This window comes from Neomonachus schauinslandi, chromosome 12, assembly GCF_002201575.2.
Source record: "Neomonachus schauinslandi chromosome 12, ASM220157v2, whole genome shotgun sequence".
NCBI lineage: Eukaryota > Metazoa > Chordata > Mammalia > Carnivora > Phocidae > Neomonachus > Neomonachus schauinslandi.
Window position 1 is genome coordinate 20,544,170 of NC_058414.1, and position 66,437 is coordinate 20,610,606.

The window sequence follows — 66,437 nt, forward strand, 5'->3', positions numbered from 1 at the left end:
GGGCGGGGCGGGGCGGGCTCGGGTTGCGGCGGCGCGCCGGGCGCCCCGGCCCCACAGCCGCTCGGCGCCTCCTCCGAGAGCCGCGCGCGGACGCAGCGGCGCGGCGTCGAGGCGGCAGGGGCTCCGGAGCGCGGCGGCTCGGCCCTGGGCAGCCCCGGGCAGCGCCGGCCGGTGAGTGCGCGCGAGGGGGCGCGGGGCCGGGAGAAGAGGCGGCGGGGCCGGCAGGAGAGGCGGGCGCGGGGTGGGCAGGGAAGGCGCGGGCGCGCACGGAGCGCTGACGGCCGTGCGTCGGGCCCACCCGGGCCCGGCGGTCGTGTCTGCTGTCTCCCGGGCTTACCTCTCGGTCTCTGGCTCTCACTCCTTCCTAAAACTAACAGGCACCAACTTAGACTTGCCCCACGTCGGCGGTCTCTAAGCGCTGACAGGATAAAGTCTGAGCAGTGCTTTCCTCCGGAAACGTCTCCCTCCATCTCCCCCTCTGCGGCGGCGGCCCAGACTTTACGAGACGTTCGCCTCCCTTGGGTTCTGAGCCAGCCTTGGCTCCCGCCGCTTCTCCGGCGGCCTCACGGTGCTCCGCAAACACTCTCAGCCCTGCCCCGCCGAGGCTCGCTTCTCGCCTGTTCGTGTCCCCTCCGGTTTTGAAATCCCATTATTGCCCTTGGCCTCCTCGCTGGGGCCGCGCGCTGCCCGCGGGGCCACCGGGTAGGGTCCCCGCACTGGGCCGCCCGGTGCCCGGCCAGGGGAGCTGTGGTTCGGGGGCCGGGCCTCCCCTCCGCCGCCGGCAAAGTGTGGCCGGTCTCCGCAGCTCCGTGAAGGGGATGCGCCTTGCTGCTTTAAAATTTGGTAGTGGTGGCCCCCTGCCTAGAGCTCCGGCCCCCTCCTCAACACCTCCGGTGCGGGGCGCGCTGCCGTGGTAGCGGGTCTGATACTGCGGCCCCGGCAAGCTCCTGCCCCACGCTTAGGGAAGGAAGACCACTGATGAGGAGACCGGTTTACTCGCAGTGACTGCCGCACGGAGTGGGTTCTCGGGGCCGGGCGGGCACGGGACGCATGCTGGGCATTCTCGGGTGGAGGTCAAGGCCGCGAAGGTGGAAGACCTACAAGGGTCTGGCAGCTGTCAGGGACGCTGTGGGGAAGGGGGCGTGGATTCTTACCCTCCCCGTGATCAGTTTGGGGTCTAGAGTTGGTAAATCGTGAATGGAAGCTCTAATAACAAAAATGGTCGTTCGCTGTGGGGGGACACTGAGGTTCGGCTTTTTTTTTTATCTGAGAACTGGGAACGATGTGCGTTAGCCATAAATGCACATAATACGCATCGTTGAAAGTAAGCTTGGAAATAGAGGGAAAGTCGAATATGCAACTTTCTGAAACGAAATTTGGAATAGGTTTTTGCCAGGCAGTCCTAATTACGGTAGTATTTCTTTGTTCAGAAGACTTTCGTGGGAGACCAGACGCAGGAGAGAGAAATTCAGACTAATTTGCATTAGAAAAAAGCTCGGAGTGAAGATGGTAGGATGACCGATATCTTAAGTGCTCTGCTGGAAAGCTTTCTGCTCTGTTAGGTAACACCTGAAGCCCCAGTCCTGTTACGTAGCATTTCTTTTTTTCTCTCTTTAACTACTCTGAAACTATACAGAGTTACAAGTTCCTCATTAATTTATGAGCGATACCAAAGAATTGACTCAATCCAGCAAGTATTCGAGCACCTTCTGCGTGTGAAGCGCTTTGCTAAGAGCTGCAGAAGAATGGAAGATAGAGGAATTTTCCAATTAAAACCACCACAACAACAGTGGACTGACTTGTCAGGTGTAGATGCCTCTTCAATTTAAATCAAGACCAGTTGAGTTTTCCAAGGCTGATGTCAGAGACGACTGCCTGTTTTCTTTTAGGAATTTTATGGTTTCGGGCCATTTTGAGTTCATTGTGTGTGGTGTGAGAAGGTGGTCCAGTTTCATTCTTTTGCATGTAGCTGTCCAGTGTTCCCAGCATCATTTATTGAAGAGACTGTCTTTTCCCCCATTGGATATTCTTGCCTCCTTTGTTGCAGATTAATTGACCACGCAAGTGTAGGTTTATTTCTGGGCTCTCTGTTCTGTTGATCTATGTGTCTGTTTTTATGCCAGTACCATGCTGTTTTGATCTCTAGAGCTTTGTAGGGTAGTTTGAAATCTGGGAAAAAATGAGTTGAGTTTTCATCTGATTGTAAATGTGTGTCCCTTGATATCTTAATCATTTTGAAGTTTTTCTACCAATGCAGGTAGTCCGCATTTTATTAATTCCAAATAAAAGATTTTCTAGGAAATATAACTAAATAAGAAGGCTTGTCCATTTTCCCTAGTGTTTGCACTATCATTGAATTAATAAAGTCAAAATCAACAACAAAAATGAGGGGATGGTGATTTTCCTTTGTTTAAAACTAGTGAAACTGTGCAGAAAAGAAGACAAGGTCAGCATGGGTAAATGTAATCCTCTGGTGCTTCCCATCGTCTTTGTTATCTAAGTTCATTCCTTTTGGAAGATAGATCCAATTTCATGAAATCCTTCAATTTGTCTTTTGGAAGACAGCTCCAGTGGCCAGTTTCAGAAAATCTTTCAGCAAATCATCATTTCTGTGGATACTAGCAATCATCAACTACATCATCTTTTGGACTTCACCCTCTTAAACAATTGTATTGGGGGGGAAGGGGTTCGGGGAGGGGACAGGTCTTTTTAAAAATCTGGCCTAAGCTAAGGACTTTATCCCTACAAAAAAACACACAACATTCAAAATGTTGCCTATCTTTCAGAGGAATAAGACCCCCCTTTAGAACAGGGCAGTGATTTAGTCAGGGAAATGGAAATGAAGAGAGGATATGGGTAAATCCACAAACTGAGTGGTTAAAACTTAATTTACTTTGGAATGGAATAAATACTTGGCCTTTTGAGTAAGTGTCCTGTAAATAGGACTTAATAAATGTATTATCTGTAAAAGACTAAAGACAGTAGTCCTGTTAATTTTTTAGTTGATCAGTATCAGCTTGTGTCTTGAACATTATGAATCCCATTTTTTAATTTTTTTCTCGTCCTTCTCAAGGAAAGTGCTTCTGAGATTTTTCTCCCAGTGCTGATGCCCCATTCAGGGCAGTTTTTCACATACCAACTGTCATAACCATGAATTGCTCAGGATGGGAATGGTTGAACTCAAAATTTGAACTTGCTCTCTCACGCACACGTACTCATGTTCACCTTTGGGAAGGAGGTGTGTGCGTGTGTGTGTGCGCGTGTGTGTGTGTGGTACTGCATCATTACCATGTTCAGTACTATGTGATAGCAGTAGTTGCGTCTTGGGAGAGAGTTGATTGGTATTAGGAATGAATGGACCGCATCAAGAAACATTTTGGACGTAACTTCTTTCAAAGAACAAACCAGCAACCACTGGGTTAACTTTCCTTCCTTCTGTCCTAGGGCCGAGGAGCGAGCTGTCCCTTCTCCAGCTCTCAGCCCTACGAATCCGGGTTTCGCTGAACCATACCAGACCTCTCGTCTGAGGCCCTGTCCCCTGCCCTCTGTGCTGCCCTTTGGACTCGGGTAGGTAGGTCCCCCTGGAACTAATAAACTGGGAAAGTGGGTCATAGGTAGTGATGGATTTGATGTGGAGCACAGGATTTCTTAACATTTCCAGAGTCCTGAATCATAAACCACGATTTGGAAGAAAAGGGTGAGAGAGAGAGTGCTAGAAGCAGCACAGCTTACTCTCTCTCTTTAACTTGGATCGGGACCAGCCTAACTGATCCTTAGCTATGAAGCAGCTTTGACTTACCTTATTGAGTGACAGCTACATAGTTGGTCACGACCTTAGAATGCCATTGATAGACATTAATTGGATGAGTAAACTGGTGGAGATCATGATTTTTTTTTAAAGATTTTATTTATTTACTTGAGAGAGAGCATACAAGCAGGGTGAGGGGCAGAGGGAGAAGCAGACTCTCTGATGAGCGAAGAGTACGACTTGGGGCTCGATCCCAGGACCCTGGGATCATGACCTGAGCTGAAGGCAGATTCTTAGCCAACTGAACCACCCAGGTGCCCCGAGATCATGGTTTTAATCCAAGCTCTGCCCTTAACTAAGTGTGTGATCTTGGGCAAGTAACAAGTCAATTAAATTCTTTGGACATTCATTTTTTTTTCTGTGTCATATGGGATCAGTGATTCTCAACTACTAAAGTATAATTCTTTGCATTTCAATCACAGGGAGAGTTTATTTAAAAAAAAAAAATACTGGGTCAGAGATTCTGATGTAATTAGACTGGGGCAGGCCCAGACATCTTTTTTTTTTTTTTTTTTTCAAGAAGCCTCTCCAACCCCCTACCAGGAAACACTAATGTCCAGCCAAGATTGAGAATCACTGGGTTAAAAAATCACCAAGAACTGATTCTAAGATTATGTCACCTGAAGATAGAAAGCAGATCCACAAAATCCCTTCTATACATAGCCTGGCCCAGGATTATATAGACTCAGCGGTAACGAAGCCTAAACATGCCTTCCTAAGAAGCAGTCCACATCAGGGACTTTAGTTTTATTTAGGGAAGGTAATGTGCCTTCTCACTGGTTCAGTATTCCCACAATGCTTTGCAAGTCCTTAGCACCCAGTATGATTTGATGGACTGAACTCCATGTAACTCTGCCTATCCAAGATGATTAGCTGTTCCTAATGTCCCCAGAGACGATTATCTCTCTCCTTGGGGTATCCATGCCAGTGTTCAATAGCCTGTTGAAATTTTTTCCTAGAGGTGATCTGTGATCTGTGTGTGAGGGGTATGGGAGAAAAGTGTCAGCAAGGGATAAAGATGATGACCTTGATCGTTGCTGAAATGTGAGCTTCTGTGTCCAAACTAAGATAAAAAAGGTGATCCTCACACCTTCTCAGGTAGTAGACTATCCAGTTACCACAAGTGGGATAGGAAAAAAAGAGCATATTGTTTACCTTAATCATTTGTTTGGGACCCAGTCTTGTTGCCATTCCATTGTTAATTCTGTAGATGTTCACACTTTGAAAATTATTCTTAGATTTAAAGATATAACTTACTAAATTGTAATCCATAAAATTTATTTCTGTTTATCGTACTCTTTTTTTCTCCTACTGCCCTTCACATCCCAAAACACTTAGAAGAAGAAAAAAACAGTGTGTATGTGTGACTGTCAGATCAGTAAAAGAGAAACAGACATGAGCTGACAAAAGATGGAAAGGCATTAAGGAGGAAACATAGAACAAGGGTAAGAAGGCCCATGGACGGCAAGGAGCTACACTTAATTTCATTTCTTTTGTCTCTACTGTTGGTCTTAGGGCTGCTTCAAGTTTATTCTCAGGCTTTCCAAAACTTGGGCAAATCATTGTATTTCACCTGCTATGTGTTGGAAAATATGGGCTTGTGGCCCATGATTCCAGCATGTTCCCTGCTGTCTTCCAAACATGGTGGATAGAGGGTATCTCCTTAGGTGAATTGGCAGCCTGGACACACTTGGTCTAATCCAGCATGGGCCAATCCCAGGGCCTGGGCTAATTCTAAATAATGTCTTGGGTTGGGGAATATATTTTTTTCTTAGCTTAGGAAAGCTACTGACACTAGAATTCTTTACCTTTGTGTTTTAGAGGAAATGGCCTTACCTGGTATCAAAAATCGAATGCAGACCTACAGAACCAGCTCAGCCCCCATCTCTCCATTTACCGAGAGGTGGTTGCATCCCTGCCATTAAAAAACAAATCTTGTGTTGGATTCATTTTTATATGTTTATTGCTGATCATTATTCTCAAATATTTAGTAATATTGGGCACATGCTGTTTTGTTATTTCATAATCTATTCTTTACCTTCTTCTTAAATAAATTAAGATAGAGTAAATGTGGGGTGCCTGGCTGGCTCAGTTGGTGGAACATGTGACTCTTGATCTCAGGATTATGTGTTCCAGCCCCACATTGGGTGTAGAGATTACTTAAACATAAAATCTTTAAAAGAAAGATAGGAGTAAATGTACTATGAAAAGATGGGCTTTGTCCTTGTAACTTCAAGTTAAAACTTTAAGTAAAAAACTTAATTATTAATTCAAATGCCCAGTTATGTGTTTAAGCATTTTTCCTCCCACAAACCTAATTTTTGAAGTTAAGGAGTACTGTTAGTGTTGTTCTGGTCCCTAGGATTATTATTCGTTTTCTTTTTAAACCTTTACTCTCTCAAAACAATTAAATGTTGCAAGGTGACTAGAAAAGAATATCCAGTGGAAATGTTGCAAGATAATTAGAAATGATAAAATTTCTTCAACTAGTCCCTGTCTGATTGAACACTTTTAACAACCAAATCCAAAGCTAGCAGGGGTTTTCATTTCTTCTTCCTTCCCTCCTCGATTCACTCATTCATTCAACAAATGTCCAGCGAATTCCTGTTCTGTGCCTGTCCTCTTTTGGCTTTCATTCTCACGAAGGGAAGAGGACATACAGAAAATGAAGTAAGTACAGTGTGGGTCAGAGGGTGATGTGTGCTATGGATGAAAATAAAGCTGGGGAGAAGGCAGTGGAGGGGCTGGGTGGGCAATTTTTAAAATAAGGTAGTTAGGACAATCTTCAGCTGAGAAAATGGTGTTGAGCACAGACCTGAAAGTGGTGAAGGAGAAAGTTCTGGGGAGCTCCGGAGCAGGAGTCAGGTGTGTGCCTGGCACACAGCAGGGAGGTCCCAGTGGCTAGAGCAGAGTGAGGAGGTGGGAAGTAGGAGGAAATGCAAGTGGCTGTGGGGCAGGAGCTTGGGAGAATGCTGAAGATCATATGGGGCCTTTTAGGGCCTTTTCAGAGGGATGCTTGTGAAGTGATAGGAAGGTGAGGTTTCTTACTGTTTAGTCAAAATTCCAGCAGCCCTGAGATCTGTTTCTTCTTTGTTACACCCTCCGGGTGGTCTCCAGCTTTCCCTTCCTCACAAATCAGCCCCTACCCATTCTTTCCCTTGGGATTCCTTTCTCCCCAAGACTGGCCATAGAGTGGGATTCAGTCTCCCATTCTCCTTACTGGCTTGGTACCCTGCAGGTGAGGCTCTCCCTTCCTTTTTAAAGAATGCACTCCTAGGGGGCACCTGGGGGCTCAGTCGGTTAAGCATCTGCCTTCGGCTCAGGTCATGATCCCAGGGTCCTGCGATGGAGTCCCGCCTCGGGCTCCCCCTGCTCGGTGGGGAATCTTCTTCTCCCTCTCGCTGCCACTCCCCCTGCTTGTGCACGCGCTCTCTCTCTCTGTCAAATAAATAAATAAAAATCTTTAAAAATAAAAAAAAAAAGAATGCACTACTAGTTGCTAAAGAATAAAAACTGTCAGGTAGTACTAAAGCCAACAATGGTGAGAGAAATTAATATATACAAAATATATCTTGGTTTCTACTGTAGCCCAGGCAGAAAGGGGCCGCATTGCTGGTTGGCTGAATTTAGCCTGTGTGTTTTCTTGAGTCTGCACATTGTTTTATAAATACTTGTGTAACATTGAAAAAGTGATAGTTTTGTTAAAATGTAGTTTCAAGTTCTCTTTAAAAATTGGATGTTCTAGGGCGCCTGGGTGGCTCAGTTGGTTAAGCGACTGCCTTCAGCTCAGGTCATGATCCTGGAGTCCCGGGATCGAGTCCCGCATCGGGCTCCCTGCTTGGCGGGGAGTCTGCTTCTCCCTCTGACCCTCCTCCCTCTCATGCTCTCTGTCTCTCATTCTCTCTCTCTCAAATAAATAAAAATAAAATCTTTAAAAAAAAAAAATTGGATGTTCTATTTATATGCAGTGTGGAATGCGGTGCCTAGGTGGCTCAGTCAGTTAAGCATCTGACTCTTGGTTTCCGTTCAGGTTGTGATTCAGCATCCAGAGATGGAGCCCCACGTTGGGCTCTGCGCCTAGTGCAGCGTCGCTTAAGTTTCTCTCTCCGTCTCCCTCCACCCCTCTGCCTCCCCCCTCCCTGTCTCTCTCTCTCTCTCAAATAAATCAATCTTTATATGAAGTTACAGAATAGGCAAAACTAATCTATGGTGATTTTAGGGATACGGCAGGGATTAACTAAGTACGAGCACAAGGAAAATTTCTGAGTGACGAAAAGTTTCTATTCATAATAGTCTGAAATGCATGGTGGAACTCATTAAACCACACACTGATCTGTGCAGTTCACTATATATAAACTGAATCTGAATATAAAGAAAATTTTTAAAGAGAAGCCAGTATTCAGCAAGAGCTGAGGAAGAGCTAACCACTTTGGGTTGGCACATGCTCTCTAGGTTGGCACAGACTCACCTGGCTCACTTCAGTCCTTTTCATTACCCACCTGGCCCCTCGTGTGTGATTCCCACAGCAGACTCTCTCGGTGCTTCTGGGTTCAACTCTCAATGGGGGCCTGGTATGTTAACTGGCAACAGAGAAAATAGTACCTGCCTCTAGGGTTACATGTGAAGCAGGTAACAAAAACAAACCTGATAGCTTAGGTCGGTCAGGCAGCGTATCCACACCCATCTCTCTGTGGTATTCTCAAACCTAGGGTTCTGGGAGGTCTCTGAACATGACTCTCACTCTTCAGCCAAGGGTCTCCTGTGTTTTTGCAGACACCTCCTCTGCGAGGATACAGAAAGTCCCTTGTACTCCTATCATCAGCACTTACAACTTGCTTTTATTACATTTGTTACAAAAATGATAGTGTGTGCTATGGAAATCCTAGAAAGTACAAATAAAAACAAAATTACCCTCTATTCCACCATCCAAACGTAACCTCTATTTACAGTTTTGTGGTAAATGCTTTCAAATCCTTCTCCATACTTTTATGCATTTTATATTAAAAATGGTTTGATTCATAAAATTCGGCACACACTTGCTCAGTTTTCAAAATGAAAAAATAATAAGTGAAGGATTAAGCACAAGCATTGCCTTCTCTCTAACCTGTAACTGTTTATAAAAGGCTATAAAATTATGCAAAGAATAGGAAGAACTCAGAAGAGAGTGAGATAGACAAATGTTTGGAGGAAAGTAAACGATGAAACAGAACTAAGGATTAGTGCAAGAAGGACCGCCATGGGAATGAGAGTGATCTTCTAGAAAGAAGCTCTGGGCGTGCAGTCAGCAAAGACAGAGCAGGCATGAGCAGAGGCATTGAAGCAGAGAGATTAACGGAAATTCTTATGCATTAATTAAAATGAAGCCATGTTTCTAATGTGAGTTTGGTATTATAGATAAATCCTTTTTTTTCCTAGCACTTGGAAAGAGGGTGGGCCCTAGCCTACAAGCCAGTTCTTGCCTCTTAACCCCCAAATCAAGCGAGCCCTCAGCAGAGCCGACTTTGGTCACCATATTATTCAAGGAAGGGTCCTGTGCTGGAAACACTTGATATGTGATAGTGGAGGAAAATGAGAAAAGTTAACGAAGACTTTAATTTATAAATATAAATATATAACTAAGAATAACCTAACAAATGAAGGAGCATTAAAAAAAAAAAAGATAAACAGTTACTAATGCCAGAGGGGAGATCATTCGGGGAAATCATTTTAAATAGCTTTTAAAAAATCTGAGTACCCTCAGAGTGATTAAAAAGATAGTTTCCTTACACAAAAACAGAATTCTTTTAAGAAGGAACAATCAGAAAACCAAAATAGTCTCAAATTTTCTTTAAAAAATGATTACTATAATAAAAATAACTTATTAGAAGGACTAAAAGGTAAAGTTTAAGAAATCTATAACACTATGTTAACTGTACTGGAATTGAAAAAAAAAGTTTAAGAAACCTGTCAGAGAATATATATGCTAGGAAAGATGATAAAACAAAGAAGAGCAGTCCAGTAAGTCCAATATCAACCTATTGCACCTCTAGAAAAAAAAAATCAAAACAAAATAAAAATGGCGGGAAAGAGATTGACAAAGAAATACTAGGAAAAAATTCCTGTAGTTGAGGAGAAGTAGGAGATAAAAAGGTCCATCAAGTGAATGGAAAAAACATCCATACAAATATACAATCATTATAAAATTTCAGAATCAAGAATATAGCAAGGCTCCTAAAATTAGTTTCTAAAAGGGAATATGAAGTTACTTAAGATTGACATAAAGTTTCTCATCAATGAACTGGATACTGAAATGTGATAAAGCAATGTCTTCAAATTTATGAGTGAAGGGGTGCCTGGGTGGCTTAGTCGGTAAGCGTTCAACTCTTTTTTTTTTTTTTAATATTTTATTTATTTATTTGACAGAGAGAGAGACAGCGAGAGAGGGAACACAAGCAGGGGGAGTGGGAGAACAGGCTTCCCGAGGGGCAGGGAGCCCGATGCGGGGCTCGATACGGGGCTCGATACAGGGCTTGATCCCAGGACCCTGGGATCATGACCTGAGCCGAAGGCAGACGCTTAACGACTGAGCCACCCAGGCGCCCCAAGCGTTCAACTCTTGATTTCAGCTCAGGTCATGATCTCAGGGTCATGAGATCAAGCCCTCATTGGGCTCTGTGTTGAGAGCATGGAACCTGCTTAAGATTCTCTCTCCCTCTCCCTCTGCCTCTATCCCTGGTCGCGCACACACTCTCTCTCTCTAAAAAATAAAAAATAAAAATTATGAGGGAAAATTATTTTGAACTTAAAATTCTATTGCCAGTGAAATTATCAGTAGGTGTGAGGATGACATGAAGATATTTTCAGACTTTCAAAGATTGAGGCCCTTTGCTTCCAGGTTCCCTTTCTGAATCAATTACCTAAGGATGTGTTCCAGCAAAATGAGGGTAGAAAGTGAGAAGGAGGAAAGTGTGGAATAAGAAAGAGTGTAACTCCCCAAGTGCAATTAAAATAAACCTTGGCTGACAGATGTGCACCAGGCTTAGAAAGAAATTAATACAAATTAGGTCAAGTAATCAGTGAGCTCCAAGAAGAATGACTTTAATTCTTTTATTTATTTATTTTTAAAGATTTTACTTATTCACTTGACAGAGACACAGCGAGAGAGGGAACACAAGCAAGGGAGTGGGAGAGGGAGAGCAAGCTTCCCACCGAGCAGGGAGCCCAGTGTGGGGCTCAATCCCAGGACCCTGGGATCATGACCTGAGCCGAAGGCAGACGCCTAACGACTGAGCCACCCAGGCACCCTAGAATGACTTTAATTCTATTCAATAGATAGAACCAGTAATGAACAATTTTAATGTAGTTATAATAATGGGGCCTCGGGCAACTGAAGGACTAAGCTGACTCATATGTACAAACACACAAAAACAAAAGATAAACTTTAAATAAAGTTAAAGTTAAATAAAAGACTACCAGAAGAATGCATAAAACTGTTTTAAAAGAATAGTAAGTGCAAGCTCATACTCAGCACACCCCACAGGAGTTTCTCTGCGGGGAAAAAAATCATAGGGTGTAGGGATGGGGTCATACATGCAAACCTGGAAAGAAGACATGGCCTCAGGCCTAAAGAGACAAGGAACCACCCCTTCTCCCATTTAATATGAGCTCACTATTTTAAAAACCTGCCAACTGGGGCACCTGGGTGGCTCAGTTGGTTTAGCTTCTGCCTTCGGCTCAGGTCACGATCCTAGAGTCCTGGGATCAAGCCCTGCATCGGGCTCCCTGCTCCTTGGAGAGTCGGCTTCTCCCTCTCCCTCTGATCCTTCCCCCCTCTTGTGCTCACTCTCTCTCACACTCTCAAGTAAATAAATAAAATCTTTAAAAAAATAAAGTATGATCCATTAAAAAAAGACAAATGCCAACAACCATAAGGGAGTATCAGCAAAGAAAACAAATAGAAGAATTAGGGGCACCTGGGTGGCTCAGTCGTTAAGCGTCTGCCTTCGGCTCAGGTCATGATCTCGGGGTCCTGGGATCGAGCCCCGCATCGGGCTCCCTGCTCGGCGGGAAGCCTGCTTCTCCCTCTCCCACTCCCCCTGCTTGTGTTCCCTCTCTCGCTATGTCTCTCTCTGTCAAATAAATAAAATATTTAAAAAACAAAAACAAAAAATAGAAGAATTAAATCCTCAAGAATATAATGGAAACATATCAACAAAATATTAAGTGTGTTAAAAATTATTAAAGAGATAAGAATACAAAACAAGGGAAAATAGTACACTGAAAAAAAGAACAGCATATTTCAAAAAGAAGATACAGAAATAAAAAATACAGACATTGAATTTTTTTTTAATTAGTGTTCTAGCTAAACAACATATTGGAACCAAAGGTAAGTTAGTAAATTAGAAGCCAAATCTGAGAAAACTGTCTGGAATCAGGTCATTGAGATAAAAAGATGGGAAATGTCAGAGGTTAAAAAACACAATGATATAATGAGAAGTTCCAACAAATGTCTAATAGAAATTCCAGAAGGAGGTAAGAGAAGGAATTTGCCTATATTTGTTACATAAATAAACAAATTAAAATAGTAATACAGGGATGCCTGGATGGCTCATCTGTTAAGCGTCTGCCTTCAGCTCAAGTCATGATCCCGGGGTCCTGGGACCAAGCCCCGCATCGGGCTCCCTGCTCAGGGGGGCATCTGCTAACCCTCCCCCTACTCATGCTCTCTCTAGCTCTCTTTCATGTGTGCTCTCTCTCTCAAATAATTTTTTTTAAATAGTAGTATAATCTAGCAAAAATAATGAGAAGACTTAAATATTCATTTTTAATGGTAAGCATTCACAGATGTCTAAACTAAATGTTTTAAAAAATAGCTGTATCATTCTATTACTTAGAATAGTAGTACTCAAACTTTTTAAATATATTTTTTGAGTTTTTTTATTTAAATTCAGTTTAGTTAACATACAGTGTATCATTAGTTTCAGGGTAGAATGTGGTGATTCATCAGTTGCATATAACACCCAGTGCTCATTACATCAAGTGCCCTCCTTAATGCCCATCACCCAGTTACCCCATCCCCCCACCAACCTCCCCTCCAGCAACCCTCAGTTTGTTTACTATAGTTAAGAGTCTCTTATGGGTTGCCTCCCTCTCTGTTTTTATCTTATTTTATTTTTCCTTCCCTTCCCCTATGTTCATCTATTTTGGTTTTTAAATTCCACATATGGGGCGCCTGGGTGGCTCAGATGGTTGAGCATCTGCCTTCAGCTCAGGTCATGATCCCGGGGTCCTGGGATCGAGTCCTACATCGGGCTCCCTGCTCAGCGGGGAGCCTGCTTCTCTCTCTCCCGCTCCCTCTGCTTGTGCTCTCTCTCTCTCTCCATCAAATAAATAAAAATAATAAAATCTTTAAATTCCACATATGAGTGAGATCATATGATATTTGTCTTTCTCGGACTAATTTCACTTAGCATAATACCCTCTAGTTCTATCCACGTCATTGCAAATGGCAAGATTTCATTTTTTTGATGGCTGCGTAATAGTCCAGTGTGTGTGTGTGTGTGTGTGTGTGTGTGTGTGTGTGTGTGTGTGTGTGTGTGTGTGTGTGTGTGTACCACATCTTCTTTATCCATTCATCTGTCAATGGACACATGGGCTCTTTCCACAGTTTGGCTACTGTGGACATTGCTGCTATGAACATTGGGGTGCATGTGCCCTTCCGAATCACTCTTTTTGTATCCTTTGGATAAATACCTAGTAGTGCAATTGCCGGGTCATAGGGTAGTTCTGTTTTTAACTTTTCGAGGAAGTAGCTCTCAATCTTAGAGATTTGGAAATGTGTCAAAGTGATTGAAGGGTGCTGCTAGCATTTAGTGTCAGGGACAAAGATACTAAATGCACAGGAGAGTTCCACACAAGTCCTACCCAGAATACTAATAGCACTTTTTAAGAAATGCTGATGTAGAGTTCAAAATAAATCCACCAGAGGAACTAAAAACAAAAATGATTTTAAGAAAATAGTTGCTTCAAGGAATAAGGCTACACTTGGGGAGAAGAAGGGTGGAAAACTGTTGCTTTTCATAACTAACCCTACCATAATACTTGCAGTTTTATTGTGTCTGTATTATTAATGACCTGAAGTTACCATTTTAGAAAAAGAAATGACTGGTAAACCAGTAGATTCTTCTTCTGTTTTTACTTAAAGTTCAGAACTTTTTTTTTTTTTAAGATTTTATTTATTTGACAGAGAGAACACAAGTAGTGGGAAGGGCCAGAGCGAAAGGGAAAAGCAGACTCCCCGCTGAGTGGGGATCATGACCTGAGCCGAAGGCAGGCGCTTAATCGACTGAGCCACCCATGCAACCCTCAGAACTTTTTATTATTAAAATATCTGTCGCTCAAATCTAAGCACCAATTTGAATTGCTGAGCTTTTTACCCCAAAGAAGATTCTGGAAGCATATCTTGTGAGTATTAATGATCTTTCAAGTGTTCCAGCTGAAAAATAAATCTTAGAATTTATCAACAGGGAGTCACAGGAAATCAGTGTTAGAGGCACTTCATTTTTTAAATGGAATTGAGTAATTTTTCCATAGCAGGTGGTTCTATATAGAACAAAGTAGGATGGAAATAGAGTCAAATAACTAGAGCATATGGACTCATTTGGAGCCTAGAGCCTGCCCTTTACGGTCCTATAACACCTGGCTCTGTTCAACCTCTCCAGTTCCATTTTCTGTAACCACTCAAAATAGGATTTCTACCAGTGCTTTTGGTGTTCTATGAACATTTTGTATTTTTACTTTTCACATCTTGGTGCAGAATCACATGCCCTTCCTTCTGCCTTCTACCCATTATTCAAGAGCGGTTTCAAATCCAGTATCCTCTCTGAAGCCTTCCAATATGCTTAAAAACCACCATGCTTCATAAGCAGCAAATCACAAGTGAGAATACATGCCTACAATTAATATCATTTAAATAACATCAGATAAACATTCTGGCATGATCAATCTGACACACCGTTAATGAGGCAGCATTGCATACATGCATGGTTTCTGAAAGCAGCAGACCTGAATCCCATCCTGGCTGTTCTTATCCTATCAGAGCCTCAGATACGTTATCTGAAAAACATGGGTAATTCTTACCTCACGTGGATGCTGTGAGTCTTTAATCCCACAGTCTCAGTAAATGTTAACTGCTATAATTATGTTTATTATTGTGTATAAAGAAGAAGCTGACATAAATGTCTACCATTCATATTAAGTCAATTTATAGTTTTTATATACTCACTTTGTAAGTTACCCAATACTTAAAATGAGTATTGACATTGTTTAAAGGTGAACTTTTTTTTATTACTATCGCATATGAACTCACGCAGATCAAAACCAGAATTCCACTTGTAATGGCAAAAATTTGGGGTTGCCTGCCTATCTCAGTCAGTAGAGCATGTGACTCTTGATCTCAGGGTTGTGATTTCAAGCCCCACATTGGGCGTAGAGCTTACTTAAAGTAGCCGAAGCATCTAATAATAAGGAAGGTGGTTAACTAAATCATTGTATATGTATATTAGAAAATATTATGTAACCATTAAAAAGTATGCTTCTAAGTTGTTTATTAATGTGGCAAATGCTTATGATATCATGGTAAGTAAAAAATTCTTAATGTAGGGGTGCCGGGTGGCTCAGTCGGCTGTTGACTCTTGATTTTGGCTCAGGTCATGATCTCAGGGTCTTGAGATAGAGCCCTGCGTCTGGTTCCACGCTCAGTGTGGAGTCTGCTTCACATTCTCTCTCCCTCTCTCTCTCTCAAATAAATTAATAAAATCTTTAAAAACAAACATTTTAATGCAAAACTTTTAAGACAATATCCAGCCATGTAAATATACATTATATATGCACAAATGTATGTATTCATGATATACATTCAGTATGTATTATTTATGCATGAGAAAAATGGAAAATTTCCAAATTTCCACAATGTTCATATATTTTATAAGGAAAAAAATCATGATTTATATATCAAAGGCCCTTGATCTCATTTCTTAAATGATATTTCCTTGCCGACAATCTCTCGCTCCCATCCCCAGAACTTTCTGTGTTCCCCTATATGCTCTATCATTCCGTATGATTCTACCCACCTGTAAGAAATCCTTAAAAAGAGGTAGAATGCTACAAAGACATTAGATGACAAGGGTCCTGAGGGCATGTGCCATAGCTTATTGATCTCTAAGCCAACTTGGATGTGACAGCCAAACATGGAGGTAGAGAGTCAGTAGAATCGTATTGAATGAATGAATGGAGACCCAAGGCATTGAGAAATGGAGCAGGTAAAAGGAAATAAGTGTGAGATTGATTAAAAAGGTAATCATAAATATCTATGGAGTCCCTTATTCTAAGTGCTTTATAATTCTTACATTAATCCTCAATGCAGCACTGTTGGGACTAGCTAGACAAATTATAAGCATCCACATAATGGCATGAATGCAGCTGTTTAAAAAACAAAACAATGAGGGATGCCTTGCTCACTCTCTCAAGTGGATACATAAATCTTTAAAAAAAAATGAAGAATCTATTTTATAGTGGTATGGAAAGATCACCAAGAGATATTAAGTGAATAAAGCAAGGTACGGAACAGTATTAAGTCATTCTACCATTCATGAGAAGGAGACTATTCATATCCGCCTGTGTAAAATATTTCTGGAAAGACACACAGGAAGCTGACACCATGGTTGCCTCCCAGCCATAGACTGGAAGTGAGACTGCCCTTTAATTCTTTTTATACATGAATTTTTGAGCCATGTGAATATATTAGTGATTCAAAAAGATAATTAAAAACGGAGGAAAATCATTATCCCCATTTTCTAATAAGCAACCTGAGATTGAAGGAAATGAGGTCTCCTGCCCACAGCAGTAATAATAACAGTCACACTTATTAAGCACTTACTGTGTGCCAGGCCCCACAATAGGTACTTTGGAAACATTTTCTAATTTATTCCTCACAGATCTATATTAGTTTTATGTTGGGGCGCCTGGGTGGCTCAGTCGTTAAGCGTCTGCCTTCGGCTCAGGTCACGATCCTAGTGTCCTGGGATCGAGCCCCGCATTGGGCTCCCTGCTCTGCGGGAAGCCTGCTTCTCCCTCTCCCACTCCCCCTGCTTGTGTTCCCTCTCTCACTGTGTCTCTCTCTGTCAAATAAATAAAATCTTTAAAAAAAAAAGTTTTATGTTTATTTCAGTGTCACCGCTGAAGAATCTGAAGGAAACATAGAATTTATTTTCCAATCGAACACACTTTTGGAAGTAATAATTACTCTGGGACAGCAAGCATAAGCCAGGACTTAGGGTCACTCCACTTAGAGAAGACAAATAGCGTGCAGATGTCCTATCATAATGGCAGAATCAGAATATGCTCTGTGTGACTCCACAGCTTATACATCTAACTGCCGTTTACAGATAAGCAGATGAAGGGACAGAAAACTGATGTACCTTGCAAAAAACACACAGCTGTTAAGTGCCAGTTCCAGCCTCCAAGCATGGTCCTTCTGAACCCAAAGCTTGTACCGTATGATGTTGCATCTCTGGATAGAAATCTAATAATCCTGGGGCGCCTGGGTGGCTCGGTCGGTTAAGCGTCTGCCTTCGGCTCAGGTCGTGATCCCAGGGTCCTGGGGTCGAGCCCCGCATCAGGCTCCCTGCTCGGCAGGAAGCCTGCTTCTCCCTCTCCCACTCCCCCTCCCCCTGCTTGTGTTCCCTCTCTCGCTGTGTCTCTCTCTCAAATAAAGAAAATCTTAAAAAAAAAAAAAAGAAATCTAATAATCCTTTGGCAGAGGAATTTAAGAGGAGGATGATAAATCTAAAAGAAGAGGGAAAGGATGGGCAGAGCCCCAAGCTAAGTACTCTGGCACCTTTGGCCCCCCCCACTCAAACACACCTGGAGAGCATTCAGTCACAAAATGTCTGGGGGACTGCTGCGTGTGGGAGTATGTGCCCAGTGTTTCGGGGACAGTGGTCCTGGCCTCACAGAGCTTACTGTCCACATTTAGGAGCAGGTTGCATAGATTTTAGAGCCTTTGGCTCTTTGTACGTATTGGCCACCGAAGTTAATCAATGATTGTTAATAAGGAAAAGCAAATAATATATGTTAAGAGTCCCAGAAGACTAGACAAAAGGAAACAACTTTTTCAAATTGCTTTCAGGAAAAGGCTGATAAGGTCATAAGTGAAAAATTGTTTCCTGGACTACAACTCATGAAGCTTTTTCTATATGCTATGCCCATTATAGAAAAGCTTATGCCCTGGGAAGTGTAGAAAATTTTCATAATAAATAACATTTATTTTTGTTAGTTGTTCATGCCCATAGAGTAATTATGTGAAAGATATAGTAAGTTTGGGCATGTGCTTGCATACTTGGAATGAGACGGTCAACATAAGCATTAGGACTAATTAGATTATTATGTAATTAATTATATAATTATAATGAGAGTTATAGATATATAAGTTGATTACTTTGAATAGACAGATGCCCTGAAACTATCTTCTGATACCTCCAGTCCACAGTGAAGAATACTCACTCACTCACAAACTGAAAAGCATTACTGAAATGGTGTGTGTTTGTATGTGTGTGCGTGTGTGTGTGGGGTGGGGTGGGGTATCTTAGTTTCAGACAACTGAATCCATTCTAGCTAAATCCACAGAGATTTAATTGGCATTTTGAACAAGCTTGCCAAATACTGTTCTCAGAATGTTGTCACTGGAAATACTAAAGATGAGGACACTAGGACTCAGAGAGGCAAGTTGTTTTTCTATATATATTCAACAAGCATTTTTGAGCCCTACGTAGCCATCACTGAACAGAAATCCACAGCACTGGGTTTCTGATCACAGTCTCGTTTCCCAACAGGTTGTTCTTCAATCTCCCTCCATGACTTTTAAACAGTACAGATTCCAGAATTACTACATCAGTATGTCTAAAGAACCTGGAAACCTGTCGTTTCAGGCTCCCTAGATGATTCGGACACGCTTCCAAGCATGGAATCTCCTGGTGTAGTTGGCCCTGTTGTAACGGTATTGAATGGCTCAGGTGCTCGTGCAGCAGAGCTAAAGCTGGACCCCGACCCTCACCTCCATGCTGGAGTATCTCCCACAAAACCAGCGTGAATCTCCGTTATCGGCAAGCAGCTGATTCTTGCCTTAATTTGAAGTTTAAAATGGTGCCAGTGTTTTGTTATAGTTTTTATTTATAAATATCTGTGCCTTTTAAATTTGATGGCTACTCTGAATACGAAACCAGGTTTGTTTTGGAGACGTCACTTACCCCTACATGGATGTAGATGGGTCTGTTTTCTGACCTACAAAGGGAGGGGGTTACATTGGATCATCTTCAAGATGGACTTTCAGACCTAGAAATCTATGATGAAAACTGTTTTTAAATCCCTTCTTTCATGGCTGTGGAAAACAGGATTTGAACCTCTAGGTCATTTTGCTTTTTGGTTGCTAGTATTTTTGTTGGAGGACCTGTCAGAAGATTTGTCCCTTTTGACCATCTTAGAAGTGACATTTCTCATGTGAGAGTTTGTGTGGTTTTACAACTTGGTGATTTATATTTTAATCAGCACACTGGAAGCTCATTATCTGTCAGATCAGAGTCTAGTCATTTGATCTGCTCGTGTTGGTCCCTTGGTTTCTTTGCTGCTCTTCTTCTGATAAGGGGGTTATTGATAGCCTTCATGGCTTTAATTATTTAATCATTATTGGTGAGCATTAAAAGTTCCCCAAAAGGGCAGCCTTTCTCTATAACACCCTCTTCTCCTGTCCTGTCCTTACCCCTCCAGCACTCCTTTCTTTTCCCAGATAAGAAAAAACTGCTAAACAGATATCTGAAGGAGACATAGACTATAGCCAGAGTCCTAACACCTCAAAAATATTTGAAAATCCCCTCTTATCTCTGTCTCTTCCTAACCTACAGAGAGTTATGGTTGCCACATTTAGCAAAGAAAATCTAAGATGCCCAGTAAAATTTGAGATAAACCACAAAATTTTAATATAAGTATGCTCTACGCAATATTTGGGGACATATCCTAAAAAAGTATTTGGTGTTTGCATTGAAATTTAATGGGCATCCTACATTTTATTTGGCAACCCTACAGAGAGTACATACCCTAATGATTTACTAAATCCATCTAATATTTTGAGATCTTTCTTTGAGACTTGCTCCTAATTTAAACCTAGAGCAAAATGTTTGTAATAACTGAGACTGTATTTGTGTAAAGTTTAATGGGTGTTGCACTGCCCAGCTACACACAATTCCCTCTTGTGTTCAGAACATAGGAATAGAAACAAGACTTTGTTTGAAAAACCTAAGCAAAATATTCTTTTGTTTTGTAATTTTTTGTTAAATATTTCGAAGACACACATAAGCAAAGACAGTGATGTAATGCATTGCCCACACTTTATTTACACCCTACCCAGTTTATTTTCTTTTTTGTTTGGATGTGGGTGTTTATATTGCCATTCCCTAAGTCAGTGGTTTTGACCTTCAGCTGTGTGTTATCGTCACCTGGAGAGCTTTTTACATCCTCATCCCCCCGCCTACCTCCCAGACCAATTAAATCAGAATCCCTGGCAGGAGAGTCAGACATCAGAAGCTGCCCTGGTGATTACAATGAGCGGCCAGAGCTGAGAACCAATTCCCTAAGTGAAAATGGCAAAATCAAAGAAGTATTTTTACTGCTGAATCATGTCCTCATATTTTAAATTCATCTTCAAAATTATTTCAAATTATTTGTGGTTTTCTTATGTCTTTTTCATATTTATTTCTCTGTCTCTCTTGGGTTTTAAACCAGTGGTTCTCTACTCATTAAAATCATCTTAGGATGCTGTTTTAAGAAAATGCCTGGGCTCCCCTCCTGGATGTTGTGCTCTAATTGGTCTGGTGTGGAGCCCAGGATTTCTTGGTTTTAAAAGCACCTGAGGAGATTCTGAGTTTAAGAGTTGAAAGCCAGTATTTTTTAATATGTCAGATACCTATCTAGCTGATCATCTGAATCTCCTGGGGAACTTTTATTTATTTATTTATTTGTTTGTTTATTTATTTATTTATTTTTTAGTGGAAGAAAACACATTTATGTATTTATTCATTTCTACTTACAAGTAAGGTCATAGACATCAAGTAGACACCGTACTGCCTGGCAATACCTTGTCAGTCTCTGGTCTAATTTCTCTTTCCTCAGACCTCCAACAGTCTCTCTTCTCACTTTCTTTCTTTCTTTCTTTCTTTTTTTCTATTAAGATTTATTTATTTATTTATTTGAGAGAGAGAGAGCAGTGGGGAGGGGCAAAGGGAGAGAGAATCTCAAGCAGACTCCCCGCCGAACGCCCCGAGATCATGACCTGAGCCAAAATCAAGAGTTCGATGCTTAACCGATTGAGCCACCCAGGCACCCCTCCTTCTCACTTTCAATACAATTCACAAAAGAGAAACAACTCATCTTTCCAGCACCACATCTACCAGCCTAAGTGCATTTGTATCCACATACTCTGCCTTCCCGCTGTGGACAGGGAGGAGCTCTCCTTGTCCTCCTCAAGGTCAGGTCCTGCTTGTACATAAGAGCCAGTGTCTCGGGCGCCTGGGTGGCTCAGTCGTTAAGCGTCTGCCTTCGGCTCAGGTCATGGTCCCAGGGTCCTGGGATCGAGCCCCACATTGGGCTCCCTGCTCAGCGGGAAGCCTGCTTCTCCTTCTCCCACTCCCCCTGCTTGTGTTTCCTCTCTCACTGTGTCTCTCTCTGTCAAATAAATAAATAAAATCTTTAAAAAATAATAAAATAAAATAAAATTGCACTGATGTTTTCAACTTGTAACCTCTCACTAGTCACCAGGAATTTCCCTCATGGAGATATATAAACCTTAGTTCTGAACCGTGGAATAATTTAAGGAGTAATCAAATATGAGTACAGAATTGGAGAGGAGGATAATATACCTTCAAGAAACTTGGGGTCAATTTAAGGACTGATCTTGCCCTTTTCCTGGTTCCTTGACATGTAAATGGTCAGAGTCAGCCTGAGTCACTATTCCGCTCATATGGACTGAAAGCCAGCTGACTGCAGAATTTAGTCACTGAATTTAATACGAGCTGTTGTTAAAAGCATACACATTACTACTTATTGCCCTGGGAGGAAATAAGTCACATGTGGGTTTTTTTTTTTTATTTTAACTTCATTTGATTTATTAGTGGTTGCTAGACACTGAACTATATGGTAGGTGCTCTGGGATGTCCAAAGATGAAGAAATCCTCCAGTGAACTCACAATCCTGCAAGGAAGAGATGCTTAGGAAGAGTCATCTGTCAGATTTTGGCATCTGAAATAGGCTCTTTATTTTCTCCTTTAGTGACACTCAGGAAATGCTTGTCTCCTGCTGTTGATGCATAATCTGAGAGTACTATGGATCATGCTGAAGAAAATGAAATCCTCGCAGCAAGCCAGAGGTACTATGTGGAAAGGCCTATCTTTAGTCACCCGGTCCTCCAGGAAAGACTGCACAAGAAGGACAAAATTTCGGATTCCATTGGGGATAAGCTGAAACAGGCATTCACGTATGTTGTGTTTTAACCTATTTCCTTTATCCTGTCATTCAGTTAGGACAGAAGCGAGGTCAAATGTATCAAGAAAATCTGGTGCAGTGGGGAAAATGAAACAAATGGTGAGCACTTAGGATTTGCAAACTGTCCACACGGTTCACTCAGGGATAGGTATCTGACTGAACCCCGGCTTCATTATATATTTCACCCTATTTATTAAATTCTGATTATACTTGTATCCGTTTAACGGTTTAGCTAAATACCCTGCTTTCCCATACTCCACCGCCTTTGAAATATCCACCTCTTCTCTTCGTCTCTCAGGAATGTTCCAACCACTCTATCTTTTTTTTCCACCCCGACTTCTACCCCGTTTGGCAACATCCTGAATTTAAGTCCCAACCCAGGCTGTCAAGGACACTCAGTGTCCTAGGACTCCTCACTTTGGAGACGCTTACACACATGTTGCAGGCCTGGGACTGGGGTAATCGGTGTTGCCTGACATGTGTGTCTCTGGAGAGCTCCCTAGGTTTGATTGCTCCCTTCTGGACCCTTGGGAAGACACGTCCATGTTCTGTGTTCGTGCAAATTTCACAGGGACCCTCTGCTCTAGGTATGATCACCAGGGGAGTTTTAAAATGTATTCACTGGAGTCAGACTGTCTGAGTTTTAATCCTAGTCCCAATCACCTACCAACTGTGTGCTTGCATTTCCTGCTCTACAAAATGGGGATAATAATAGTACTTACATCATAGAGTTCCTGGGGGTTAAAATCTGTCAATATATGCAAAGTCCAAGGCACATGGTAAGTACCACGTGAGTGCAGCTATTATTAATGTCTTAATTTTCTAAACAAGGAGATGGGCATCTAATCTAGTTTGTTTCACTGAAATTCATGGCTCTTGCCACAGTTGCCCCAAATCTCCTTCCAATATCTTCCTTCACCTGATGATCAGATACTTTTGGCCACTAAAGACATGATATAAAGTACCACGCATGCAAGAATGCATTGTCTTTTGAATGGAACAAACTCCTTCCTTGCTTCCTTGTTACCCGGAGAACTTGGGGCTGTCATGGTGGTGATGGAACCCATCTGTCCATCTCTTATTTAGTGATGTCTCTGATGATTGGCATGGACTGGCAAAAGGACTGGCCAGGGCCCAGAACATAGTCTATGTATCAAAATCAACTGAACTCTATAGGGATTAAATGCAAGGCCTGGGTTTTATCAGCATGATGTTCCACCTAATCAAGACAACCAGACATGGAATCCGCTGTAACACATGAGTGACAAATGGTGTTTTGAGTTTACCTAATCAAAGACCCTAAAGCATTGACTACATATCCATAAAGCTCATAGTACTTGTATAAATTTCCTTCATTTCATAAGGACAGGGGAAACTAAATGGGCCTGCCAGTCAGTGGTTCCACATTCAAAAATTTGCTCAATCAGTAAATAATTCCCCCATTTGGTTTTTACACCAACACAGAAAGTACATTAGGATTTCATCTGCTAAAATAATAGCTTCCAAGGTATCTCAATTATTTTGAAGCTAAATTTTTCTTATTTTTCATGGTAAATTGTAGAGCATTATTATGGAGCCAATTCAGATGTTTCCCTTAAAAAAAAAAAAGTTTACAAGCAGCCCTTCTTGTTTCTTTTTTTTTTTTTTAAGATTTTATTTATTTATTTGAGAGAGAGAGAATGAGAGAGAGCGAGTACATGAGAGGGGGGAGGGTCAGAGGGAGAAGCAGCCTCTCCGCCGAGCAGGGAGCCCGATGCGGGACTCGATCCGGGGACTCCAGGATCATGACCTGAGCCGAAGGCAGTCGCTTAACCAACTGAGCCATCCAGGCGCCCAATGAAACTTTATTTATTAATTATTTTTTTATAAAGATTTTATTTATTATTTGACAGAGAGAGAATGAGAGAGAGAGAGCACATGAGAGGGGGGAGGGTCAGAGGGAGAAGCAGACTCCCCGCCGAGCAGGGAGCCCGATGCGGGACCCGATCCAGGGACTCCAGGATCATGACCTGAGCCGAAGGCAGTCGCTTACCCAACTGAGCCACCCAGGCGCCCAGATCTTCTTGTTTCTGATCTCTGCAGAGTGGAAAGGTCATCCTTAGCACAGAATGTGAATTTTCCCTTATTGCTCCAGGATACGGGGAAGGGAAAATGCCTTGGTGTGAATTCTTTAGAAGTATTCCTCCTTTTATCTCTGGGTTTTTTGTTTTGTTTTGTTTTGTTTTTGTCCTCCCAGATGTACTCCTAAGAAGATACGAAATATCATTTATATGTTCCTGCCCATAACAAAGTGGTTACCAGCATACAAGTTCAAAGAGTATGTGTTGGGTGACTTGGTCTCAGGTATAAGCACAGGGGTGCTTCAGCTTCCTCAAGGTTAGTAGGTATATTTATTTCTTTGTGTCGTTTCCCTGGCCACCATCTCTTCAAACAATTGTTGCCCTTTTTTCTGTTTACTTTCATCATGATTGTGAATTCATAGTCTTTATCATATTCTAGTAACCTTTACCTGTCTAAAGGAATTCTTCAGAAATATTTAACCCTTAAAAAGCCCAGAGACAGTAGTTGTAGAATATGGTGATACTAGTTCGCAGATCAGTATATTTCTAGGAACTGGCTGGGCATGGCCTTACGTCTTCCTAAGTTAGCCAGTCACTCAATGAATGTGTTGTCGGAGTTCTCCTTGTTAAGGTTCTTGACTTTTAAGTCCATATTCTAATTACAAGGGACCAGGATATGCTGAATTCGTGTACATTTCTGTGATTTTTATGTGTGATATAAGAATTTAAGAAAATGCTCATTGATTTATTCATCTATTCATACATGTTTATCAAGCATTTGCCCAGCTCTCCTTGTCCTTATGAATCTAACAATCCAATCAGGCAGAAAGTCATGAAGCAAATAAAAGCACATATACATTTTTAACTACAAATGATGTTAAACACAATGAAGGAAAATTCAGGGTACCAGAAGATAATAATAGGGAAACCTAACTTAAGTAGGTAAGTCACAGAAACTTCTTTAAGAGAGATTTGAGTTGAGCCCTGAAGGATGAGCGGGAGGCAGGTAAGGAATGAGAGGAAATGCATTTGAGGCAGAAGGAATAGCATGTGTGAAGACACGTAGCAGGGAAAGAATTGAGTATTTGAAGACTTGGTTTGAAGAATTACTAGAAAAGCAGCTTGCTAGGGGTGTAGGGGAAGAGGGGCCGGTGGCCAGCAAGGTGGGCAGTGATAGATCTGCAGAGCCTTGTTGGCTACTTTTTGGATTCCACTCTGAGTGCACTGAAAGCCATCACCGTGCTTTCACTTGGGGTTTCTTTCTGAGGGGTCACTAGGACTGCTGTTGGGGTGAAGTGGATTTGGTTGGTGGGAGGGGTACCAGAATGAAAGTGGGGAGACCAATTAGAGGTGATAGGACTCAGTATAGGGAAAAGGTGATAATGGCTTGAACAGCCTCTAGGTCCATTGGCCAAGAATCTATTCCCTTCTCCAGTTTCCCCAAATTAATTACCAAATGATCAATTTGTCAAGAAAAAAAAACCACTTCCCCTAATGATCAATTAGTTGCATTTTTAATTTTCCAAGTGACTGATTTACCAAATCTGTTAAACATAAGCCTTGTACCAGGTGTAGGATGGTTTTTCACATCGATTTTGGCACCAACACCCCAAGGGCAGAGAAGGAGACAGGTTCAAAGATGGGGGTGGGGGCAGGGAGGGAAGCCCACAGAGGCTCAGCATCTGAAATGGGAAACAAGTGAAACTGACATTGAATCAAGTGGGACAAAAAAAGCTACAGGAAGTACTGCAGTGAAATCGTGTAAACTAATACTTCAGCGAAATCCTCAGGATTGTGCCTAATTGGGTTAAAATGCCATTCCACAGATTTATTTTTGACCTGTTAGCCATCTTCCATCTTGAACTAGGGTGGTGGTGATAAAAATGAAAAGAGTTATATAGATACATGCTGTATTTTATGGTCAGCCAGATTGGCTCTTGGATTGATTGAGGGGAGAATGGGGAAGAAAGGCATGTCAAGAATTACTTTAAGGTTTCTGGGCTGATGAGTGGGATGTGGGGACATTGAGGAAGAAAGATGGTCAAGAATGACTCTCAGATTTCTGGTTCTAACATCTGAGGGTTGGAGGTGCCCATTGCAGATGTAATAAAGACTGCAGGAGGGATGAATTTGAAGGGTAAATTTGAACATGTTAAATTTGAAATGCTTGTGAGATAGACAAACAGACATTGCATGTTTATATTTAAAATATGGGCTGAAAAGAGAGCTGTGGGCTAGAGATGTCAGTTTGGGGATCTTTGACATACATAAGCCATGGAAGGCCACCCAAGAAAAGAATGTGGAGTGAAAGAGAAGAGAGCCAGGATCAAGCTTTGTCCAACATTAAAGACCAAATAAAGAAGGAGGAACCAGCAGAAGAGACTGAAAAAGAAGCATCTGGAAAAGGGGAAGGAGAACCAGGAACCTGTGGTGTTACAGGAAGGAAGAAGGAATGATCCAGTAGGTTGAACATTAAGGGATGTATGGAAATTTGTATGGAATCAAATTTGTATGGAAAATGTATTTTTCTGCCCATCACTAGTCAATGAAGATAAATAGGAAAACCAAAATGTAGCAAAGACAGAGATCCAAGAGATAGTAAGTTAATTTCTTGTGGTTGGTAAATTATTAGTAAAAAGACTTTGTTAAGCATTGAATTAATGCATTCCTGAACTTAATTGAATACATGCTTCTTTCTCTCAATTTAAAATCCCTCTGAAATGATGGTAAAGCAGAGGGAAATGGTATAAACTAGCAAGGACAAAGGAAATGGGAGAGCAGGCACCATGGAGTGGGAAGAAAAATGGCAAGTTATAGATGAGTGACAACTGAATTATCAGAGTGGAGGAAGCTGGTATTTGGGTGTCTGCCTTGCAGAACATTGGGAAATTGGCAGCTCCAAGGATTGTCAAAGGTAAGAGTCAGGCAGATGGCTAGAAGCAAGAGGATTGGTTGAAAGTCTGTATAATAAATAGCAAGTACATGGACACCCAGGTCCCCACCAACACCACTCAGTGGATGGCAGGTGAAAGCACTGAAAGATGTCAGGAGGAATGAAGTCTACACATTGACCTCTGCACTAACAAAGGCTCTTCTTTGCCCTGTGCAGCTCCGAAGAGCCTGTGAGACCTTCAGCCCAAGGCACACGATGACCCACCCCCAGAGAAAAAAAGCAATAGTGACAACTGGGGGTTCCCCAACCAAGATGCTGGCTGGTCCCCCAATTGCCATACAGTAAAGCTCATCAGTAAATAAAGGGGGCCAGTGCACATGAAGCTTCAAGGAAGAAAACAAACCAAAAAGAAAGAAGGACCTCATTGGGCATATAAATAATGGAGAGGGCAAAATAAAACATATTTGCCCTGTAATATTCTCAGCAAGTCATGAAAACATATTGAATCCATGAGATAAGAACAGGATGTGATTTTAAAGATTTTATTTATTTCAAGAGAGAGCTTGAGCAGGGGAAGGGGCAGACACAGAGGAGAATCTCAAGCAGTCTCACACTGAACACAGAGCCCCACGCAGGGCTCCATCTCATGACCCTGAGATCATGACCTGAGCCGAAATCGAGTCGGGTGCTTAATCGACTGCGCCACCCAGGTGTCCTGGGATGTGATTTTTAAAAGGAGCCTTCAGAGAACAAGAAAGAGCTCATAGAAATTAAAAATATGATAGCTGGAATAAAACATTCAGTCAAATGGGTTGGAAGATAGAGGAAATCTGGAAGTAGAAGAAAAAGATGAATACGTGCACAATAAGAAAGGCAAGAGGAGAACACGAGAGGATCAGTCCTGGTGTTCCGTCATATATCTACTGGCAGTTCCAGAAAGAAGAGGTTAAACAGAACAAAAGAGACTATCAAAGAATATTTTCAGAATTGAAATATGTGAGTTTTCAGACTGCGAGAAACCACCAGGTACCCAGCAGAAGAAATAAAAAATAAAACGAGGCACACCATAATAAATATCCGAATACCAGGGTTAAAGAGAAGATCTCAAAACTTCTTAGAAAGGAAAAAAAATCACATATTATAACTAAGTGGAAGCTGAAAAAATAGGAAGTCAGTAGTTAACATCTGAAACTGATAAACTGAGAATAATAATGCCAACACATTCTTTAGAGCAAGGTCTCTCAGCCCTGCACCATACCAGGAACAGCCCCCATCCTCAGTCAGTCATGATAACAAAAAATGTCTCCTGACATTGCCAGATGTCCCTGGGGCGGGGCAGGGGGGTGGTGGTGGAGCAAAAGCCTCTTAGTTGAAAACTGTTGATTTAGATAAATGAGATAAATGGTAGAAAAACAGCTAAACTAGTTGGAAGTGAGCGCCTCTGGGGAGCAGAACCTGGAGGTAAGGCAGAAGAGAGCCCGCTTTTCTTCAGAGCCTTTTAGTACTGCTTGGCTTTTTAAACTATAGGCATGCGTTCCTTTGAAATAAAAGTAAAAAATAAAAATTTGTTTTTTAAAAAAGACAACATTAAAATGACCATACTATTATATATGGAATAGGGATGCTTCCCCAGCTCTTCTTTGGCTAAAATTTTTTTCTTCATGACATGACAATGCATTAAGTGAATTTTGTAGTTGTCCCAGACATTTGGCTGAGCCCTCTGAGCTGAGAACAAGGGGTGTTTATTGTCTCCACATTCTGAAGAGGATGCCAGACCATCTATGCAAAACTATGAGTGAATGACACCAAACCGTCTCTTTAGTGCATCACTTCAACAGGATATATTTGGGGACCAGGGATATGATAGTAAATTTGGAGTGAGAATTTTCTAGAGAGAGGTGAGCACTATACATTTCCCCTCCACCTAAAGTCAAGGTAGGAGTGACTGCAAGAGAACCACTCAAGAGCACTGAACACATGTCCTCTGGAGTTTTGGGGGGATTGTTGCCTAATTCTTGCAAGAAAAAAAAATCTACAGGTAAAAGGGTGTAAACTGCCCATGTAGGCAGAATGGAAAGCCCTCCAGTGGGCGTGGCCTGCACTTCCAAAGCTTCTTGTAAAGGTGCCAAGCTTTCCCGTTGGATAAGTGGGTGCTCTGGAAGGTAATGAGGCTTGGCTCATTTGAAAGGTACCTGCCCAAGAAGACTGCCTAGGGAGGAACATATGCCCGCAGAGAGAACTTGGAAGAGGTGTAAGAACTGGGAACTGGGAGTTCCTTATTGAAAAGGGATCCCCAACAGACCCACAAAAACTCCCTGGTACAGAAACAGCCGGCATTTGGCCATCAACACGGATTATAGCTACACCAGTCAAGTAAGACTTTCTGCCCTTATTTAGGTTGGGAAAGAATAAAACAGAAAAATGTCCACCCCTTGGCAAAGAGGGGATGACAGGGAAAAGGGTCTCAGCCTGGGTGTAGGATTGGGATGCGAGGGTGGGCAGGTTAAGACCCAGCTGCTTAAATTAATGTGGCTTTCACGGCTTCATCCTAAAGCGCCAAGTGATGAGTATATATAACCCTCTGTTCTCCTGTTCGGTTTCAATCCCACAGGGTTAGCCTTTGCAATGCTCGCTGCTGTACCTCCGGTGTTTGGCCTGTACTCTTCGTTTTACCCTGTTATCATGTATTGTTTTTTTGGAACCTCCAGACACATATCCATAGGTAAAAGCTTAGAGTTGATATTTTAGTGCCGTTCTGTTTGGATTTCCCAGCTTTGCAGTGTGCCAAAGAAATAGCCTGTTTGTTATCAGAACATCCATTTCATAGTAATTTTGTTACTGCATACCCTCTAGGCGCTTTATAAAAATAGACTCCCCCCAGATTTCCAGAAGGAATAGCTTTCTTATAATCTTGGCATAACGGGAAAAAAAAAAAAAAAACATTTTCTCATGTAAAAAAGAGCAATTGTTGAAATCTGGGAAATAAGTACTTTAGTTCATAATACAATTTGCTTGGATCTGGTTTTTCTTTTTCTTTTTTATTTTATTAGTGTTCCTGCATGTTCCTAATTACTATGCATGTATCACATTTTCATCCTATTTGAGGCTCTGAACTATACATGACTTGTCCCAGTGTATTTAGGATAAGACTTACATGGACTTCATGACAGCGTTGGTGCTGCACGAGGCTACCACGAGCGAACACACACACAATGTTTCCGATGTCCGGTGCTGGGTAACAAATATGCCCAAATGTAGCAGCTTAAAATACTTACTTGATTATCTTGCACAGTTCCTGTGGGTCAGGATTTGGGAAGCACTCATCTTGGGCAGTTCTGCCTCAGGGTCTGTCATGCAGTTGAGAGTCAAAGGAGGAGCTGAAGCAGCTACTCTCTTTCTCTCTCCCCCTCCCTCCATCCTTCTCTCCACGGGGTCCTCATTGAGCTTGCTCACACCCAGCGCAAACAAGCGTTCCATCTGAGATGGCAGTGGCATCAGCTTCTGTTACGTAGCTTCAGAAGCCTCACAGCATCACTTTCGCTGCATTGTTTTGGCGACTAGCATGTCACAAGCCCACCCAGATTCAAGGAGAGCGGAATTAGACTACCTCTTAATGGGTAGGTTCTAGAAGAGTCCATGGGATGGAAGATATTATCGTGGTCATTTTTAGGGAATACGATCTGTATGTACACAGCTTACACGGAACCCAGGGGCGCCAGGCTGAAGAGCAGTGCAGTTTTATGTCAGTGATGCTGTATCAACCTCACCCGGGTCTCCTTGAGAACCGGCAACAACCAGGGAGATACACAGAAAATGATTGCCTCAATTAATGCTTCACTATTTCAGGTCCATTTGCTGTGATTAGCCTGATGATTGGCGGTGTGGCTGTTCGATTAGTACCAGATGATATAGTCATTCCAGGAGGAGTGAATGCAACCAACGGGACAGAAGTGAGAGATGCCTTGAGGGTGAAAGTTGCCATGTCTGTGACCTTACTTTCAGGAATCATCCAGGTAATAGTCACAGGTGGAGAAATGGGCTCTCGTTTGTTCATTTAATAAGTATCTATTGAGCCTTCGGGGCTGGTCTACATGGTGGGCAGGGTCCAGCCAGCAGAGGTCCAGAGCTCGGGGCTCAAAGCACTCAGAACACCAGTCCCACTGCACGCCTCACTTAAGTTGGTATTTATTAGGAGCTAGCAAGCTTCAGTTGGGTCCTTTAGAGATTCCAAAAGCAAGAAGAGTTTAAAGCAGGGTTGATTAGTAATGGAAAGAAGGCCTCTCTTATCTGCTTGGAAGGAACAGGAGGTGACATTGACTCAACATGCCCCCAGTTCTGAGGACCAGGGAAAAGTATGAGTGTGCCCAGTGCCGGTGGCGGGGGGGAGGGGGGGCTCCAAGCCACTCCAAACCTTCCACTGCTTCTGTATAACAGGTGTTTCACTTGGGAGCTACTTAACTGCTGCAGAGGCAAGACTGTAGTGTTAGAAAGTGGTCCAGAAAGAACTTTTGTATGTTTTCTGTTGGTTTTCACTTCCTGGTCTATCACGTGACTTCTTTATTTCTTTGTCATTAAAAAAAATTAGTTTTGCCTAGGTGTCTGTAGGTTTGGATTTGTGGCCATATATCTCACAGAGCCCCTGGTCCGGGGGTTTACCACCGCGGCAGCTGTGCACGTCTTCACCTCTATGTTGAAATACCTGTTTGGAGTGAAAACAAAGCGGTACAGTGGGATCTTTTCAGTGGTGTATGTAAGTAAGCTACTTCCCGACTTACTGGTTTTTCCTTCTTATTTTCCTCTCTTCTCTTCTTTATCTCTGTCACCTTCAAGGCTCACTTTTCCAAGAATTAAAATAAAATGGAAAAGATCTCATTATTCTAAGACTTTTCTGAGAACCCTACACAGAGAATTAAACCTTAAAGTCCCATTTTATTAATAGGTGATACCTCACAAGGAATTTTTTATTAGGCCTTTATTTGGTGACTGCCCCTTCACCCCAACTGGCTGAAAAGAATGCTTTTCCTTAAGACCAAATTGTGTTCTCTTTGGGAACTGACATAATTTAAAGCCATCACGGGAGAACACGTCTCTCTCTAAAACTGCTTACTCAAGCAGGCAAAAAAAAAAAAATAAGTAAATCTATAAAAGATTTAACCAACACGATTACCCATCAAATCTAATAAAATCTATGTCGACCCTTGCACCCAACTCAGAGAAAATGTAAATTATTTGCAAGCACATAGGGAACAATGGTAAGAACTGATCGTGTTGAAACTGATCACAGATTCTGAAAATTCAGTATTTTCTCACACAGTGCAGTATAATTAGCAATCGATAACTAAATATAGCTTTAAAGCCCCCATACATTTGGAAAACAAAAAACCTACTTCTTAATATTCCATGGATAAAGAGGAAGTTATGAAATAACTAAAATCAAATGACAGTTAAATTCTTCGTATCCAAAGTTCTGAGATGCTGCTAAAGCTAGTCCTGGGCAGAAGGACTGATGGTCTTTGCAGGTGTTTGTGTGCATTTCACATGCTGGGCACAGCAGTGAGTGAGCAGATACGGCCCTTGCCTCTTGGAGCCCAAGTCCCGTGGGAAGACAGTAAACCATTAATTGCGTAAATATATAATTAATTGCAAACTGTATTGCGTGCTATGGAGGAAAGTACAGGTGGCTATGAAAGGTGAATAGGGAGACCTTTCAATTAGGGGTCTAAGAAAGTCACTATAGGGAAGTGACATTTAAATTGAGTCCTCAATGGATTAGAATGGGATCAAACTGTAGGAACATGTCCTAAATAGCTAAATTCTTCGTTTCCCATAGTAGCCGATGACCTGCTTCCTACACTGAGATTTCTCTCAGTGCCTTGTCACAAAGGAAACAGAACAGATAAGCACCTGAGTATGCTCTAGGCATCAACAGGCAAGGTGTGTAGCCTGGGCTCAGTGTAATCCACTCTCCCAGGGGCCAGATGAGTACTGACCATATTTGGGGTGCTGAGTCTGCAACCCTAGGATAAGAGTAGGAGACTTTCTTTTCTTTTTCTTTTTTAAAGATTTTATTTATTTATTTTTGCGAGAGGGAGAGAGAGAGAGAGATCGAGCGAGTGTGAGAACACGAACGCGGGGAGGGGCAGAGGGAGAAAAGACTCCCCCCTGAGCAGGGAGCCCGATGCGGGGCTCGATCCCAGGACCCTGAGATCATGACCTGAGCCGAAGGCAGATGCTTAACCGACTGAGCCACCCAGGCACCCTGGAGACTTTCTTTTCTAACTCTCCTGGGCTTTGTCCAAACTTCAGCACTCTCTTGCCTTCGAAGTGTACCTGGTCCCTTTTTCATCTGCTAACTATGACTTCTTTCTCCCCCTTTCGCCTCCATAAAAAACTTTTCTGTGTATTTCCCTTTGCATTATTTTGCTGATATCAACCCCTAACCTTTCGTCATGCTCAGAACTCAGCTTAAGGGGTACTTTTCTGAATAGGATAATACTACACTGAGCCATTACCCAATCACAGAACACCGTAATATAAGATGGTTGGGTAACAATTACCACTACAGGGGTGCCTGTGTGGCTCAGTCTGTTAAACGTCTAACTCCTAATTTCAGGTCAGGTCATGCTCTCAGCGTCATGAGATCGAACGCAGTGCGGAGTCTGCTTGGGATTCTCTCTCTCTCCCTCTCCCCTTCCCCTGCTCACTCGTTCATGCTCGCTCTCTCTCAAAAAAATACTACTAATAATTAAAACTATAAAGTTATATGATGGGGTAAAAATGCCTCCTAATTAGTGGGAGAGAGTTCGGTCTGAGAACTTTTAACTCGGAATGCGCAGCGATGGGACGGCTGGTGTGTATTAGCACCCTAGTGTGTCTGTCTAAACGGGTCGCTGCTTGATGTAACATCCAGTGTTCCTTGTGTTACAGAGTACGGTTGCGGTGTTGCAGAATGTTAGAAACCTCAACGTGTGTTCTCTAGGCGTCGGGCTGATGGTTTTTGGTTTGCTGTTGGGTGGCAAGGAGTTTAATGAGAGATTTAAGGAGAAATTACCTGCACCCATTCCTTTAGAGTTCTTTGCGGTAAGTCAACTTTGGCCACAGATGCCTGGCTATTTTGGTGAGGGATTTAGATTGGATGATGTAACATCCAGTGTTCCTCCCCCCAAAATAAAGAGGGGAGGAACAGGGAGTTCTACCTTTTTTCTCCCAGTTCTGCCAAGAGAAGAGTAGAATATGTCAAGGGGAACTTTCACAAATATGCTAAAAGAAAGGAAATCTATGAGAGTGTAGACGGGGATGATTTTCAAAGTCGAGGTGAAGGCCATCCGTAAAAATTGTAATATGAATCATCTCTGAGTGATGAGATTATGGAAGATTTTTCTTCCTCAAAATTTGTGTTGACTAATTGTTTTATAATGAACACCTACAACTTCAATAACCTGAAAAAATTAAGCTGTTTCCATTTTGAAAAGAGCAAGAGACAAAGTTCCCAGACTTTCTTGGTTCCTGGCGCTCCTAAGCCAAAAGAAATACCTAAGAGTATTAAGTAGTTAATACATATTTACAACTTACTACGTATTTACATCTCACGACTTAGGAACTATTGTAAAAATACTGCACATGCAATGAACTACTATATATTCTATTACGTTCTTAAATGACCACAATGGTTTATTAACAACAGTACCTTATTATTGGTTTCCTGCAGCCGCCATTACAGTGAGGGCTGGCTCCCTGCCCTGGCCAGCCCTCCTTCTCCCCTGGATGACCCACTCAGAAAGTTCGATAGCAATAGTTCTCCAAGATGAAGAAACTTGCTTCTCCTTCTGTTATTTTTTCCATTGCTCGTCAGTGAGGGCTGTACTTTACACACCTGCTGAATCTGTGCCCTGACCATCCAGGGAGGCTCACGCACAGCGGGATTCGGTGACCCCGAGTGCAGCTGAGCGGGGAGACCGCTGTGGGGCCGGTGGAGGCCTCTAACCACAGCTAGTGCTGCTGACACGGACAGGGGTCAGCAGAAAGACTGGGGGACCAAACGTACATTTTCTAATGATAGACTGTCAGTGCACCACCCTCACAGCGCCCTCTCCAGCGTCCCTTGTTCATGCCATCGTGGTGAGAAGGGCAGAGGCCTCTCCTGGAAGGTCTTAGGGCTCTTCCTGTTTGCATTCAGCTGGCCAAACACCTCCAGCAGGGAACAGAACAAAATAAAGAGGAAAGGACGCCAGGCCACGAGGCAATTTTGTGGGGAAAGAGCCATCAGGAGAAGTTAGAAATGTTAGCGGCTAACTATAATTCTCTTTCTTTCTTTCTTTTTTTTTTTTTTATTTATTTGAGAGAGAGAATGAGATAGAGAGAGAGATCATGAGGGTCAGAGGGAGAAGCAGACTCCCCGCCGAGCAGGGAGCCCGATGCGGGACTCGATCCCGGGACTCCAGGATCATGACCTGAGCTGAAGGCAGTTGCTTAACCAACTGAGCCACCCAGGCGCCCCTATAATTCTGTTTCTTAAAACTGGAAGTTGAAAGACTAGATTGTGGCTTGGCTAACAAATCGTTTGCAGCTCACGTTTGAATTTTCATCTATGAAGGCACATTTGGATTTGGGTCTGTTCTAGGTGGTGATGGGGACTGGCATTTCAGCTGGGTTTAACCTGCAAGAATCCTACAATGTGGATGTCGTCGGGACACTTCCTCTGGGGTAGGAAAACCGTTTTTATTTTAAGTAACATCAATAATCAGTAGATCTATTATTGTTTGTAACTCCTGCTTTAGTATTCTTACAATCAAAATCTCTTTTTTTCCCCCTACATATCAAATAGCTGAGGCTTTGCGTTTTTTTGGGTTTTAGCAGGTTTTTTTAAATTGTAAAAAAACACATAACAGAAAATTTACCATTTTAATCATTTTGAAGTGTACAATTCAGTATGTTAAGTATATGCACATTGTTGTGAAACGGATCCCCAGAACTTTCTCATCTTGCAAATCTGAAACTCTATACCCATTAAACAAGAATTCTCTACTCTAGCTCCCCTCCCCCAACCCCTGGCAACCACCACTCTTTTTCTCTGTATGAATTTAACTACTCTTGGTACCTTATATAAGTGGAATTCTATTTGTCTTTTTGCGACTGGCTTATTTCATTCAGCATAATATCCTTAGAATTCATCTGTGTTGTAGCAAGTGACAGAATGTGCTTCCTTTTTAAAGTTGAATGAAATTTCACTGGAGACACACACACACACACACACACACACATATATATCACCACATTTTGTTTATCCATTCACCCAACAATGGAACTTTGGGGTGCTTCCACCTCTTAGCTATTGTGAATATTATTGCTATGAACATGGTGTGCAAATATGTCCTCAGGACCCTGCCTGCAGTTCTTTTGGATACATACCCAAAAGTGGGATTGCTGGATCATAGGCTAGTTCGATTTTTAACTTTTTGAGGAACTTCCATACTATATTCCATAGTGAGTACACCATTTTACAATCCCACCAACGGTGGTATGTAGTGTTTTCTTTTGTTTCCTGTTGCTGGTTTTTAGAATCTCTCTTCGGGTGGCATAGGATTAAGAGCCAAAATAACCTAAATCTAGCCTGACACTTACTAGCTGTGTGACCTCGGGCAAGTCACTTATCCTCTTAAAGCCCCAGTCTCCACCCCTGTCAGGTTAGCACCATCATCGACTCCTGTCTCCAGGGCAGCTGTGAAGCTACAGGAGCTCGTGTGTGCACCTGGAAGCATTTAAGACATGGGAATTGGAAGTTCTACAGTTCATTATTGCAACAGATTTTCTAGTTTCGAGTCATCTCTTCTTTGCTTCATCAATCCTCTTTTACCTAACTCTACATTTAAAATTTTTTACTATTCTCCTTATGTTTGAAGGAGCTAGAATAACTGTGAGCCTCTCTTCTTACCTGATTCTGTTCCTCTCTGACATGCTCTGGCCGTCTCTGCATCTCTCTGTGTGTCTCTGTCTTTCTGTCTCTTGTACTGTCTCTTCCTCTTGCCATCCTCTTCTCTCTTTCCAGATGAGCAGAATCAGATGTTTGCCCAGATGTTGGGCATTGATGATGAACCTGGCATACTGCATCAGGCCTTGTCTCTGGTCCCATCTAAGAATCTCCCGGGGAAGGACAGGGGCAGGAGTTGCTCTTGAAGCCAGCGTCCACCCCCCACCCCAGGGCAGGTGTTGAAGGCGGAAGCAATGGATTGCCATCATGAACATGTTACTTATGATTCCATGTTAAGGAATACCCCGGTAGTAACACTTGCTTTTCTATTTGGACTTATAATTTATAAAATACTTTTATACCCACCATCTCCATTGGTGCTCACAATCACACTATTGACATATATGCTCTCCCCATTTGACACGATAAGGAAGTTCATTTATTTAAGCATGTGTTTATTGAGTGCCTGTTATGTGCCAGGGACACAGCAGTTAAAAACAAAAGCAGCCATGCAAGCACAAAAGTGCCCTCACGAAGCTTATGTTCTCCAGTGGGGGGAAGGGACCGGGGAGAATGAACAGTGAGAAGTGCTGTGAAGAAGAGGGAGGCCAGGTAAGGGATAGGGAGGGGCTGGGGTTGCTGTGTGAGGTAGGCTATCAGAGAAGGCGACATTGGAGAGACATGGATGAGGTTTAGTGGCTCACCAGTGAGTCCCAGCCTGGACCCAGAATACAGTCTTCCAATGCTCAGTTGTTAGCCGTTTCCGTTACCTCACACGTGGGTCTCTAACATAATTAGTCATGTGCTAAGCCTTCGTCTTTGACTAGGTCCAATAGACAGTTCTAGTCAATAATCACAAATAATTTGATTAAATGTGAATTCTTATGCTTAGATTTCTCCTTTTTAAAAATTCACATACAATTCACCACAGTTTCTACCCAATACCTCCCTTTTTCCCTATTGCATTGTACCCAAATATGTTGCTTTTCCTCCATGTCTGAGAGTCATGCTTCAAAAAAAATTTTTTTTTCACAAACAATGAATCATGGAACACTACATCAAAAACTAATGATGTAATGTATGGTGATTAACATAACAATAAAAAAATTTTAAGTTTTACCTTTCTATAACTTGACTACCCTTTCTGGAACTCTGCCCCAAACCAAGCAGGAAAGAAATAATGCTTTAGTAATGCTTAAATAAAACTACCTATCTATATATAATCACACTATTTATCTATGAGTCTTGCTGCTGAATAACAGCTCCAAAACAATGTCTTAAAACATGATCGGTTTGTTTGCTCACAATTCACAATCTAGGTAGGGAGCTGGGTGGTCTCCTGCTGTCACTTGGGGTCTCTCGGGCAGCTGCCGATGTCTGAAGGTGTGCCTGGTGAGCTTCACTCCCCTGTCCGATCTGTCAGGCGGAGGGCTGGAAGGAGGAGGGCTGGCAAGCATCTTCTCCCGCAGGGTGACTCCAGCAGGATAGCCAGACTCTTTTATGTGGTGGCTCAGGGAAACAAGACAGAAAAACAGGAAGTGCCGGGCTGCCAAAAGGGCTCATCCAGCATCACCCGCCCCGCATTCAGTTGACCAAAGCAAATCACAAGACCAGCCCAGATTCACCGGAGGAGACACAGATCCCCCCCGCTACACGGGAGAAGCAGCCCAGACAAGGATGGGAGGAACCGTTGGCAGCCATATTGGAACACAAACTACCGCACTTATCTATCCACACACACAAACACACACACAGGACCGTGTGTTGACTCTTAAAGGTCCCAGTCATGGCAGGATATGCTGTTTCTTGGTCTACTTTCCTTAACTCATTCCAAAATACATTCTTTTCTCCTATTCTTCTGCGCTCCCAAATCTGTTGCCCGGGCTTCCCTCCTGGCTAATGCTTCTGCAGCAAAGTGCAAGGGAAAGACAGTCAGTTTTGCAGGCAGACCTCTTGGGCTTGACTCCTTGCTCCATCTTGGGCAAATAACGTAACATCTTCAAGGATACGTTTCTTTCACCTATAAATTAAGATAATAATAGCACCTAGCTAAGAGGATTGCTGTGAGGACAGATGAGATGATGTATGGCAAGCATATGGCACGAAATGTAGGCTTAATGTTCGGATTTTTTTTTCCTTCTCCCCTTCTCTTTCCCCTACCCCTGAACTTGAAACATCCCCTTTGTCACTGTGATATGACACAGTCAGAGAAATAGGCACAGGGAGGCAGGGTCTTCATGGTTTTTGTTGTACTGGTGGCCATTTGTACATGAGCCATCGGACCTTGGACAAGTAGCTTAGTCTCACTATCCCTCATTTTCCTCATCTGTAAACTGGGGAATATAGTGGTGCCCAGCTCCCAGGGCTGTCAGAGATAAATAAGCACAGAACCTGGCACAGAGGAAGCACCTAATAAATGGTTGTTATTGTAAAAAAGAATAATATGGTATGTAAATTGATTGTTGTTATTATTTAGCCCAATGCCTTGAATTGAATCAGGTGCCTTTGAAAACCTCTAGTGCCCCTTACCTCGTACCATTCTAGGGAATCCCTATTCTGTTCCTTTAGGACAAGGGTTCCAAACTATAAGTAATGGACCACAAAAACTGGGTTCCGCATTGGTCCCTTCAGATTCCCAGGGCTACCAGGTAAGACCCAAAGAGTATAATTTTCTGTTGCTCCTTCCCCATGTTAGAAACTCACCTAAAGGGATCCTGGGAAGCAGAGACCTTACTTGAAATAACAAAGGGAAGTAGTCTGGACAGTAGTTCTCCTCTAAGACAGCCCTTGTTAACACCCTCCTTGCCCTCAGACTTTGGTTCAAATGTCTTATGCCATCTGAGCACTTTGCTGACCCTCTCTTCTTCCTGTTCTGTGTCTTACTTACACATGCCATACAGGGTGTCATGAGGTATGAGGTTACCCCTTTTCTAAATAAAATGGCATCTGATATCTGCTGATAACCCATTTGGGTAGAAAGCCAGTACTCTAGGGTTGGGCCCTAAAAAGAACCTCTCTGTGTCAAAGAAGATATTCATTCCTTTTTGCCAAACCAGAGCAAATAAGTATCCAAGCATTGATCACCTCATTTGCAGGTGATGCTCTTCTGAAATGCCCCTGTCTAGTTGCATGTTTTTTCCCCAGTGGCCACAACACTTGGGTTAAAGTCAGCTTGACTTTTCAGGCTGCTGCCTCCAGCCAACCCGGACACCAGCCTCTTCCACCTTGTGTACGTGGATGCCATCGCCATAGCCATTGTTGGATTTTCAGTGACCATCTCAATGGCCAAGACCTTGGCAAATAAACATGGCTACCAGGTTGATGGTAATCAGGTAAAAAAACCATTCATTCCCTGCAGATATTTCATTATGGTATAATCATCCTGCTGTGCTATGGAAGGCAAATGATTTAGATTTCTCTGTCTTGTTAGAAAAACTTCCATTTTGATATTGGGGGTACTAGAAACATGTATTTATTCAACACTACAATTTTTTCATTATTTATGTGCATTAGATCATCAGAGCACTGAGATACAGTTCTACCTCATGTCATGGGTGGGGTTCCTGCTAGGAAGAGGTAACCTTGGATGTGAGGCTTTCAGTTTGCTATACTCCAACAGATGTTATCCCTATTTTTTAGGCTCACAGCCTGAGAAGCAAATGTTTTTCTAGAACCATTTCTGTGAAGACTTTTCTTTGCTCATTAAACTTGGACATGTGATTCATCACTCAAACTCCACATTATATTCTTTGCCACCACTTTTTAAAAATTTTTTGAGAAGGATGGGGGGAGGGGCAAAAGGAGAGGGAGAGAGAGACTCTTAAGCAGGCTCCACGCCCAGCATGGAGCCCAATGTGGGGCTCAATATCACAACCCGGAGATCAAGATGACCTGAGCCAAAATCAAGAGTCAGCTGCATAACTGACTGAGCCCCCCCTAGGTGCCCCACCACCTCCTTTTATAACCTATCTATAGATAAGTTATTTAATCTGAATATAATGAGTCATAATTTTGGCATGACAATGTCTACTTTAAAACACTGTGTATTTCTAAGAGAAGATTAAATGCTCCACATTCCCACAAGACAGTGATCCAACCAGGAAGACCGGAAGTAGCCCTGAAAGCAGGACTCACTCACTCACTGGTCCCAGGAGGACACTGGCATGCACTCACTGAAGAGCAACAGTCCAGGCATTTAGAAGATGCCAACAGTTCTATACACCAATAACTTACTCATAACATAAATATTTTGTCCCTTTTTGCTGCAGTTTTCTTTAAAAAAAAAACATTTGTGTAAAAGAGTGGGTTTGGGAAAGTGGGGACTAGGTAGTGAGTGCAGCTTTTATCTCTGAGAGAACAAAAGCTCTAAGTGTTTTTCTCCCATCTTATTCAAGAATCCCTATTTTAAACTCATGCTAAACACTCTTGTATCTGGAAAGAGAATGAAGAGACAGCCTGTCCTGCTGAAAATGTATCTTAAATGGGCCATCGTGCCTTATTTCCTGAAGAATGACTGACTTCTCATGTGCTTTGTGTCCACATGGAAAAGGAGCTCATTGCCCTGGGACTGTGCAATTCCATTGGCTCACTCTTCCAGACTTTCTCCATTTCATGCTCCTTGTCTCGAAGCCTCGTTCAGGAGGGAACTGGAGGGAAGACACAGGTGTGTATACAACTGGCCTCTGAGGACCGGTGATTTGGGGTAGTAAATTTTAATCCCCTGATTCTATTCTGAACCCAAACAAAGCTGCTCTGTCTGAAGATTGATGCTCCAGGGAGATGTGTAGAGAATCAGAGAAAGGCATGAATGGTTGAAGCGATTCACAGGAACTGAATCTATAGGAAAGAGGTATATTCTCCAGTTAAATAGAAAATTACACAACACTCCCTGCTACCAGTAAACCTCAGAGTTCAGACATAGGATGTTGCCATGAAAGCCTAAGGCTGGGTATGGATGGTCAGGATGCCAGCACCATCCAGTAGAACTTTCTGCAGTGTTGGAAATGTTCACTATTTTGCATCATCCAGTACGACAATCATTAGACACATGTGGCCCTTGAGCACTTGAAATGTGGGAAATGCAACCAAGACCTGAATTTTTAGTTGTATTTAATTTTAATTTTAAAAATTTAATAGCTGCACGTGGCTAGGGCTACTGCATTGGACAACAGAGTCTCATTTGACTCTGCTGGCCCTTGTGGGTCTTGGGTCATTATCTCCTTTCCCTCACCCCTGACAAGGGCATTTCGGTCAGAGTTTTTAATCATTTCAGCCTCTATTTAAAAGCTATAAGAGAAACCAAAACTTCAGAAAGGGTAATGGGAAGGAGTTATAGGTTTATGTAATGGTATTGATGACTTGTTTGAATCCATATTTTCTTGACCTTTCCGCAGTAATTAACAAAAGACTAAGATCACCCTCTGCTCCGCCTCTTACTCGTGTCTTCTAAAAGCCCCTTCTGTGTGTCGTCTCTCATTCAGCTTGCAGGTTGTTTGGCCTCGCTAATGATTCTGCTGGTCATATTAGCCACCGGATTCCTCTTTGAATCATTACCCCAGGTGTGTAGTTTGGACTTGGTGTGAGGTGCTTCCATGTGTAGAGATTTTGCTCTTTTGTTTGTTTATATTTTTGTGGCCATCTCATGGGTTTTTACTGTAATGCTATCAGAGCGGTATAGGAAAGGGCCAAGGCTGGGACCAAGATCCCACTCCACAATCTACAGTCCTGCCCCACAATCTGGGACCTTGGGAAAGCCATCTCAGCATCTCTGGGTCTCTGTTTCCTTATCTGCAAAGTGGGGGTTTGGACTGATTAATCTCCAAGGTCCCTTCTCTCTTTGATCTTCTATGACCTTGTACTTCCATTAAAAATCTGAGATGGCCTTCACTCCGAAGACATATGTTTGCCCATCTATTTAATGTAGCAGAGATCAGGGACAGTATAGAGGAGGGAAAATCATAGTGTAGGAAGACCGTGGGTGAAATAATTCCTTGAGTACCAAGTTTAATTCTGAACCTCTTGACCACCATGCAGGTTTGCTGCTAGGATATAAGCCTGGTTTTCCAAGGCCCATTTTAGCTAACCGAGTCCTGATAATCCAGGTGTTTATGGCTCCACATGTACCATCACGGCTACGTGGGAAGTGAGTGGGGAGAGGATGTGGGGAGCGCAGCAGGAGGACAGTGAGGAGCCAGCAAAGGGGGCTCTCTGTCCGCAAGAGGAGACGCATGCATGCTGTGCTCTGTTTCAGGCTGTGCTGTCGGCCATTGTGATCGTCAACCTGAAAGGAATGTTTATGCAGTTCTCGGATCTCCCCTTTTTCTGGAGAACAAGCAAAATAGAACTGGTAAGTAACAAAGATGATTGTTAGGTTAATATGCCATTGCGACACATGGATGAGTGCTGGTAAAAATGTGAGAAAGATAAGTTAGTGCAGTCGTTTGTTATATGTAGTATCTAGTCAGGCAAGGTTAGGTACCATGTGTGTGTGTATGTGTGTGTCAGACAGACCCTTAGGAAATTTCTAGCATGATTCTACATAAAGCTTTCTGTCTTTCTTGTAGACCATCTGGCTTACCACTTTTGTTTCCTCCCTGTTCCTGGGATTGGACTATGGTTTGATTACAGCTGTGATCATCGCTCTGCTAACTGTGATTTACAGAACACAGAGGTGAGTGTACAGATTGGGATGGATGTGATTGTCCTGCCTGAAATTGCAGTGTTGACTTTAAATATATTGTATTTGTCGACAGACACCACTAGATTGTGAGCATCTTGATTGGGAAGGCGATATTCCCAGAGTCCAACGCCGGGCATATAGTGTGTATTCTCTGAAAGCTTGTTGAGGGAATCCGCCCAGAAAAACAGCTAACGTTCATATCATATATTCTAATTCACAAAGCACTGGTGCATACCTGCTAGGAAGCACCAGGGCATTGTCGCAAGTCCATGGAATGTCAAATCAAAGACCTTGAGCCCTATTCTGGCTTTGCCGATCCCTCTGACGTTGAACAACTCACTCCACTAGGCCTCAATTTCTCATCCACACAACAGCATAAAGAAGCCTCGTGTGTAGGATATAATAAGGTAATATGAGGTGCTCAAGCACTAGTATCTGTCATTACAGGATTCAGTTTGAGCCAGACTGTCCTATAAAAAGAGGCGGGCTCTCCAAAAATAATGTTTAAAATCTATTCAAACCAAACTTAAGAAAACTTCCATGCTAATGAGATTTTTTTTTGTTTTCTTCCCACACCTTCAGTTGACTACCACCCCCAGGAGTCAGAGCCTCTTATTAGAAACCAAAAGAAAATCTCCTCCCCTGCTTTTGAATAAGAGTAGGAAGACAGTTCTATTGAGTGGATGAGAATTTGAGTTACACATTCCTTGGCATGGCTTGAACTCCGCAACATTCACTTTTGCCCCTATTTTTAAATGCCTGAGTCTTTTGTCCTGACTAGATTGTGTGGTGTGCATGTGTGTGAGAGAGGTGTGTGTGTGTGTGCATGTGTGCATGCATGAAGAGTATGTGGATGTGTGTGTCGTGTATGTTTGGGACAGGGTGTGGGCATGTGCCAGGAATGGCCCTGGGAATGTGATCCATGTGAAGCCCTCTGCAAATGTTCCATATAAGGATCACGTATTCCTGAGTTCACTAGCAAGTCCATACGTGACATGTAAACACGCAAAACCTCCTGTTTAAATCACATACTGGGCCTCAAAACAATGGTATTTTACACCCTGTCCCTCTGTCTTTAGTCCCAGCTACAAAGTCCTTGGGCAGCTTCCCGACACAGATGTGTATATCGATACAGACGCATATGAAGAGGTAGGACTTTTTTCTCATTTTAAATGGTGGTAAGCCAAATAAATAAAATCTTTTAAAAAATAAAAAAATAGGGGCGCCTGGGTGGCTCAGTCGTTAAGCGTCTGCCTTCGGCTCGGGTCATGATTCCAGGTCCTGGGATCGAGCCCCGCATCGGGCTCCCTGCTCGGCGGGAAGCCTGCTTCTCCCTCTCCCCCTCCCCCTGCTTGTGTTCCCTCTCTTGCTGTGTCTCTATCAAATAAAATCTTTTAAAAATAAATAAATAATAAATGGTTGTAAGCATATCATGGGATCGGCTGACTAAATTTTTTACACAGGACAAAAAGCGGGGCTGAAAAGGAGGGAGGTGTTGCAGTCAGAATGAAAAGCCTGACCTGGAATTAACTGTCTGGATTCAGTTTTAGAGTTTATACTCTACATTAATCACTCAACCTCCTAATATTTATTTTTCCTCTGTCTTCAATAGGGATAAATAGATATTCCTGGAATTAAAGTATATATTTACCAAATACTGAAACTGAGAGGATGGTTTATACATGCGTGATTTTATGCCTTCAAATTCCCTTGATTTTGAATATCCTGAGGGGGCATCTGGGAGACTTGTACAAAACCTTTTTTAGCTTCGTCTTATGTATCATATGACCTCACTGATATGAGGAATTCTTAATCGCAGGAAACAAACTGAGGGTTGCTGGAGTGGGGGGTGGGGTGGGAAGGATGGGGTGACTGGGTGATAGACACTGGGGAGGGTATGTGCTCTGGTAAGCGCTGTGAATTGTGCAAGACTGTTGAATCTCAGATCTGTACCTCTGAAACAAATAATGCAATATATGTTAAGAAAAAAAAAAGAAGAAGAAGAAGGTAGCGGGAGGGGAAGAATGAAGCGGGGGAAATCGGAGGGGTAGACGAACCATGAGAGACGATGGACTCTGAAAAACAAACAGGGCTCTAGAGGGGAGGGGGTTGGGAGGATGGGTTAGCCTGGTAATGGGTATTAAAGAGGGCACGTTCTGCATGGAGCACTGGGTGTTATGCACAAACGATGAATCATGGAACACTACATCGAAAACTAATGATGTAATGTATGGGGATTAACATAAGAATAAAAAAATTTAAAAAAAATTAGCTTCGTCTTGTAAGACTGATGAATCACAGACCTGGACCCCTGAAACAAATAATACATTATATGTTAATTTAAAAAAAAAGGAGTCAGACACTTAACTGACTGAGCCACCTGGGTGCCGCCCTAAATAAAGTTTTATTGGAACACACACACACACACACAAGAATTTTTCTCAAAAAAAAAAAAAAATCAGCTTAGCCTCTTTGATTTGCTTTATGTTTGGGAAGAAATTCTCAGATTTACTATAAGTACTGGGAAATGAGACTGGTATTAGGATTGTTCATTTTTCCTCCTTCTAAAGAATTATGTGCTGGATTTGTCACTTCCAAACTGCATTCTAAAGTTCCTTGAGGCTTCCGGGTAAAACATTCACTCTGTGGAACTTGGGTCTGTTTCAGCTCCTGCCTGCCTTCCAGGAACCAACCAACATAACCTCTCTTCACTCCATCTGCCTGTTCTTCATGGTCTGAGGGGCAGCCTCCCCTCCCTATCCGTTTTCTTATCTGTTTGTAAGTTTTCGGTTCCTTCTTTGTGTTTTATGGTGACTGTGAAACAAAGACTCTTAAAAGAAATGTGAAGATGTGCATATTAAATGCTTTCTTCTCAGACCTCCTTCCTCCAGGGCACCAGTAGGTAGGCTAGAGTGACAGAATTTTATCTAAACACCATAAGAGGGCCTTTAGTGACTTATGCATTGATTTTCAGGTTTGAGGAGGGAGGCGGGTGCAGTTTCGACTCTGAAATATTTCCATGTGTTAAATTCACTAACATTTTATTTTTCAGGTGAAAGAAATTCCTGGAATAAAAATATTCCAAATAAATGCCCCAATTTATTATGCAAATAGCGACTTGTACAGCAGTGCTTTGAAAAGAAAGGTGAGTCACAAGAAATTGATGATTTTTGAGGGGACCTGTGGATTGACAGGAATGTGAGGGACACTTAAATGTCTTGATATACCTTTTATACTATTTCATTCTCTCCCCCTTGGTAAAATACATAAAATTTACCATTCAGCAGATGGAATGAAGTAACATTCACGTTGTCGTGCAACCAACACCACTAACACCACTAGTCATTCTCTTTTATCACGTGCACATATTACCTTTTCAAAAAATTTTTAAGAAAAAGAGTGAAAAAATAATTTTAGGTGTCTCACTCTTCGGATCATGTGGGTTGCTTTGGTCGTGATTAAAATTGGACCCCACACCACCCAGTTTATAAGAAAACCTGCCAGTCAACCCACAGAGTCTCTTAAATATAAGAATCTGAGAGTACATTTGAAAAATACTCCTTTAGGGTGCCTGGGTGGCTCAGATGGTTGAGCGTCTGCCTTCGGCTCAGGTCATGATCTCAGGGTCCTGGGATCGAGTCCCGCATCGGGCTCCCTGCTCCTTGGGAGCCTGCTTCTCCCTCTGCCTTTCTCTCTCGCTCTGTCTCTCATGAATTAAAAATAAAAAAAAAAAAAAATCTTTAAAAAAAAAAAAAAGAAAAATACTCCTTTAAAAATTCTCTTTGATACTTTAGTGTATTCACTGCTGCATCCTGCTGAATGCACATAAGAATAAGGAGAGTTACTCATGTTCCTTTAATGAGGGAGTAACTCAGCTCAGGGGGCCTGAGGGAAAGGTAGAGCAAGAGGTGGGGTGATAACTTGGCATTGAAAACAGTCCAGTGGGGGAGATTTGAAGATTTATTGCATTTGGGTGGGTTTCTGGGTGCCAAGAAGTGATTTTGCGTGTATTGCTCTTCTGTAAAGACTGGAGTGAACCCAGCACTCATAATGGGAGCAAGAAGAAAGGCCATGAAGAAGTATGCTAAGGAAGTTGGAAATGCAAATGTGGCCAACGCAACCGTTGTCAAAGTGGTGAGTGGTCTCTTCACTGTAGCTTTCCCTTCTCTACTTGATCTGCACCGCCCCCCACCTTCATTCATGATTGAAGTCTTAACACAGCAGGAAGCCGCTAAAATAGGAAAGCTTAGAAACAGTCGAAGTATCCTTTATATATTAAAGATACATGATAAGGTCAGTTATGAGAATGCTTCTGAAAAAATTAAGGATATGAGCCCCAGAAAACATTGTTTAAAAAAAAATAAAGATCACACAGTAGTACCTTAATAAATTGTACCATGTACCATGGGTACTTTGTCATAGATTCATTCAGCTGATAGTAAAAAACAAAACAAAACAAAAAAACCTCAGGCTGGATTTTGCTGTTCAAGCTTATGGTAACTTGTGGCCGTGCTGAAGTTAACAGAACTGTTTTAGAAGTGAGGAGAAATTGGATATGATGACTAAGGAGAGTGGATTTTATTAGACAAAAACAAGAGGAAGAAGAAAAGAAAAGAAACTGAGCTAAAACTGAGTATTATGTACACATCCTTTTTCTGTCACATTACAAGGCGGGGTATGGCAGATATTTTAGAAGAGGTCTGGTGGAGTCAGTAATTTGAGAGTATGGGAACTAATTTTCCCTTATAAATCTTTCTCAGGGGTGCCTGGGTGGCTCAGTTGGTTAAGCATCTGCCTTCCGCTCAAGTCATGATGCCGGGATCCTGGGATTGAGCCCTGTGTTGGGCTCCCTGCTCAGCGGGGAGCCTGCTTCTCCCTCTGACCCTCCCCCTGCTCATGCTCTCTCTCTCTCTCTCAAATAAATAAATAAAATCTTTAAGAAAGAAATCTTTCTCAGAACCAACACGTGCACTGTTCATAGGCTTCTGGTTTGGTTTACCCATTGACAGGATGCAGAAGTAGATGGAGAAGATGCCAGGAAGCCTGAAGAAGAGGATGATGAAGTAAAATATCCCCCGATAGTCATCAAGAGCACATTCCCTGAGGAACTGCAAAGATTTATGCCCCCGGGGGATAACATCCACACCGTCATTCTGGATTTTACGCAAGTCAACTTTATTGACTCTGTTGGCGTGAAAACCCTGGCTGGGGTAAGCATCATCTTATGAGTCATTTCGTAGATCTGTGCCATCAGTAAAATCAGAGAGTTGAACTAGGGTCCCCTTTTCAACTCTTAAAATTCTTCTTTGTTTTTGGTGGGTTTTGGTTTTTTTTTCAACTTTTGATTGTGGAAAATTTCAAAAGCATACCAGAGTAAAGAGCACAGTGTAATGAATCCCTGTGTAAGCACCGCCCCACTGCAACAGCTCATCAGCCTGTGGGCAGTCCTGTGTCATCCACCGCCCCCCTTCCCGCCGTCCCCTTCTCTGACCCGGAAGCACACTACAGCCATTGCCTCTTTGTGAATATTTCAGGGTATAGCTCTACAAGGAGAAGATTCTTTTACCAATCAGTACCATAACCCAAAATTCAACAAGAATTCTTTGATGGCCTCATTATCACTGTCCATATAAAAATTAAGAGAGGGCGCCTGGGTGGCTCAGTTGGTTAAGTGACTGCCTTCGGCTCAGGTCATGATCCTGGAGTCCCAGGCTTGAGTCCTGCATCAGGCTCCCTGCTCAGCAGGGAGTCTGCTTCTCCCTCTGACCCTCCCCCCTCTCATGTGCTCTCTCCCAAATAAATAAAATCTTTTTAAAAATTATTAAAAATTAAGAGAAATACAAATTAGTTTTAAGTGATTAGCTCAAAATACGTAATTATTGAAGAGAAGTAGCTCAGGTGAATGCACTAGCCTCTTGTGTCACTAAATATATACTGGTAGAAAGAGACTTGCCTTGGGCCCAGAGTCGAGAGAAACTAAACTTTATTTCAACATTATTACAGATTGTAAAAGAATATGGAGATGTCGGTATTTATGTGTATTTAGCAGGATGCAGCGGTGAGTACACTTCTAGAATGGGGAGAAGTTTTAACATTTTGGTTTCGTTTCTCTCTTTTTTAATAACTTTTTAAAAGTTTGGAAATATTTTCCCTTAATTTTAGTTTCTGGCAGCAAGGAAAATTATTCAGGGAGGGAAGGGAAAAAATGAAAATTATTCTTCTGAAAATCACTCTGAAGCTAGCTTTGAAATTAGTCACTCACAGGCACCCCTGTCCCTGGGCTATTTTGGCAGGCCTCCTGACCTGGACTTGGAGGGAAGGAGCTTATAAACCATTGTTCTGAGCTGGTACATTTTTTAGTAATTATTTAATGGCAGCCCTAAGCATAGTTCTATACAATCATTTAGGTTTTTCCATGACAACACCTGCTATTTTTGCTTTATAATAAATTTTGGTTGAAACAGTGCCTGAAAATGAAATCTACATAAAGGCATCGCTTTTCACCAGCCAGGATGGCAAAAAGGAGAAATGTCTGACAGCATGCTCCGTAGGCACACTCTGGGAGCACAGGGACTCTCCGACATTGCTGGTGGGAGTGCAAAATGGAACAGCCTCAGTGGAGGGCAGAGCGGCGTTATCGTTCCCAATTACAAATGCACTTTACCCTTTAACCCAGCAAGTCCAGCAACGTGCCGCACATACTCAAAATGACACGTGTACGTGGTTAACCATCTATAAGCAGTTGCAGAAACTGGTTACTGTCTATAAAACAAAAGACTGGAAAAAATGTCAAAGAAAAGGGACCAGTTAAATAAATTGGGTACATCCACGCAATAGAATATCATGTAGTGGTAAAAAAAAAAAATTAAGTACAAACAAAATCCAGAGTAATACATATATATATATATATATATATATATATATATATATATACCGTGCTAAAGAGATACTTTTGGGTAAGAAAAGAGGGAAAAATAAGAATATGTATTTGTATTTACTTATATTTCCCTAAAGAAATACTGAAAGAATATGCAAGAAAATAATTTCCTGGATAAAGAAAATGTGATGTGTGTGTGTATGTGTGTGTGAGAGAGAGATATACTGATATATACTACACTCACACACTCACACACTCACTGGAATATGACTCAGCCATCAAAAAGAATGAAAACTTGCCATCTGCAATGATGTGGATGGAACTAGAGAGTATTATGCCGAGTGAAATAAGTCAGAGAAAGACAAATACCACATGGTTTCATGTGGAATTTAAGAAATAAAACATAGGGGAAGAGAAGGAAAAATAAAAAAGAGAAAAGGAGAAAGGCAAACCATAAGAGACTCTTAATGGGGGGGATGGGGTAATTGGGTGATGGGCATTAAGGAGGGCACTTGTTGGGATGAGCACTGGGTGTTATATGTAAGTGATGAATCACTACATTCTACTCCTGAAACCAGTTTTACCATATATGTGACCTAGAATTTAAACAAAAACTTGAATTTAAAAATTGAAATTAAAAAAAAAAAACAGAAAATAGTTTCCTGCTACTACTGGGGTGTGACATTGTGGGGACGGGATTGGAGTGACACTTTTTACTCTGTCATTATAATATTTAAGCTATATAAGAGTGCTAATTTTTTTAATGTTCAAGACTGATACCCAGAGTGTGGACTGATTTTCCTTTCTTCTTTTGTAGCACAAGTTGTAAATGACCTCACTCAAAATCGATTTTTTGAAAACCCTGCCTGGAAGGAGCTGCTGTTCCACAGCATTCACGACGCAGTGTTAGGCAGCCAGCTTCGGGAAGCGCTTGCTGGGCAAGACGCCTCGGCCCTCCCTCCCCAGGAGGACTCAGAGCCCAACGCCACTCCAGAAGCATAGATGAAGAACTCAGCCGGGATGGGGTATGCGCCTCTCGTGGAATCAGTCACTGTTACGCAGTTTAAGTACTAGACACTAGATTTTTTTTCCCTAAGGGTCAATACTAGTAGTCAAGGCTTGATTTGGAGAGTGAATGACACATAGCAAGATGTATCTTACTTGTGTTGTTTTTTTTTATTGAATATTTCAAAGATAGACTGTCGTCCTCTTGCCTGCATTTCTTGTGCAGTGACATTTTTTTAAATTTAAATTCTATTAGCCAACATATAGTACATCATTCGTTTTTGATGTAGTGTTCAATGATTCATTAGTTGTGTATTACGCACAGTGCTCATCACATTACGTGCCCTCCTTAATGCCCATCACCCAGTTACCCTATCCCCCCCCTCACCTTCTGCAACCATCAGCTTGTCTCCCCAGAGTTAAGAGTCTGTCGTGGTTTGTCTCCCTCTCTGATTTCTTCCCATTTAGTTTTCCCTCCCTTCCCCTGTGGTCCTCTGTGCTATTTCTTATGTTCCACATATGAGTGCAACCATATGATAATTATCTTTCTCTGCTTGACTTATTTCACTTAGCATAATACCCTCCAGTTCCATCCATGTCGATGTAAATAGTGGGTATTCATCCTTTCTGATGGCTGAGTAATATTCCACTGTATATATGAACCACATCTTCTTTATCCATTCATCTGTTGAAGGGCATCTCAGCTCCTTCAGCTATTGTGGACATTGCTGCTATGAACATTGGGTGCACGTGCCCTTTCTTTTTACTACATCTGTGTCTTTGGGATAAATACCCAGTAGTGCAATTCCCGGGTCATAAGGTAGCTCTATTTTTAACGTTTTGAAGAACCTCCATACTGTTTTCCAGAGTGGCTGTACCAGCTTGCATTCCCACCAACAGTGTAAGAGGGTTCCCCTTTCTGTACATCCTCGCCAACATTTGTTGTTCCTTGTCTTGTTCATTTTAGCCATTCTGACTGGTGTGAGGTGGTATCTCATTGTGGTTTTGATTTGTATTTCCCTGATGACAAGTGATGTGGAGCATTTTTTCATGTGTCTGTTGGCCATTTGTATGTCTTCTTTGGAGAAGTGTCTGTTCATGTCTTCTGCCCATTTCTTGACTGGATTATTTGTTTTTTGGGTGTTGAGTTTGTTAAGTTCTTTATCGATCTTAGATACCAACCCTTTATCTGTTATGTCATTTGCAAATATCTTCTCCCATTCCATAGGTTGCCTTTTAGTTTTGTTGACTATTTCCTTTGCTGTGCAGAAGCTTTTTATCTTGATGAAGTCCCAATAGTTCATTTTTTGTGCAGTGACATTTCTGTTACTCTTTAGTATTACCTTTATAAGCTGAGCATTTAAGAAGTTATTTCCTTTAAATACTTTCCCTACAAATCAGATATGCTGTCCCCAGGTGGGTAGTGGCTCCTTGTTCTTGTACTTGATTTACAGGATTTTTGTAATCAGAGTTATCTAACAGAAGGAGCAGACCCACAGTTTTCTAGAAGTTCTCTTAAAATAACCTTTTATTATTAAAGAACAATCGAAAAATTAGAAGAAACAGAAGAAACATTATTTTGCTACCACTCAAAGATTATCACTAACACTTTAATGCACTTCCTTCCACATCTTTTTCTGTTCATATGTATTTTCATCTTTTAATCAAAGGAAGATCATATTCAACATAGTGCCCTGTAATCCATTGTTTTCAGTCAATAATCCTTGCTTTCTTGTTCCAGAATACTTTCACCTCAGACCTACTTCAAATTTCCCATCGTCCTCAAATTTGTAGTTGGTCTGTCCAAACTAGGAGCCATTCTGTGACCTAACGCTACAACTGGTCATGTCTCTTCAAGTCCCTTAAGTCCATCTTAATCCAGCCCAGTCCCTTTTATGACACTGAGTAACTATTTAAAGGGACTGGGCAGTTGTCCTGTAGAATCCCATTTTGTTTTTTCAAGGTGTTATTTCTCTTGTCCCTTTATTTCCTGAACTGCCTGTAATCTAGAAGTTATATCTAAAAGTTTCATGGATTGAAATAAAACCTTTTTTTTGCTAGAATATATCATAGATGAGACACATGCTTCAAACCTCATCACATCAGAAAACAAATATTTAGTTGCCCGACCATTAACAACGATGCTAAGGTGGCTCACTGGATTAACAGGACAGCCTAATCCCCCACTTACGTTTTCTCCTTTGTGACTAATGAGTTACCTCTACGGTATGCCTTTGGCACTGAATGAATGCCCAGTTTCCCATTAGCCATTCACCCAGGGGTTTTAACATCCTTGCCTAAGTCAATAATTCTATTAAGATTTGTGATTTTTTTCCATTTCTCTCATTTCTTCAGCACTTATTAGTTGATGTTCCTTTGTAAACTACAACTATCCCTCCTCCACTTGAGCTATTGTCATCCTTAAATACATCTCTTACTGGAAAGGCAGGTTAAATGTTTTTTCAATTTAATTATCAACGTCAAAGTAAGAAGTTGGTTTAACAGATGATGACAAAGTAGGTTCTTTTATATCTCTCTTTTTTTCGTGTAATTATAGGCTCGTGAATTTTTATAGTTTTAATGTTCTTCAGTCCATTATAATTATTCTTTTTGGTGTTCAGTTTGTCACGACTGTGACCAGAAGTTTTGTTGTTGCTAATAGTAAAGTAACCTTAAAGGCCATGTATTTAAGAAAGGTAACTCCTAGGTATAATTTAGTATCTTCCTTGGAAGTCCATAAGAGTTATCAGTTAATTCTTCATCAAACCCAGAGTTAAGCCTCTGAGTGAGTAAAATGCCTATTTCAAGCACTTTATAGTTGTTCAAAAGGAGTGGGGGAGAACTTTAAGCCAATTTGTCATCAAAAGGTCTTACTCTTGTAGTTCCAACTACCACTTTATTCCAAACCAAAGCACAAGTATGCCTAAAGCCTCCTCTGCTGAGATTTCCTAATAATCAGGTTTTTTAAAAAAAGATTTTATTTGAGAGAGAGAGTGAGAGCACAAGCTGGGGGGAAGAGCAGAGGGAAAAAGAGAAGCAGGTTTCTGCCTTCAGCAGGGAGCCCCATGCGGGGCTCAATCCCAGGACCCCAGGATCATGACCTGAGCCAAAGCAGACAGGTGCTTAACCGAGCCACCCAGGTGCCCCTAACTGTCAGTTTTTAAAGTATGTTTTCCTATTGACTTCTTGTTTTAGTTTTCATGAAGAAAACACTGCCAGGAGAAAAGAGGTCAGATCCTAGGAAAGAACTACGTTAGCATGGGTCTACTCCATCCAAACCCTATGGTTTGTTTGCTTTAACTATTGGGTTTCTCAGTGACTTTACTAATTTAATTCAAAGTGGACCCCTCCTTTCTAATCAGTACTTAATGTAGATCTAGAGTGCAATCAGATTCGCATCCAGTTACCTCGTTTGCAATCACCACATACAAGATCAGATACATCTGCATCCTGATACAGCCTGCCTTCTTAAGGAGCACTTAGCTGTAGAAGCTCAGCTTTAGTGGAAACTTTTGTAAGAGGGCCTGCACCATTTCAGCCACTAAAGCAGAACTTAAGGATTTTAAACAATGTTATAAAATACTTCATTGCATCTACTTTAGCACCCCTCTTCCACAAGTGCTTTACACATAGTAGATATCCACGTCCTAGTTGTTGGTAGATTGAAAGTAGTGTACAAAAATAGTATTTATCTGTATCTAACAAATCTGTATTTAATTTCTCTGTTAACCATGTACATAAAAAACGCTTAAGTCTTACTGAAGGGAAATCTGTTTTTGTTTTAGCATGCCTCTGAGAAAGTAAGAGTACATTTCAAAATGTTTTATCTGTATGTAATTATGTTGGAATGTTTTACTTTAATATAGTGGAAAATGTCCTGACCTTTTTTACTTTAAGTATGTCTCTATGTTCTTCTTTCTGGGCCTTAATAGCTACTAATATATGCTTCCTCTGTTTCTCAGCACTGGTTCAAATTCAGTCTTAATGCCCCTGTCAAAATGGGCATAATCCACAATGATAGATACCGGGACTTGGCTAGTCTTATTTTAAGGCAATATGGGAAAGCTCTGTCTTCAGGAAGGGTCCCACATAGAGAAGTCCTTTGTCTTTCTAAAATCCTACACAATGTAACAGTGGTTGATTTCTGCCTCATGGATAGACAGAGTATGTTTGAAAATAATTGCGAACCAGGGCCCGGGGAAACTAATTCATGTCACAGACATTGATTGTATGGCGGCTTATAGTGGGATCCCAACTGCCAGTCTCATCTGCAGTGGGACTCAGAGAACAAAGGATAGGAATCCTCTGCAAGCCCTGGGAGTAGCTCATTCTATAGTTTTCAGGTAACATCTAAAATATCCATTCCATGTGGTTTGATCCTGTGTTCTTAACTGTTCAACAGAGAAAGGAGGTGCCTGCCTCCAAAGGGACATTTTGAGAAAATGAGTCTGCCCTCACGTGTATGAAGGAGAGGGTCACAGACACACAGAACCTGCCCTGCAGTGGGTAGGTGTGTTTTTGTTTTGGGGGGTGTGGGGTGGCATATGCCCTCATGAGAGGCTGAGGGAGAGGGAAGGGAGGGTATATGGTAGGGAAGGCTTTATCTATTATGTCTGCCCCTTTAAAGACAGTAAATCAATTTAAATTTTAAAATCAAATAAAACGTCTTTGGTGTGAGCCTGTGTGTGCCTTGAGTGTAAAAATGCTGTTGGTCCATTTTAGTGTATCTTTCAGGAATGCTTTTAGGATTCAGTATGTTTAGATTTTTGATAATATGGTTTGAGTGTTGATAAGAGTTGGTTTGAGAACTGGTAAAAAGTACTGCCTTAATTCTCCATATAGCCAACCAAAATGCATGAGACGGGCTTTGAAACCCCTCAAATCCCAACAATAAAATGTCCAAAAGCTTAGCATTGTAGCAGGTAGGCTGGCTTACTGACTTGGATTTAATCAAGTTTGAGCATCTCAAAAATCTATCTTGCCTTTGAGAAAAAGGCATACCAGGCTTTTCATTTCACTTTATGTAACGGATAAGGCTGAGCTTTGTGAAAATTAAGTTTTTATAAATCCAATCGCATTTTTAAAATGTTTATAGAAAGTATTTTTTACAGATCATGACATATCTTTCTAAAGCCATCAACTCTTTGTATTCTGACTTATCAGCACCCTGATATATATAGAACATACATGTGCATCCAAACACATGCAAATGGACACACATGTGCATAGATTAGGTGGAGGGGGTTACCAGTGAATGTGTGTTCGTTCTTTTAAAATTGGGTACGAAGATGCTCATCTAGATAGGGTTAATACTATTGGACAGAAACACCCAAATTTTTCAAATAATTGTCAGTTTGATGTATGACATTAGATTTTCATCATGTAACTGAGATGTTAAGACTCTCCAGAGCCTGCACCATGTTAGGCCTGAGTGAGCTCAACAGAGCCAGTTTGAGTAATCCCACACGGTGCATATGATACTACTATGTAGCTCTCTGAAAAACCTGGGAAGACTTCAAAGAGTGTGACGTAAATGCTTATGTTTATTAAAACATTACAAAAACATACATCTTCATTTATTTGAGTATATTTTATTATTAGCCTAACACCTAGAAAGGGCTCGCTCTGTTTCATAACTCATGAAAGACCAGGGCAGGCTTAGGAAAATTGTTCTGATCCATTTCACAAAAAAGAAAAATGAAGAAAGAAAAGCATACTGGTTGGATTTTATGAACAAAGGGCTTTTGTTCTTCTCTTTGAAAACTTTCATGTTAAATATTTCAATACAACATTTAAAGCACTTTCTATGCTGTCAACTTTTTTTTCTGCGAATTAAAACATATCCAGTTCTTGCTATTTTGCATTACTTATTTATGAATACTGAACTGCAATAAAAACATTCTTTATTGTGCTTGGATCTCAGTATTTAGGCGGGGAGGCTAACGGTGGTGCAAGGTGGGAGGGGATTTGGTGATGGCTGCACAAGAAATAATTTTAGAGATCTGCTGAGGATCCCAATACAACTTTATTTTTAGAAATACCTCGCTTCACCAGAAGTCTAACAGGAGCTTTATCAAAATTTTACACCATTAATTTATAAAATGAAAATAAGTACTTCTCTGTATGAAACCAATTCTGGATTTTCTAAATTAGAATATTATGTATATATTTTTCTTTCTGCTTTACTACTTCACTGGTCATTAAAGTCACTAATTCTTCTTGATTAACTTGAAATCAACTCAAATGACAAAGCAAAGCCTAATACATCAGATGCTTCTTCCACTTTTAAGAGTTTGGTCAAAGCTTTATTAGTCCATGTGGTAGGAAAAAAATAAAAAAATATTAAAACACGTGGTCCTGTGCCTAGATGGGCTGTTTTGATGAGGGGCAGAAGAGCATGAAGGTGAGGAACACAGGTACCGAGCTGACAAACTTGGACTTGAATCCCAGCTCTGCTACAAGTATAAGAAGTAGGAAAGTTTTTGCATGCATTACATCAAGATGCATTAGCTCCACCTCACTGGGCAGATGGGAGGATACCATCGGCACCCAGCCAGCATACGCCTAGAATGTACATGGTCTAAGCAAGCACTTTATGATATGGGACCCTTAAATGGTAGTGATCAAAACACAATACACATCATATCTGCCTGATGACATTAGATATCACCTTTTATTGTACTACAGAGAATAGACATCTGAAGAAAACATACAATTTTGAAATGCTTTATTTTTGTGTGTGTAATGGTTATTAACAAGTCTATTTAATAAAGTTAGGATGCCAATGAAAAGAGGTGTTTTCATGAAAGCCTTCGGGGAATCAGTTGTATGTCATATAGCGGGGAGTAGCACTGAATTTGGCGTAAGATTTAATGACCTTATTTACAGCCTCCAAGAAATCCTTTTCAGTAGCAATTTTTCGCCGTGCTCTGATGGCAAACATACCAGCTTCTGTGCAGACGCTTCTAATCTCAGCACCTTTCAAACAAAAAGAAAACAGGCTTATTAAAGCAGCCTGAAAAGACAGACCAGCAAACATAATAAACAAGACCTTTCAACCTACCAGTGCTATTTGGACACAGTCGTGCTAACAACTCAAATCTGATATCTCTTTCAACACTCATTGAACGAGCGTGAATCTTAAAAATGTGAGTCCGACCCTAAAAATGGAATTGATAAATATTAAAATGGAAAAACATCACGGGAAGAAAAAATTTCAAGCGAAGGAATTCTTGACCTCTCTAAAATGAAATGATTTTCTCACCTCCAGATCAGGTAAGCTAAATTCAATCTTTCTGTCCAATCTCCCTGGCCTCATCAGTGCTGGATCCAAAGTATCAGGTCTGTTAGTGGCCATCAGCACTTTAATGTTACCTCGAGGATCAAAACCATCCAGCTGATTGATCAGTTCCAGCATCGTTCTCTGCACTTCGTTGTCTCCTCCAGCACCATCATCAAAACGAGCCCCTGAAAAGACAAAAGGAAAAATAAGCTCTTCACGTCCTCTCAGGAGCACGCAATGAGTAACTCGAAAGTACAATCTCCGCTCAAGTCACGTGCTCCAGCGCGAGCGGGCATCTCCTTGTGAAGCACATTCTCTAAGAACAGCCTCCTATTTACACAAAACTGATTAGAAAGTGAATCTTTCAAAAGGACTCATCATAGATTTATTTAACAAAGGCTCCTTTTAAAGTATTCTTTTTAAACCTCTTTTAGGAATTTTGTTTTTTAAATCAAGAACACCTCCATTTTTAGCACAATATACATCTGGACTAGGAAACAGTAATACACGCGGACTTGAGTGCTACAGTGGTGTCTGTATGTAAGAAAAGGTCATACTCCTTGAAGTTTCTCAGAAACTTTCCTTAAAAATATGGCTAAATCCAAATTACAGTAGAACTGTAACAGCTTACTATCACACTAATTTAGATGTATTAGAATATTCTAGCTTAATGTCAATCTCTCATTTCAACCAAAATAGCAAAAAAAAAAAAAAAAAAAGGCCTCCAAACATCTATTTTCATTTTTAAGTTGTATAAATACATATGGTTATATTAATGTATTATGTACATTAAAAGAAAATTGGAAAATTTTTAAATGATATTAAAAATACAAAGAAAAATTCCAGATTGTCTTCTTGTACCCTAATACTACTTTATACATAGTGTACTTTGGAAGCCACAGCTTCAGAGCATCCTGACGTCATCATAAGGCTTATTCCAAAGATACCATACAAATAACTTCAGAGTCACAACATGACATCAATACACTGTGGTCACACATTATGTCCCTCCAAGACATTAACCACAGAATGTCCAAACCCAACAACACCCATCCAGTCTAAAAGCAAGACTCTAGGTAACCTAACTGCAGTCCCCAAAGAACATTACGGGGTGCACTATGTTTTCAAGTCATTTTTGTCACTAAGTTCATTAACTGAACATATGACATCTCTCGGGCTATTAAGAATTATTACTCCCGGGGCGCCTGGATGGCTCAGTCAGTTGAGCGTCCAACTCTTGATTTCGGCTCAGGTCATGACGTCAGGGGTGTGATATTGAGCCCCGTGTCAGTCTCCCTCTCCCTCTGCCCCTCCCCTCTCCTAAAATTAAATGAATTATTACTCTCATAACTGTTACAATAGTCCAGGCCTACAGAACAGTTGAGTTTTCAAGGTCTCATTTATTACTTAACTTTTTTTTTTTAGGTAGGCTCTACCCCAGCATGGAGCCCAATGTGAGGCTTGAACTCACAACCCTGAGATCAAGACCTGAACTGAGATCAAGAGTTGGATGCTTAACCAACTAAGCCACCCAAACACCCTTATGACTTATTTTAAATCTCTCTAAAACCCATGAAATAAACAAGGCAGGAATTATCATTCCCTTTATAAGGTAAGTGAACAGAGGCTCAGAGTTGGAATAACCTGTCTAGATCGCCCAGCTAATACTGCATTTCATCAAATCTATGAAGCCAACAATAACATTATTTTATGTACACTTTATGAAAAACCCCACCAACTAAATTATGCCCCAATGCTTTCTTATTACATCAAGTGAAGCTATACCCCAAGTTAGGAGTTATTAAAGTGTGAAAACATGTGTCATGTGAATGAAATTAGGAAAGTACAAAGATAAAGACTTTGAGAAATAGCAATGCTCTATAATATTTCTTTTTTCCTTTACAGTGTATCTCTATTGTTTATTGGATCTGTAGCTCAGAAATGCCAGAGCTCACAGAAAGAAGAGTTGGAATTAGAATTCTGTACAAGATTAACATATCAAGAGGACTCTACACATATTACTTTGGAAGGCTCATGAAAACCAATAATAAAAAATAATATAATAATTTAAAAAAAATCACTGAACGATGGAAAAATTGAAGAGAACTAAAACTCAAAATCTTAAGAAAAAAAAGAACAATCCTAAAGTAGTTCTCTAAAATACCACTCATACCTCCAATAGCATCAATTTCATCAAAGAAGATAAGGCAGGCTTTTTTTGTTCTGGCCATTTCAAAGAGCTCACGAACCATTCGAGCCCCCTAATGAGAGAAATAATTCAGAGTTGGTTTAAAACATTTTTTGAACACAAGAAGCAGCTATGCTTCAAACTTTTCAATATTCCTAACAGTATTCTCAAGTATTAATAATACCTAAAGCTTTTTCAAAAAAAACAAGTTTGTTACCTATTCCATCAAATTAATCTCATTAGCCTCAAAACAGTATTAATTTCACGATTCTGTATCTATTAAATAGCCAATACTTCAAGACCTGAAGAGGTCAAATGAACACTTGAATAAAGGTACCATTTCAATCAGTTAAAATTGAGGAAATGAAAGAAAGCATCTGATTTATCACTTGGCATTTCTGATCACCGATTTTGCTTTGTAAGTTTTTTTTTCTTGAAGATTTTATTTATTTGAGAGAGGGACAGAGAGAGAGAACAAGCAGGGGGAGCAGCAGAGAGAGAAGCAGGCTCCCCACTGAGCAAGGAGCCCGATGCGGGGCTCGATCCCAGGACTTTGGGACCATGACCTGAGCCGAAGGCAGATGCTTAACTGACTGAGCCACCCAGGCGCCCCTGCTTTTTAAGTTTTGATCAAGGAACAGAAGCATATCTTAACTCATGCTGCTCCTTTACTAAGTCTTACTCTAAGTATACTAATCATTAATGTTTCAGATGTGATATACACAGCCCCAGACTTAACTCTAATGAGAAAATACATCAAATGTATACGTGCGTGCATGTGTGTGTACGCTCGCACATATACAGACGATTATGTTCTCTTTCTCAATAGGATATGAAACGCTGCCCCTGAAATGAAAGTACCCTTTTGAATGCATTCACTGTATTTCTGGGGTCTTAGAAACCAAATCTGTAGAAAAGCTCATCCTTTTGAAGAGGGAGCATAATGATTAAAAGTTGTAGGCAGCTGTTTGTTTCCAGTGACCAAGGGAAGGCCGGTGGCTTCTGAACTACGAATTACAATCCATCAGTCAAGAAATTTCAAGTCTCAATCCTTCAATATGGAACTGTTTTCACAGGGCTACATATTATTTGATTCTGATCAGTGTACTTTACCTCACCGACGTACTTCTGTACAAGTTCAGATCCAATAACTCGAATGAAGCAAGCGTCAGTCCTGTTGGCAACTGCCCGAGCACAGAGGGTCTTGCCTGTACCCGGCGGACCAAAGAGCAGCACACCCTTGGGAGGCTCAATGCCAAGGTTAACAAACCTCTCTGGCTGTGGTGGGAGACATGATTTTTACACTTATCGCTTCCATGCAATAAACACAGAACTACTTCTGTGTCATATCTGTAAGTATCATGATATTTAAACCAAAACTATTAAGTGCACAACCTATATACTTGATCTAAATAAGAATTTCGCTTATTCTAAGACACGTAATACTGAATGGCTTTTGAAGGTGTTTCTCTTACCCAGGCTTAACAAAACATTTTCCCACTGATTTAAAAAAAAAAAAGTGTTTTAAAAAACAAGAGTATTATCCTCGTTTTCCATTATCCTCCCAAGCTTAATTTGACTCAATTTAAGCCTACATCCTCTTGGTATCATTAAAACACGTGGTTTCTTCTACAATAACTTACAACAAATTCAACATATTGCTAAAGGTTATATCTCAACTTCCTCTGTCACTCAAGATAGCAGACCTGTTTTTGAATAGGGCTGACCAATCAATCCTTTTGCCTCCTCTTCTCTCCTGGAACGTACCAACTCACCACACCACCTCAAAAGTTTTCACTAAAGACAATATAAAATTTTTAAAGCTATCTAATGACAGGTAACTAGTGCACAGACTCAGCCACCTACATGAAGTAATGGTGTTTCTACTACTTCTCGAAGTTTCTCAATCTGTTCCTTACAGCCACCCACATCACTGTATGTGACATCAGGTTTTTCTTCCACCTAAAAGAAGAATGAAAACGTGTAACATACAGCCACAGACTTTTGAATACGAGTTCAAATGTTCTATCCAGTAGAGCAGACCCAATACCCTGAAAGAAAAATCAGACTCACAGCAAATAAGAATTCCATAAAAATGGAATACACTGTCCAGTGTCCTAGAACCACTCGCAATACTACCTGCTATGACACTAAGTGAAAGAGACAGACCAATAAAAAGACTGATAAAAACATTCTCATCTGAAAAACTGTTTAAAACATTTTTGTAATTCTTCAGTATATGCCCACATATTGATAGTTTACAAGTCAAAGTTTCAAAATTCTCTGAGATGGATGCAATTATATTCAAAGTCATGCCATTCCATTTCCCTCCCATATTTTCTTACCTGCATCATGGTAACTGTTGGGTCAATCTTGGGAGGCAGCGGAATGTGAATCTGATACTTATTTCTGTCCACCCTAAGGAGATAAAAAAGATCCTCACTCAACACATTCAAAAAATGTACTAATTATCATGCATTGTATATACATTAACTTACTTAATCCTAACTATCCTAGAGCAAGTGCTTCCTCCACTCACACCATGTTACCTTAAATAGACCGTCAAACTCAACTCTCAAATCCTGCACTTGAGCATGACATGTAAAGCCATTCACAAAAAGCCCTAGTGGGGTAGGAGAAAGCAGCAGATATAGAAGAAAGGATGTTCAACTGTACTACTCTACTACAGAGTATTTCTTCGTTATTCTACGGCACCCAGTTCATTCATTCCAAAGAAAGCCAAGGATGTGAATGTGACACGGTATCTTTAACGAAAGAGGAGTATTTACTGTAAAATAGTCTTACCCAACTCTCATCCCTTCTTCAATGTCAGTAGGTGCTACCTGATCACTGAGGTCCACCACAAACTTGGCAAACTGCTTCACATTGATAATGTACTTTGGGTCCTCCGAATCAGCATTGATTATCTTCGTACACCTAACACAGCAAAAGGCTTGATTAGAGTAAGGAACCTAAACCACTAATAATGAATTCAAGTAACTAGATTCTCTCCTGGGCAAGCAGTATACTAACGAGCAGGTATAAACTAGAACTGCAGAAATTAGGTCACTGCTAAAGATCCTTTACTATAGAAACCCAAGGGTCCACTCAAATTAGCTAAGCTGTAAAATTTTCAAAAGATACATTCCCCTAGAAAGTTAAACCCAAATATTTCATCATTAAGAAGTTCTCTAATTTCTTAATTTTTTTTTAAAAGATTTTATTTATTTATTTGAGACACAGAGACAGGGAGAAAGAACACGAGCAGGGAGAGGGGAGGCTGAGCAGGGAGCGCTATGCAGGGCTCGATCCCAGCACCCCAGGATCAGGACCTGAGCCAAAGGCAGACGCTTAACCGACTGAGCCACCCAGGCGCCCCAATCTCTTGATTTTCTTAAGTACATTCATTAGTGATACTCCTCTATATCTTAAGTTACCCTCCTTTTTATTTTCCCTTTAGGAAGATGATCATCTTGTCTTACATCAAGTTAAGTAATAAATGTGTTTACATTCTTTCCTGAGTTTATACTTCAAATCCATGATTTATCATTGTTGCTATTTTTAACTCAAATGTGTTCTTTTTATGTGTAACATGGTGAAGGCAAATTTGTAATACCATGTACATCACAGTAAAAAGTAGTCCACTGCCTTTACTCTTTGATGGAAGGAAAACAAAGAAGAGAACTCACTTTAGAAAAAATCCATGTCATAAGCTGTAGCAATTATATGGGGAAATACAAAATAGTCTGGAGTGTACATAAAGGTAGATCCCAAAGTAAGCTCAAGAATGCCTTGTCCCCAGGGTGCCTGGGTGGCTCAGTTGGTTAAGCGTCTGCCTTCGGCTCAGGTCATGATCCCAGGGTCCTGGGATTGAGCCCCACATTGGGCTCCCTGCTCAGTGGGGAGCCTGCTTCTCCCTCTCCCTACTCGTGTTCTCTTCCTGTCTCTGTGTCTCTCTCAAATAAATAAAATCTTAAAAAAAAAAAAAAAAAAGAATGCTTTATCCCCACAGCATAACTGTGTGACAGGACCGTTTTCTTTCTTTCTTTTTTTTTTTTAATTTTATTATGTTATGTTAGTCACCATACAATACATCATTGGTTTTCTTTTTTTTTTAAAGATTTATTTATTTATTTGAGAGAGAGAGAATGAGAGAGAGCACATGAGAGGGGGGAGGGTCAGAGGGAGAAGCAGACTCCCCGCCGAGCAGGGAGCCCGATGCGGGAATCGATCCAGGGACTCCAGGATCATGACCTGAGCCGAAGGCAGTCGCTTAACCAACTGAGCCACCCAGGCGCCCCATCATTGGTTTTCGATGTGGTGATCCACAATCCGTTGTTTTCATATAACACCCAGTGCTCCATGCAGTACGTGCCCTCCTTGATACCCATCACCGGGCTAACCAATCCCCCCTCCCCACTCCCCTCTAAAACCCTGTTTGTTTCTCAGAGTCCATAGTCTCTCATGGTTCAACTCTCCCTCCAATTCCCCGCCGCCGCATTTTTCCCTTCCTTCTCCTAATGTCCTCCATGCTACTGACAGGACTGTTTTCTGTTACTAGCCAAGGTCTACCAGGGAGGATTACATAGAAAGTACCTCTCACTACCTTCTCTGACAAACCATGTCAACACTGCCTGCACAAATAAGGATCTTTCAAATCTAAAGCTGAAAAAGTATATATATATGTAAGGACGTCAACTTCCAGAATGAAGCAGAGTTTCTCTCAGCTCTTAAGTCTCCAACTAAAACCATAGTACGATTTACCAGACATCTAGCACAAAAGATGGGACACCAAACAAGCGAAGGGAAAAAAAGCATCTTGGATGAAGTAGAAACCTTGCAGTTATCATTAATTTCCTTAGAGATGAGAACATATTACAACCATGATTCGAAAATAGAGGACACATTCGGGGTGCCTGGGTGGCTCAGTCATTAAGTGTCTGCCTTCAGCTCAGGTCATGATCCCAGCGTCCTGGGATCAAGCCCCACATCAGGCTCCCTGCTCCACGGGAAGCCTGCTTCTCCCTCTCCCACTCCCCGTTTGTGTTCCTACTCTCGCTATCTCTCTCTCTGTCAAATAAATAAAATCTTAAAAAAAAAAAAAAAAAAAA

The 66,437-nt window shown here is 41.4% G+C and overlaps 2 protein-coding genes across 3 annotated transcripts in view; one reads left to right on the forward strand and one right to left on the reverse strand.

Moving 5' to 3' along the window:
- The first annotated feature begins 22,215 nt into the window (after nucleotides 1-22,215).
- Nucleotides 22,216-51,853, forward strand: SLC26A5 (solute carrier family 26 member 5). 2 transcript variants are annotated; one of them, XM_044920257.1, is made up of 18 exons: nucleotides 22,216-22,367; nucleotides 24,612-24,751; nucleotides 29,940-30,050; nucleotides 31,175-31,341; nucleotides 31,914-32,078; nucleotides 34,256-34,408; nucleotides 35,949-36,031; nucleotides 40,480-40,627; nucleotides 41,845-41,958; nucleotides 42,776-42,853; nucleotides 43,546-43,641; nucleotides 43,859-43,965; nucleotides 45,054-45,123; nucleotides 47,027-47,119; nucleotides 48,001-48,108; nucleotides 48,984-49,184; nucleotides 49,978-50,032; nucleotides 51,669-51,853. In XM_044920257.1, the coding sequence occupies exons 1-18, from the start codon at nucleotides 22,216-22,218 to the stop codon at nucleotides 51,851-51,853; spliced, it is 2,226 nt and encodes a 741-aa protein (XP_044776192.1). The 2 variants fall into 2 exon arrangements, with proteins under 2 accessions (XP_044776192.1, XP_044776193.1); XM_044920258.1 differs by lacking the exon at nucleotides 43,546-43,641.
- A 6,581-nt stretch (nucleotides 51,854-58,434) lies between these two features.
- The window catches only part of PSMC2 (proteasome 26S subunit, ATPase 2), a 14,643-nt gene continuing 6,640 nt past the window's right edge, over nucleotides 58,435-66,437 (reverse strand). The window contains exons 5-12 of the mRNA XM_021689837.2: nucleotides 64,132-64,263; nucleotides 63,672-63,744; nucleotides 63,193-63,288; nucleotides 62,440-62,604; nucleotides 61,312-61,399; nucleotides 59,121-59,323; nucleotides 58,920-59,016; nucleotides 58,435-58,834 (exon numbers count right to left, since the gene is read on the reverse strand). Of these exons, the coding sequence (XP_021545512.1) occupies nucleotides 58,677-58,834; nucleotides 58,920-59,016; nucleotides 59,121-59,323; nucleotides 61,312-61,399; nucleotides 62,440-62,604; nucleotides 63,193-63,288; nucleotides 63,672-63,744; nucleotides 64,132-64,263 (1,012 nt within the window). The 3' untranslated portion in view covers nucleotides 58,435-58,676. The remainder of the gene's footprint in view (nucleotides 58,835-58,919; nucleotides 59,017-59,120; nucleotides 59,324-61,311; nucleotides 61,400-62,439; nucleotides 62,605-63,192; nucleotides 63,289-63,671; nucleotides 63,745-64,131; nucleotides 64,264-66,437) is intronic.

Excerpts from the sequence above, each read along its gene's own strand:
- SLC26A5 (XM_044920257.1), top strand. The coding sequence starts at position 22,216 with ATGGATCATGCTGAAGAAAATGAAATCCTCGCAGCAAGCCAGAGGTAC. Across the intron at positions 32,079-34,255 it reads GGATCTTTTCAGTGGTGTAT|AGTACGGTTGCGGTGTTGCA; the intron begins GTAAGTAAGCTA and ends CTTGTGTTACAG. Across the intron at positions 49,185-49,977 it reads GCGTGAAAACCCTGGCTGGG|ATTGTAAAAGAATATGGAGA; the intron begins GTAAGCATCATC and ends ACATTATTACAG.